Source organism: Anser anser, assembly GCF_964211835.1.
Source record: "Anser anser genome assembly, chromosome: 24".
Classification (NCBI taxonomy): Eukaryota; Metazoa; Chordata; class Aves; order Anseriformes; family Anatidae; genus Anser; species Anser anser.
Genome location: NC_139745.1, coordinates 2,422,456 through 2,494,166, shown reverse-complemented (window position 1 = coordinate 2,494,166; position 71,711 = coordinate 2,422,456). Strand labels below are relative to the sequence as shown.

The 71,711-nt window shown below is 48.7% G+C and overlaps 1 long non-coding RNA gene across 1 annotated transcript; it reads right to left on the bottom strand.

Moving 5' to 3' along the window:
* Nucleotides 1-61,294: 61,294 nt before the first annotated feature.
* LOC310886189 lies at nucleotides 61,295-71,507 on the bottom strand. The gene is made up of 4 exons (XR_014575234.1): nucleotides 71,147-71,507; nucleotides 66,109-69,139; nucleotides 65,551-65,652; nucleotides 61,295-62,965 (listed from the first exon to the last, which is right to left on the bottom strand). It is a non-coding gene; the product is annotated as an uncharacterized lncRNA (long non-coding RNA).
* Between the last annotated feature and the right edge of the window lie 204 nt (nucleotides 71,508-71,711).

The window sequence follows — 71,711 nt, the reverse complement described above, 5'->3', positions numbered from 1 at the left end:
AACTCCCACGAACCCTGCAGAAAGCCGCCTTCACGCGCATACGCGCACAGAACACATCGCTAACATCAGTTTGGTTTTTAGGAGCAATAAATCATGCAAAAGCGAAATATGGCTAAGTGAAGAATTAAGGCTGATGAACTCTCGCAGAGTGACAGCTAGACATCTAATCACTTCCAATAGTGCAAAAACACAGAGCTCAGAGAGACACGGTGCACTGGAAAATGAAGTCGAATCACTAAAGCCTCCCAAAACATAAATCACGGCAGAATTTATTAATCACACAAAATACAAACAGCCATAAATCTGCCACAAACAAGCAGAGCAGGCCATTCGGAAGAGTGGGGAAAAATAAAGTGGAGGGAAATGAAAAAAGATGAAGTAGAAATCAGAAGAATGAGAAGCCAATGACAGGGGAACAATTCCTGAGCTTAACATTTCACAGGAGAGCGATTCGAGCCTTTCCTTCTGCCGCTGCTAACGCTGGATTTGTGCGAGTGCCCTCTCATTCGCAGCAGCTCCTCGTGGCTTGGGCCATCTCTTAGCAGAGTGGGATGGATACAGCTCCCAGGGAGCCTGGCCCAGTGCTGCCAGAAGCTGCTGCGGAGCCGGACACGGGACTGCTCACCCCGGGCTCCACTCTGTGCCCACGAATTGGGATAACACACCCACCCTCACCGGTGCGAGCTCCATGGCTGCAGGGAGGCTGCACGGAACCCAGCATCCCCGCAGACACGGCCTCAGGTGTCTCTGTTGCTTTATTGGAATAACACTGGTTACAGGGGGGATAAGTGAGCCTTAAGCTATGCAAAAGGCTGTAATTTTGACCGAGACTGCTCTTGGCAGGAGGTGATTTTTAAGTAAACTGTTGGTTCGTCGAAAAGCTTCGTTTCTTCTGTTTTAAAATTCCTGAGAACTTGAAAAGAATTCAGGAAATGGTTTTGGAAGGAGAAACGCTAGGGTGGGGAGGTGAAGGGAGTGTTAAAGAGCCAGAGGGTGCAGAGCCCTCCTCCTCCTCCCTCCAGTGCTGGGGGACGTGAGCACCCCTCCCTCCCCATGAGACACCCATGGCCCTCCGACAAGGCGAATGCTCACAGGCTGTCCTGCTGATGTTCACTTTGGATGCATAATTAAACATGCATTAAATCATTAAACATTCCCAGGAGCATGGGTATGACCTCGTCACACCCTGACTTTGGGGAGCAAAGTCTACCAGACTCTGGGTTTGGGGTCTCTGATTCTGGCAGAAAAGCGTCCTTCTGCTCATCCCACACCACCTTTCAGGGGGCTGATGCTCCGTGTGGTATTTCCTCTACCCATGTTCACTTTTTCTCTTAGGAATGCAAGTGGCTTTGAGCTATAAACTAACATTATATTTTGCATGTCATGCCTCATAAAATGCTTTCTGCATTTTTGCGGGTCATGTTCAGTCATCCTTTGTTTTACTGTGACCACAACTCTTCCTTTTAGGACAATTGCATCACGTCTCCTGCCTCCCAGGGTGGGCATCCTTGCCTTTAATCTCCAGGGCATCCTGCTGTAAATCTTCCCCAGGCTCTGGGCTGCAGCGAAACAAAGAGACCAACTCTGCAAATTGGCTGAAAGAGCTCTTTGTTCGCTTTGTCACATGGGGCTGCAGTACAACTTTCCAGACCACAAGCAACTACCTCGAGTTTTACTTTTCTTTATTATTATCATTTAGTAATTTTTAGTAATTTCCAGCTACTTGCGGCAATTATTTGGAGTGTGAAAAGTTTTAAAGCAGACCATGAAAATTTTCACCCAGGAGTCCTAAAACGAATTGGCCACGGCGAGCTCTGGCCCAGTCGTGCTAATTTTTCATAATCTCGGATTACCAGGAGATCTGCAGGAAGCTGAATGAGTGCCAGTGGCCTGTGAGTGTTCGAAAAGTGTCTGTATAACTCATCAGCTTTCTGCTTTGTTAACTTCGGGCGAGTCCCTGCAAACTGAATGAGAGAGCCGTGAAGGACTCAGCAGAGAACAAAAAGATGAGGGTGTGATTAACACCAGTCAATAAGTTTTGCTGTTTTCTTCTTCTCCTTTATTTTGCAAAGAAATAGGTCTCATAAAAAAAGAATTGATTTCTGCTAAGCTTTGGGTGTCCAGTTGCACAACATTTTGGTGTATTTATAAGGAACCTGGTGCCAGATTAGCAGAGTACACGTTAAATGGGCTGAGCCTGGGTTTGCTGACAGCTCTCAAAAAGCAGTTAGCAGCAGGGAGGCATTGGTGAGCGGGGATGTTACTTGTGGGTTCTGCCAAGACCACTTCCAGGCCAAGCCATTCAATGTTTTTAGTAATGATCTGGAAGAAAATTACCTCCGACAATTACAGACGCCGCAACAATTGGCAAAACAATTAATACCAGTGAAGACTGTGCAGTCAGAATAACCTGATTTCATTAATAATTTGGATCCATTCAAGCAATCTGAATACCAACAAACTCCTGGTCACTTGTCGAAGGAAAACCAAACCACAAACTGTCTGTGGAAGCTTGGCTTTCCCCAGGGCATGGGGCTGAGTCCCTCTGATGGGCGGCCTGGCAGGAGCATGTTGAGAAATGGGCTTACGCGATGCTGAGAAATATTATAAGGGGAATTAACGAGTGGGAGTTTGGGGCTGACTTTCCAGACTGCTCAGGGCTGGAAGAAAGCCCTCAGTTTTGGTGTTGACATTTCAAAAAGGTTATTAAAAATAAGGGGGGGGCGGGGATAGGCAGTGAAAGGATTTCCAAATATTGTCAGAAATGTCTCCCAGAGACACAGTGTTTGGTCCTTTTAGCTTATCCAAGGAAGATCAAGAAGTAACTTGATTATACAGTGCAAGAACCATCACAGGGGAAAAATACCGAGTACTAAAGGGCTCTTTAATCTGCAGGGAACGGCAGAGCCCTAACGGCTGCAAGTGAGAGGCAGACACATGTAAATGAGTGAGGCGGCTGGCTTCTGTAATGATGGGGCTGATTAGCCACCGAGACAAATTGTGGTCATTTTCGGAGAACATTGTGTCAGCATTCACAGCACCTCCTGCCTTTGTGAAATATCATTCCTGCTTGCTGCAGCCCTTAGAAATTGGTCTGTTTGCTTTGCAACAGACCGTGAGCTGGCAGGCTTCGTCTGGGGCTGTGGAGCATCCCGCAGCTCTCTTTGCTGGAGGGGACTGTAAGTGGGGATTGGTGGTGATTCCTGCCCCAAAAATGAGGTTTGGTACCAAAATCTCCTGCTGTGCATTGGGCAGGACAGCAGGGCTCCCCCAAGCCCAGGCATGGCTCCGATCGGCCGTTCCAGGCAGACAGGGCATCTTCAGCTCATCCCTTTCACTGTATTTAACTGTGCCCTAAATACCAGCCACGTTTCTCAGTAATTCTGAGGAGAGACCAATCTTCTAAGATTTAAGGTCAGATTTGTAGGAACAAGATTGGAAGCAAAAGGTGAGAAGTAAAACAAATACAAAACACAAGCCGAGCTGAGGTTTAACAAGCATATACCTCCCCTGACATGACTCCGATCTCCGAGCTGGCGATAAGCATTCCCAGCAACAATCCATCTTCGAGGTGTTATCCTCATCTCCAACTACTTTAACCCTCCACCAAGCCCCAGCTACATTTCCTTGGAGGTTTGCTTCATATATGAAGGTAACAGTCCTTGATCACCCTATGTGGAGCCAGGTCTCCTGGGTTCTTGAAGAATGTCTCATCAACAACTCGAATGCTGGTGATGGCCCTTCTCGGATGGAGCAATACGTGTTTTAAAAGCAATTCCTGCTTTGCTTTGAGCTGGCTTGCTGGCGTGACTGCCACCCACCCGGCTGGCTTTACCACGGGCTGCTGAGTTGCTCACACTAAATATTATATGAGACATCAGGTACACAGACGTCTCAAAAGTGCCTTTTGGCTCATTACCAGCTTCTTATACAGACCACACACCACACGCAGAAATACAGATGGCAGCGTGGTAGCGAGTGGTTTCCCCACCTCTTGCCCACGTCGGGAGCACAATAGCACAGTGTCCTGGCACGGAACGAAAGTCTCCGCTGGGAAATGCTGCCAGGACCTCCCATGGAGGGACCAGACCTGTCTTTCTCCCCCAGAACAGTCTCTTTGCAGGCACCTGTGGGGCACTGGGTTTCTCCCAGTTTGCCTTTTCATCCAGCCACACAGCCAAGCTAGGACATGGGAGCAGTGGGGTAGGTCTCAGCTCTTCCAAACCCCGCAAGATATCAGGGAAGGGAAAAGCTTTCCAAGAAGGAGATGGGAGAGGAGAAGAGGCTTGGGCTGGGGTGATGTGTTGAGGGAACAGCATTCAGGTTTTCCTCGTTCCCCCTCCACACCCATCGTAGCAGTTCTTACTCTGAGTAATGCCACGTGTGTCTCCACCGGCTTTAGTTCCTTTTGCTGACCAAAATATTCTCAAAAAGCAGAGAGCAGAGGAAGATGAGGTAGCATGTTAGGGATGGAAATAACCTGCGGATGCTGCAGGAAGGCAGCGCTGTAGGGAGACGATTCACCTTGCTGCCCTTGAACTTCTGGTCTCGTGCACCTGGAGCCCCCTGCACACAGACGATCATTTCTCGCCTACCAGTTTTCACAAAATGGGAGCTGGAAGGAGTGGAGGGAGGTCTGAACTGCAGAAAGCACATTTTCTGTGCGCTCTGCCTGTGTGCATTTTATTTGATTTAATAAATTAAGCATTACAGCAGAGACCACCATCATACTCTGCAAAACACCTGTTTTTTTTTTCCACTTTTGCAATTACTCCATCTGCCAACGTAAACAATAAATTCTGTCAGACCTCTTTTTAGTGCATTGTATACATCTCTGACTGGTGCTTAAGGCAGGATGCTCTTCCTTCGTTTTAGCAGAGACTTTGATTAAGAAACGTTCAAGGGGGAAAGAAACAACACTTATTTTAATAGGGCAAGGGTGGGGGAGGGTGATCAAGTACAATGAAAGAGGAAACCTTGTCACTGTGTCATGTTTAATTTGGTTCCTTGCCAGGTTGCTAAATTCAATTCAGATGCATGATCACACCTTAATAAATTCAATGGGGAAATTAAAATTTAACTATCTGCTCATGAAATGTTCATGCTGTTGGTAGTGTTTAATGACTAAAGACAGGATATGTTGAGTCAAAAAAAAAAGGGAGATACCAGTCTGTTTTGCTATCAGGACACTCTATAAAATTTATTTAATCCTCTGGGTTTCATATTGAAAAAGTAAATATGGGTTTAGGCAGAAAATGGATTCCTAGGAGCTTTCGGGACAGGGGTTTTCTGCAGGTATGCGAGAGGGGAGGGACACGAGCTCAGGACCTCCAGGAACTCCAGAAGAGTCCAGAGGATGGAGCAGAAATCTGCGGTATGGGAGGCTGGGCTTCTGCACCCGTCCCATCCCCAGGGCACGGGCACGAGGGCAGGGAGGCCACAGGCTCACGTTGACTCTGGATGGGACATAGGTCCTTGAGTAAATCCTTGCCGTTTCCCTACAGCTGTAAATACACAGCACTATATATAACAACCTGCACCAGGGAGAGCAGCATCTGTGTATTGCGGGGAGGAATGCACCTGAAGGAAGGAGGACCAGGAGAGTGTCGCAGCCAGAGGGGGGTTGCAGAGCTTGCTGCTTTACACCGGCAAAGCATCCAGTCTTGATTTGCTCTGTGGGATCTGAGCTGGACAAGAACTTCGAGGAACCCGGAGGTATCCCTACAGGGCCCTCCCCAGCCCCTCAGATCTAAGCTCAGGTCTGCACACAGAGCCTCTGCTGCCAGCAGGGAGCTTAAATTGGCTGCAGAGCTTGCGGGGCAGTAACAGCAAGCTCCAAACTACTGTCCCACTCAAGAAGTCAGGGTAGAAGGGGATGGTTTAGCAGTGCAGCTAAATTAAAAACACCAGCGCTGGGGTTGCTTTTGCTCCATATTGTTTGCAAAGTTATACAAAAACTGCTCTCCTGATCACTGCACACTCCATAAAACCCAGAGTGGGAGGCCTGGTGTGCTGCTAAACCCAGGAAAAGAGCAATCTCACTGCAGATGTCTGATAAAAGAGGCATAAAAGGCAAGAAGGAAAAGGTCAAATAAAAATGGCTGTGGAGGCGGCTGTAATAGCAACCCATCCCGGCCCCCCCCCAGTGATCCCAGGGGAACGTGCAGGAGATTCAGAAACCTGTTTGACCTCATCAATAAGAGCTGGAAATACCAGAAATATCTCGAAATTTTATTCATTTCTTCAGAGATGAGAAATAAGCACTTTATTTTTTGGAAGGGAAACTGCAAGGAACCTTTGCATTGGTCTGCCTGACACTCGCTATTATAAATGTTTCCTGCAGCCTTGGGAGAAACTTTAACCTCTCCATCCTTGCAGGATGCTTTCAAGTGCTGCAGAGGACCTCCTGCCTTGACAGGCACATCCCCCGTGTCTTTTCAACTTGTAGTAGGAGTTACTTGAGGTGAAAACCTGGAGCATCTCTTAATTTTATTCATTTGGAAAAGTTTTAGAGGCAGAATGAAGGTTGGAGGGATAACTATTAAACCTGGCAGTGCTTTGACTTTGTAGTCTAAATTGCTTTCTTTTAATCAAGTAGCATTTTTTTTTTAATGGAATATTCATTGCTATTAGAGAACCCAGCCAAGCCTGAAACCCCTTGTGCTAAGTATAGCACACACGTCAGTGACTGTCCCTGCCTCCAAAAACCTCCAGTCGGGGTAAACAAGGCCAGGGATGGGCAAGAAATGGCAAAGAAGGTCAGCCAAGGTTGCAGAGCAGTTTGGTAACCCGGCGCCCTGCTGAGGATGAGCACCATGCGAGGGCAAGGCTATGCACAAGCAGATGCGTTGGGTTTAGGATCAAAAGGCGTCCCCATATTCACCAGGCTGGCCTTCCTGGCCAGCATACCGGTCTCCCAAAGAGTTGTCCCCCACAGCACCAAAGCTCCAGGATGAGATGAGCAAGGTGAAGGTCTCAGTGGGTTTTCTGGTGCTTTAATGCCCCGGTGAGTGCCTCATTTGCAGTTTTTCTAATTTAACCTTCCTGGTCCTGGAGCTCGTTACAGAGCCAGGCTTGTTGGGATCCCATACAAGAGCACAACCACAGCGAGGATCAGATTTTGTTTTTTTTTTTGACGTAATGCCCAGCATGCCACACCATGACTATCAGGGCTGTGCAAGGCTGTGGCGCTTTCAGCTGGGGATGGGGTGGCTGGGCCGCAGTCAGTGAGGGGGACGCTGCAGGGCCCCTTTCTGTGCAAAAAAAAAAGAAATGCAAACCCGAGGCAGCAGAGCAGCATCTCTCCTGCTCCATCCCCCGATATCTGTGGTGATTCACTGGTCAGGTTGTGATCAATAACTGCTGTCTAATGTAGGATAAAAGGAGACCGTGGTTTAGGGTACAAGAGCTCAGCTCTCTCCAGGGAAGCTTCCTGCAGACATGAGAAGTGTGTGCTGGATGCTCAGCCCCACCAAACCCCCTGTGTGCAGCCCACCTCCTGATCAGCACGAGAGGACAATCCGTCAGCCTAAATAAAACCAAAAGGACTCGGGAGAGCTCCTCACCTGAAAGGCAGAGGCAGGAAAGGCGGGGGTGAGCGGGGGCTGGCGGCAGGGAGCAGCTGTGAGCGGGGAAGCAGGGCACAGCCCCATCCCCGCGGCCGTCCCGTGGGACCATCGGCTCCCCAGCACCCAGCCCACGCAGCCCTGCCATCCCTTCCCTTCCTTCTCTTCCCAGCTTACTGCCTGCCGAAATGCAAAATAATTCAAATGAGGCTATAAAGATGTTAATTGCGCTGGAGGAATTAACTGCTCATTAACCTAAACTTCCTGCTCGATTATTTTCATTACTGTCCCTCCTTTTAGGAGGAAAGGACACGTACCTGCCCCGGTACTCCCCATCCGTCCTCTTCCCACGGCCTGCCCGTCGAGGCTGCTCAGCCCTCCTCGCCTCCTGCACATCTGGAGGCAGCGATGCACATCTGGGCACGCCACGGCCAGGGCCACACCAGGCAGGGTATGGGGCAGCTCGCTGCCTGGCTCTGCTCCCTTCCCTCTCCCTCGATGACTGGGATTGAATTGGATGGTGTCCCCCCGTGCCTCAGTTTCCCCTCCTGCATTATAATGAAGAGCTCGGAAAATCCGCTTGTGGAAAAAGCAGAAATGGAAGCCCGGGAGGATGTTAATGTTGAAAGAAGATTTGGCAGCATGTTAGGAAATGTATTGTGAGGAGTCGTTTTATGACAGCCAGGGAAACAGCCGAGCGATTTAACGCCGATAGTCATTGCCATCCCTCGTTTTTGTCCACAGATATGCCTGGACTGATATTCCAAGTCATTCCTCACGTTGGCAACTTTCATCTCTTTCCACTCAAGCAAGCCCTATAAACTGCCTGTATTAAAACAATTAAATTACGTGCGTGGAGTTTACACAAATACTGGCACCTTCATTAATGGCAGCACTTAGGGATGCGAGCGGTGTCTGCGTCTGCTCTGCAATCCGTCAGGGAGAAGAATCAAATTTGCCAGCCAGTTTGGTTAAAATATTTAAATGAGAGGTTCCTACACTTCAAGACAGAGGAAATATTGCCAAGGAATGTATCTGAAAAATCAGAGCTCATCGTGACACCTCTCAGAGGTCCATTTACTCGGCTCTGCGTAGGGGTGGTGCTCACTGCTGCTCAGCCCCAGCAGCCTGGTACTGAGCTCAGTGCCACGGGGAGGGCAGAGCTGCCTCTCCCTGGTCTGTTTTGAGTCTCACTCCTGCTAACAGCCCCCCGAATATCCCCGAATCCTATGCTGGCAGAGACAACACACACCAAATCCCCCTTTCTACCCAAATTCTGTCGCAGGGGTGAGATGATGCTACTTGAGCATCGCCGGGTGGGCTGGTGGAGCAGGCACTGGGGTGAATCCCCCGGCCCTGGGCAGCACATCCCACCTGCTTCTTCATCCTGTGACGTTTTTGCTTTATCCCCATGTTATTTGTACAGGTGAAGCCATGCAGTGCAACGGAGTGCAAAACTGGCCAAAGCCACGCTTTGCCTGCCTGTGTGCTCTCGTTGACTCTGGTTCTCCACGCGGCAGCAAAATGATGGTTGTGGCACAACAGAGGGATGCACGGAAGGCAAACGAGCAGCCAGAAGTGGAGCACATCCTTCCACGTGGATGGGTGGCTGCAGAGATCGGTGCCCAGAAACCTCGGTGTCCCCAGCGGGCACGGTGTGGTGCTGAGGCCACTGTCCCACCGTGGGAGGCAGCACTGGAGGATCCTGCAGGAGGCTGCTCCCCGAGTCTGAGATGAGCTGCCAGGAGAGGCTGGGAGCCGGGAAAAAGCAAACAGCCCTGGGAGGAAGAGACTTAACAGAAAGAGCCTGCGGTTTGTGGAAGGCGAGGTTGAACAGCGGTTCTGTAATTACCAACAGAGGGAAAGGTAGCTGGTACTGGGGGACGCTTTCATCCAGCAGACAAAAGCCTGATGAATCCAATGGCTGGAGGCTGAAGTTAGCAAGATTGAAATGTAGAATGCAAATATCTAAGACTGAAGATAATTAACAAGCTCCCCGATGACTGCTGTGCCAAGCGGACGGCAGGCAGAGCGGGCGAGCTGCCCGCGTTGGGGCTTGTTGCATTTCCCTGCTTAGCACCACGTGGCACAAAGGCAGCAAGGCAGGGCCAGCTCCGTGCACAGGTGGAGCAAACAGGACACGTACCTGGAGTGCCCAAAGCCCCGGGAAGCTGAGCTGGGGTTTGCCTGGCTGCAGGAAGATGAAGGGAAGTCCTCACCAGCCTGTTGTCCACCTCACAGGGGAAGCCACTCGGGCTTAAACCCTTTTCTGCTCTCAGCACCTCCCTGGGTAGCACCCACCCATGGGTCACAAAGACAATTAAAGACATCCAGAGCCCCTCCAGCCATGCCACACACGGGGATTGCAACGAGTAGTCTGTCACCAATACCCACACTCTTTTGTGGGTTGTGCTGGGCCACGGCATGTGTCACACTGATGTGCTACAGGGCTTTAAAAGCCTGCTGCGATGACTTTCCTTCAGCTCCTGTGTTGTAGGGACTGCAGATCTGTATGAGGCATATCGTGCCTGATTAATTTTATGAACTGCAGTGGGTCAAGGTTGATTTCTTTTCCAAATAAAATACCAGTTTAAGAGTAACTCCATGTGCTTGCTAGCTTGGGGACATGGGGTGCCATTTTATTGGCTTGTGTAGATTGCTTGCTGGCTGTTTTTATTCTTTAATAAAACCTTTTGGCAGAGCTGTGGCTTCTTGTTGCCTTACAATTAGGGAGAGAACAACCAGTGCTCAACTCTGACACAGAGGTTTATGAAACCAGCAGAGAGATGCAGGGAGACTTCTAAGAACAATGAAGGCAGAACTGCTGGCTGCTAACGAGAAGGAAATGTGTTATTTTTAGCTATCCAAGAAGGTGGAAGGTGAAAAAAACAACACAAGAACAAAGAAAATCTATAGTCTGATCCAGGAAGCCAAGAAGCAGTGCCAAAAACAACACCGAGCTGACTCCCTGGCGGGGTATTTCTTTTGCTAAAGAGGTGGAGGGGACGGGGGGGCTGCAGAGCCCAGGGGTGCAAGGGTCTGCCCGCCCTTTGCCAAGGCCAGGAGCCCTGCAGGGTCAGGGGAGGCTGGGGTGTCAGGAAGGTGACACTGCAGTGATAAGACCATAGGATGAGCAAGGAGTCCTCCCCTGGGATGTGGGGTAACAGGGACCTGCAGTGGGGTGCTGTGACCAGGAGTGGACAGGACCCACTGTGTGCTCACCACCCGGCTGCTGGATCGGTTCCCATGATCAGAGTTGTAACAGGACGGGGCAGAGATGCCTGTGCTGGATTTAGGATTCCAAACGTTGCATAAGTAAACACCAAAAACAAAATTCCTCTGCCAGGAGAGATGTATCTGCCAATGTCCAGGTGCACAGGCAGTGTGAGAACAGGACAGAGGACACAACCAGGAAAGGGAAGGGGGACATTTATTCAGATAACTGATCCTAGCTCTATTGGGAATGACGGTTATGGGCTGGAGCTGACTCCCTGCCAGTGGAGCATCCTCCCACGGAGGCAGCGTTGCTTTATCGCATGTTTTGGGCAGCCGGCGTCTGCACACACTGCCTGCAAAATCGGGCAAAACCCAGCTCCAGGGACTGCATTTCCAGCTAGAAGCTGTCTCACTGGTGGCACCCTGGAGCTGCCAGGCAGTCAGACACAGTGACTCTAATCAGCTGGCCGTACCGTGCGGGAGCCGAATCAGGGGAAGAGAATGAAATCTCATTGACTTCTCCAGCGGCTTTGTCAAGGCTCCTCGCTGCCATGTCCCATTCCCATGGCACCTCGGTGGGCCCCGAGGGAGCCTTTGCTGGGGACTGGGTGCATTGCAAATCCTCCCGGCCCCTCTCCTCTTCCTACAGGTCTGGTTCTTGCCAGGAGATGCTGGCTCACAAAGCACACCACGGCTTTCTCCTTCCCAAGGCCGGCACCGTGCAGAGCCACAGTTTGCTGAGGCCAGCGGGGGATGCAGAAAGAGCCCTTGGCATGGAGGGGGAAGGAGGACCCCCAGGGCTGCCTTTACAGCATCGTTCTTTGGTTGTTCAAAATCTTAAAAAAAAAAATGCACTCATCATTTTAACCCTTTTGCCTCTCTCAGATCCTTGCATCTCTCTTCACTTGGTGCTGTCTCTGTGTGCCTGCCACCCCACTGTCTGCGGCCCAGCCTGATGATGGGCAGCAGTGCCTGCACCACCCTGCTCAGAAGGGGATTTTGGGGAGGGCATCCTAACAGCTAGCTCCAGCCCCATGGGGTAAGCACTGTCTCCTGCTACAGATTCACAGCAACCTGAAATACTTTAACAGGTCCAGTGTCATGGCCATGCCCATCCATGTTTAACCCCCATTTAGCTCTTTTGCTGAGAAGGAACCTGTTGCTTTCTGTGGGTTTAAGGCAGAGCAGCTCCCTGGCTCCCCAGGAGCCCGCACTGATCCTGCACACTCGTGCAAGGGGAGGGAGATGTAGGGGGAAAGGAGCAGGCTGTGCCGGGGGGACAGATTCCCTCCTGCATTTCTCTCTGCTGATTACATCTGAAGGAGTTTGAGCAGCCAGTAGCATGGAGGTGCAGATGTTTGCTTTGGCATCCACCCATCTTGCCTCCCATAGCCTCAGAAAAAAAAATAAAATAAAAAAAAAAAATAAAAAGAAAAAACTACACACCAGGAGCTGCAACAAGTTGCAGTGTGTGCTCTCTGTGCTGCTGCCTGAAGCTCAAAATAATCTTGTGTTTTGTGCCTTGCAATGGCAATGCGGTATGACAGGTGTGTAACCCAGCCCAGGCAGAGCATGGCAAAGGGGTGCTACAAATCTGCCACTCTCAGGACCCTGGGGCTGCGACATTAACCCCAGTGCAGCATTACAGGAGCAGAGGGAGTGCTAAGAGCTGTGCTCTCTATTTCCCATTTGCTTAATCTCCAAGGGGTCTTTAGCATCATGAATATCCTGGTGTGAAAACCCTGAGATTCGTTTGTTTTTATATGCATGGATTTGATGCTTTCTCAGCTCCGTCAGCTGCAGGCAGGCCGTTGCATGCATCCCTTTGCAGGACTTTGCTGCTCTGCCCCAAAGTGAGCACAGCACAGCAACATTTAGCATTGCAACACACCGGGCACCCCTGGGCTTGGGAAGCAGGTAGTGCTTCACAGCTGCTCAGGAGGTAGCGTGATGACAGTGATAAACCAGCATTTAGCTCTTTTATAACCGCAAGCCTGAAAGCACCTTCTGCAGGAAGCTCTTCCCAAGCCTGAGATGGGACGTGGTTTACCTCTGGCACTGAGAGCCCAGCTCTGTGTCCTGAGCACACGCCTCCCTGCGAGCACACTGCCCCGGCTCACAGCCATTTGCTTTTCCTCTCCCTGCACAACGGTTTCAAAGTCTGAATGGGAAACAAAAAACGAAAATTATTGTCAGTTAAAGTCGTCGCCGTCCCCACCCCTCCACCTCCGATGTAGCTGCTCGGACGCTGGCGTTCGCACAAGCGATGAGCATCCCTCGGGGGGGACCACGCTGTCCCCCCGCTGCGCTGCAGCAGGCTGCCGGCGGATAAAACCCACGAAGAAAGACAAGGCAAGCTGCAACTGCTCCGCAGAGCTCCCCCTTTTCAGTCCTGATGGACACATGCTTTTCCTCCGGTATAAAAAAGGTAATAGGAAATTTTTTATATATATATGAAAAAGTGAAACAGAGGTGTCCCGGAGCTATGGACTGTTTGTGAGTGTCTACATCCAGGAAATTCTTGTTATCATTCAACATTTAAAGCTTCTAGTGGGATCTGTAAGAGGAGAATCCCTATGGGCCAGAACATTTGTCTCAGGGAAGATGCTTTGATTTTTGGAGGAGGTAGGAACTTACTCCTCTGCTTTCCAGGCATGACATTTATTGGAGGAAGGAGTCTTTTAAATCCTGGCCAGCCATGGCTTAGAGCACTGCTGAAAAATGCTCCCACAGAGCAGACATTGTGTTTCCAAAAATCCAAATTATTTCAAAGATCAGGAGTTTGCTTTCACTTCTCTGTGTGGGTGAATGACACCAGGGCACTGTAACTAAAGTCGTGCAGCCCCCCATGGGAATGGCACTTGCCAGAGACAGCTTTCAGGGCCAGGATGCCACAGGCAAAGCCTTCAAGGCAGGTTGCAAAGCAGCCGAGGATGATGCTGGACTGGGATGGACGAGCCATCAGGATGACTTGTCAGAAGTCTGACCCTGCATCGTTTCAAGCACCCCAGAAAACTGCAGCCGGAGGAGCTCGTTAGGGGTTTTTTGGCCAAGTGCTGCTGTCATTTCCTGTATGAGGCAACAGCTTCCTCGGCTGATGGATAGAAAACAATTAGTCACTTCTCCTCCTTTCTTCGAGGAAAACACAGGCATGAGCAAACTCCCTGGCAGTGCATGTTGATTTCTGATAAAATAATTCATCCAAATGCCTATGCAAATCAGCTCTGGCCCATAATCACTAAAAATTTTAATGCTGTAAATATAATGAAAACATAATTAGCAATTAAAGACAAGGGTGACAGCCTGGTGCTATGGATGGAAATAATGGGAGTGTTGTTCTGAATCTGAATGCCGGTGGAAAGTAACAGCCTTTGCGGGCTGTTGCTTCGAGTTCTGCAAGACTCTAATTGAAACCCTCTCTCAAGGGTGAAGACCTCAGCCTCTCCGGCAGCTCGGGGATTACTGAAACTCAGGGGAAGAGGATAACCCTGTCCTCACTTGGAGGGTGTCAGCACACTTGCTTGCCCCCCAGGCTCTCTGCAATGCTTGGTACAGAGGCAATGGTGCTTGGTACTGAACCCCCAAATGGGTTCCTTCACCCTACACCTTTCCTTCCTCTGTTATTGACCTCCTTGTGAAACTCTGAGCTTTCCAAGCAATGCATTCAACTTAGGAGGACATAATTGCAGATCCTGAAGCCATTGAGCCTGATCTCTGTGGGAAGCAGGGCACAACGCTCTCACCCTGGGATGGAGGAGCCTGTAAAGATTTATTCTCCTCTCCACCTTTAATGAAACAGAATTAGGAATTTAAATGCAGAACATTCAGCTTCAGGTTTCCACACTTTGGCCTCCTCCCTGTGCTCAAAACCCTCCTTCAGTCGAGAGTGGCAATTATCTCCTGCCTCCTTCACAAGGACAGTGAGAAGTGCAATTAAGCAGGACATGATTTTTTGTCAGTTGTATGCCCGCACCTCACATTAAAGCCGGTGGTAGCTGAAGGGATAATTGAGCCACGGGTGTTTGTGAAGCACATTTTGGGTGAGATGCGGATGTTTATTGCAGTGATGCAGCACCAGAGGCTTGCACAGAGGCTGACATCCCAACCTGGGTGCTGGACGCTCTTTCCAGCCTCACATCCTACCAGGGCTTTTGTGCCCAGGCTCATTACAGTTATTTTGGTCAACACACAGCACAAAGGCATTGCTGTGGCAGAGGGTCATTTTTAGGGACTAATTGCATGTAAACTAAAAAAATCACTGGTTCCCTAATTTAGAAGCTCAGGAGACTGAAGTTGTACATGATAAGGGAAGGAAGGGAGCTGGGTTTTGACCCACCATGCACTGGTCCAGCCCTGGGACCAGTTCGAGTTTGGGTCTCCACAAAAGCAGATGGCAACATCGGCTGAGGTTTGGACCAGCCCATTTATCAGTGCTGGCTGAAAACCCAACGTTCTGCTCCATCGGAAAGTCTGACATTTTGAGTTCCTTTTTCAGTCCAAATCCAAACCCATCAGCCCAGGCTTAAAAATTCCCCCAAGGCAGAGAAAGTTCTACAAATGTAGCTGCCACATCGTGGAAATATTATCTAGCACCTGGCCAAGTCTACCCCAGGATCCAACCTAAAATCTGAAGTCTCAGTTTTTAATAAGAATGGCTTTAGCTTTGGAGTGCGAACGTTTGGGTGATGTTAAAAAATGTCTGTACGTTATGGGAGGAAAATGAAGAAGCTGAAACTGTTCATTTTTGTGCTTTCCATGGGTGAAGATCTCTTTGCGATCAATATTATTCAATGAGATTTTGGACTGATATTAGTGACCCTGTACTAGTGACAATGTGGAACTATGGCTGGGGGGGACAGCTTTAATACAGAGGGGTTACTTCGTTTTCTTTAGCATGGCATTATAGCAAAAGGGGAAATCCTTTATGAGAGTGATTAGGAGTGATTTTCATCTTTGGTGATGAGTAGCTGGGAGGGTTTCTGGAGCCCCCTGTTGCTCAGCAGTGAGGGTGGTCTCTTTCTGTCCTACAGACCAGATGCTCAGAGGTGCAGCAGACTTGTCCTCCGCTCAGCATCCCCACCTATCAGGGTCTCATCCTTCCCCTCTTCTCCTCCAAACGCCCAACCCACCCTGTGGTCACCCCCTCTTCACCATTCAGCTCGGTTCAGGAGAACCAGGTTGCCCAGCCTCTATGTCTAATGGGACTCTCCTTGGCTGGGCTTGTATCTGTTGCCCAAAAGAATGCCACTAAACCCAGATGATTGGAAACAATTAAACGAGACACATCCTGCTGTTTGCCACATTGATTAAAAACATCATCCAGACACCATGAAAATTGACTAAATTTGTCCCTGAAAACTCTGGGCTGGGAGGATCATTTGTCGCTTACACATCTCTGAGCGTGGTGTTAAAATGGAGACTTTCTCTATGTGTGGCCACAAGGGATTTATATCTAAAGTAATAACTTAACGCCATGGCAAATGCTTTAATTTCTTTGTAGTATAAATTAGCATACTAATCTGATAATAATACATTACAGCCTGAAAAAAAAAAAAAAAAAAAGATATCATGCATGGCTAATCATTATAGGAACTGAAACCATGACAAGGGATCGCACTGTAATTTGGCTGAGATTTCACGGTCATGCAGCGGGGAAGGTGAGGGATGTTAGACCATAGGAACACTTTTAGTAGGGGCCATCATATCAAAGGCTATCATGAGCATAAAAAATTCATGATAAAAAAATTTCAGCCAAAAATTTCACTGCGTATTTGCTGGTCTTTTATCTCTTGTACGAGAAGCGTTCATCAGGGTCTATGGAAGTGGAAGGTTTAACACAGGAGTGATGCCTAAACCCACCTGGGTCTGTTTTACTCAACCTGTGGTTCAGGAATGACAGCAAGTGTGTACGATATCAGAGGGCAGTGTGATGGCAAAATGTTATTTTCAAAAGCCAATATGCATGCACTGAGGCCTTTCCAAAGAGCAATTAGCTAAAGAGGGGGAGAACAGCCTCCACGGGCTGTACTGAGAGGTCTCTGCTGCCCCCAGCAAGAGCTGGGGCACACAAACACATCCAGACCCCCAGACATGGCTCTCCTGAATTGGAGCTGAATCCCCTGCTTTGTCGTAAGGCAACCCACACACCCATGGCAGTGCTGCTGATGGACCGCAGACCAGTCCTTCCAGCAGAGCAAGGCCTTAACCGAGAAGGTAATTAAGCATCTGGAGTAATTACCAGGAGACATGCGGGGATCTTCATCCCTTGAAATCCTTAGATCCAGACAGGGCAGCTTTCACAAAGCTGTGTTGTAGCAGAACCTGTAATTACAGGCTGGATGCCCATCAGGAGATAAGGCGCTGCGGTCTGTATTTATGCAGGATGATCTCGGGATGATTTCTGTGCTGCTGGGAGACTCCAGGCAGCGCAAGGAACGTGTTCAGTTTTCAAGGTGAGCATACGAGGAGGTAGGCAATCTGGGCTTTCTGTTCCTTCTTTTTTTTTTTTTTAAGGATATATTTTGTTTTATTTTTGAAGAGCCTCACTAACGGACTGACCATACACACATCACACTCCTGAAATGAAGTGTTTTGGCAGAAACAGCAGAGAATTTAACTGGAAATAGTTCTGAACATTTTCATAGCTGACAAATTAAATTGCTTTATGTGGCAATGAATTTCATGAACCCCATAATGCCAATATCCTGGTTAAATTCCCTTAAATTTCTAGGGATGGACTGAGGATTATTCAGCTCTGGATTTGACATTCCTTTTCCTCTATTACATCTGTCAACAGGATTTAAGGGCCTTCTGTTCATCTCAAAATGGAAAAAAAAAAAATCTGCAGCTTGCAAAGAAGAACTTGCTAGTTAAAATATTTTCTGCACAAATTAATACCAGGTAAAGATGTGGCACACAGTGCAGCATCAGCAGCATAAGTAACACTCACCAGATGAAGAATTCCTACTTTGGTGAGCAACTAAAACCACTGGAAATGAATAATTTTCAAATCAGCTTGAAATGCTTTATATTGTCCTTAATGAGAGGACTTTCCTTCCTTCCTTCCTTCCTTCCTTCCTTCCTTCCTTCCTTCCTTCCTTCCTTCCTTCCTTCCTTCCTTCCTTCCTTCCTTCCTTCCTTCCTTCCTTCCTTCCTTCCTTCCTTCCTTCCTTCCTTCCTTCTTTTTCTTTCTTTTTCCTTCTGCTTTGGTGCATCCTTCCTGTCCCAGCAATAAAGCGAGCCCAAAGATGGCAAAGTCCCCCCGTAAATCAAAAGGTCTTTTTGGACTGCTGCAGAAGGAAGCTGAGACCCGCCAAATTAGAGATATCAGGCAGGGGCTGATAAATCGAGAGTATGTGCTCGTTTTTGAAGATCACAGAAGTGTACAGTTTTGTGAAACTACAGGAATTCCACCTCCAAATCCCACCTGTTTCTAGACAAAAGTTTTTTTTTAAAGGATGCTAGACAACAAAAGGCAACTCCATTGAAGTACAAAGCTCAAGTTAAACCTGAGTTGGAGCACAGCAAGGTTTGGTTCACACAAAAAATGCCCCCAGAAGTCAGACAACTTCAGAATAAAACAGCGTGTGGGTAAATTCTGAATTGTCATATGGTAATTTCCAGACTGTTTGATTTACCCTAGTTGAAGATCCAGCCTTAAATACCTACATGGGTATTGGGGCGAGGGGTGATGTCTAGCGGAAAAAATATCCGAAGTAGAAAAGGCAAGAAGGGAAATGGGACTCATGGAAAAGGCAAAGACACCACGAGGCCACTTGCCAAGCCAAGGCCAAGCAGGAGGTCAGAGCCAGCAGCGATGCTCAGGGCACTCCTTGCCTCCATCCACCGCATCTTCACGGCCTCACCTCTCTGTTTTCTTTGAAGAAGAGGTGAGGAAAATCACAGGAATGGATGCAGGAGATTCTTGCACTTGCTGTAGGGGTGTTGCTCGGGGGAAATCGCTTCCACTTTTGTTTGGATATTTTTAATCCCTGCTCCTGCAGACCCAAACCAACCTGGCACCTGTTTTGCTCCAAGTTGCCATGGCAATTAGCGAGGTGTTGCGTGGCCCCGCTGCAAACTGCAGCAGCCCTGAGCAGGCAGATCTCGCAGGAAGCCAAAGATCTGAGCTGGCCTCAGGACTAACCCCAAACCAAACACGTACAGCTGCGCCTGGAATACATCACGTCTAATGCTCTCCCTGCTAAGGAGGAGGAGTTTAGTTAGGCACAAGCGAGGCAGATGGGTAAAATGCACCAAACTGAGACCATTTCTTTAAAATTTGGCCACAGCAGGCAGCTGCTTCATGGCAAGAATCTGCAAACTGCTTTTTGAAAAATTAAGAAGCAAAGAGGCAAAATGTCATCGGAGAATCAACTCTGCTGTTTCTGAGGGGAGAAATTAATCTTGTGAAAAATGCAGAGCGTGGTCCAGATTTCCAGAGCAAAGCTGAGCTCCGCAAGGGCACCAGGAGTGGCTCTAAAGACCTGAGCTCACCCCCTCGAGCCACGCTCCCGGCCAGCTTCAAAACCCTCAGCCTGAATTCCCAACCAGCGCTGGGTCTCTGAGCTGCTCTCCATCACCTCAGTGCACTGAGCTTTCCATGAACATTTGTGCAACTTCCCAACCTTCCCCGCCTGCCTGATTTTCTGCAGGAGATGAGACCCAGAAGGATGGTGCGTACCATGCCTGTGCTCTCCCTGCAGTTTCCTGATAAGCTGCCTGCGATGCCAACTCAATTTCTAGCTTGAGAAACCAAGCTGCTTCTTACTTCGAAATATTCCCAAGCCCTGCACCAAAATCTTGATATATATTTCCCGAGCACTGCAGGTCCCTTGGTAGATCCCCCCCGCTCAGCCTCGTCCCACCAGTTCGAATGGAAGCGTACTGATACCGGTCCCAGCTGGTCGCTGAGTCGTCTCTAGGCTTGCCGACTTAACTGGGTTTAACATTAATTATCCCCATCAGCAATTTTAGCCCTGGGATTTTCCCTGAGCCCTGCAGGCTACATTAGACAAGAGTTCAATTTATACAAGACCCTGGAATACCCCTGGTGCCTGTAACATCTGACACAGCTCGGGGTTTCCACGCTGCTGGGGTCTCAGCCCGCTCACAGACCCCGGAGGATATAAGGTTCCTGGGTCAGGACCTGTCAGTTCCCCAGGGCTTTCTATGGCATTCGTCAGCAGGGAAAGGGAACTGAACCCGAAGCCCAGTGATGGGGGCTATGCACATGCAGGCACAGTCATCTGGCTGGAGGAAGAAGTTAGACAGAGGGGCAGTTTTGTTCACCTGGCGCCTCTTGGCCATTTGGGGCTGGAAGGAAAGCCAGAAGGCTGCTCTCTGATTTCCACAGCCCCAGATGGTGGCCAAAATGGTGACCGACATTCCGCTGTCTGGCCATGGAGATGTGGAAACTGAGGCACGAAACACAGTGACTTGCTAGCTGACCTCCAGCAGAAAAGTGACATGGGGGGGACAGAAATAGAGCAGCCTGAGGCTCTCCTTGCTATTTCTGGGCCATAGAGCATGCACCAAACATGGTGCAAGGGCAGATTTTAAATAACACAGGGGGCTTCCATGCCCTGCTGAGCACTGCTGGTTCTTATGGGGATATCCACATGTCTCATGGAGATATCCACACGTCTCATGGGGATACCTACAGATTTCATGGGAATGCCTACGTCTCATGGGGATACCCACATGTCTCATGGGGATACCTACATATCTCATAGGGATACCTGTATATCTCATGGGAATACCTACATATCTCATGGGGATACCTACACGCCCCATGGGAATACCTACATATATCATGGGGATACCTACATATCTCACGAAGACGTCCACATGTCTCATGGGGATATGTACATATCTCATGGGGATACCTACATATATTATGGGGATACCTGTATATCTCATGGGGATACCTGCATATCTCATGGGGATATCTACATGTCCCATGGGAATACTGACATATATCATGAGGATACCTACTTATCTCACAGGGATACTCACATGTCTCATAGGGATACCTACATACCTCATGGGGATATCTACATATCCCATGGGAATACCTTCATATATCACAGGGATACCTACATGTCCCATGGGGATACCTACATATCTCATGGAGATACCTGTGTATCTCATGGGGATATCTACATGTCTCAGGAAGGTATCTATGTGTGTTCTACTCTTGGAAATCAAGATACTCCCTCACCTTGCAAGGCCCCTGTGCCCTGCACCAGGCCCTGGCTGTGTGCCGACCGGCCACCCATGGCAGCTTAGAGCCAAGGACTTCATCCCGTTGCACCCTGCCAGAACAAACAGCATCAGGGCCGTCTGGGGAGGGCGATGAGCCCAGGCCTGTCTGCAGCAGCACAAACCTACTGGAGGGGAATAAACATGCACAGGGCCAGCGAGGCTCTCATGATGAGCTTTTATGTGCTTGGGGAAGGTTATTCAGCTAGCAGCACAACTTCTGCATGGCGTAAATGCTTCTCAGGAGGACAGGCCTTGAGCCAGACCTTTTCTGCCCCCCCGAGCATCCCTCCCTCGCTGCTGGCCCACGGCCGTCAGCGCCTTGATGAGCAGCTGTGATTAATTGTGCGAGCTTGTGGGCTCTCGTTGGGGGCTAACTGACAAGAGGTGAAGCGCGACAGTGAGTAATGGCAAGACCTTTGGAAGTCCAGGAGAAATTAAATCAACACAACAGTATTTGTTCGCTTTCGAGTCCCCTGTCCCCGCTTCTCCCCCCATGGTAATGGCATTTCAGGCTGCTTGGCTGCGTTCCCCACCTCATAAACCAGGGCTCAGCATCGCTGAGAGCAATGACTTTCAAAGTGCCGGTGATGCTGATGGCCTGGTGGCTGTGGTGGCAACGTGCCGGGTTTAACCCTTTCCCCCTCCAGCAGCGGGGTTTTGCAAGCTCCGTGCCGAGGCAGAACGAGTCCTGCTGTTACGGCGCTCGTGCAGTCGCTGAGATGAACCGGTTTTTATTTTTAACTGACTGTGAAAATTGCTTGTGCCCAAGAGCCTCAGAGACTGAAATATCAATTGCCCAGGGCAACACAGCTAGCAAACACATTCATTTTTCATTCTTGGCCGCTGGAGTGAGAAAGGCGTGTTGAGTGCGCAGATCTCTGTCTTCCCAGCTTGTTCAGTCCTTAATGTCTCTGCTCTTGGCAAGGGCACGGACAGGACCAGGCTGTCTTGGAGATGCCCATCCCCATCACAAGACAAGCAGGGACCTCACAAACTCAGCCCAGGCTCTGAAAGCATCATTGACACGAAAATCCTGCACTGGATCTGGATTCACAGCTCTATAACCTGCTTGCAGACCTCCCAGAGCAACATCTCTGACTTTGGGGCTGGCAGAACAAAAGTTTCTTTCCATCCTTGGTGGATTTTTTTTTCCCCTGGGCTGGGTTCCTGCAGTCAGAGGACACAAAGCCATGCTCTGTGGGGAGGTAGCAGGGTTAGGAAGGCAGGATGCTCTCAGAGCACAAACCTGAGCCCTGCAGTCCATGTGGATGCAGGAGACCTGACCTCAGCCCCTTCTGGTGGCTTCTGGCGGTGCCGCAGGGGCACTGAAGCGATAATTCAGGCAACGGCAGTGTTTTCCCACACTGTGGTGGCATTTCAGGCTGTCTGGCTCCATTCCCCTGGGGCTTCCCAGCAGCAGGCTGAAGCCAGCCCCTTTGACATAAGATACCCCAAGGTGTCAGTCGTGGCCTGAGAGCATCCCAGGAGCAGGAGGAACGCATGCAGACCACAGCCTTCCTCCCCAGGGAGAATCAAATGTGAGTGACCTAAGTGCTCCCCAACTACAGACAGTGAATAAGGAGGGAACCAGACTTCACGGCCCCCCAGCTTTGTTACACACTCTATAAACAATTTATTTTTAATTATGAAAAGAGCTACAGGCAACCCAAAAGCATGCAGCCTGCATGTTTTGCTGCTTACAACCAATTTTTAATGTATTCTTCATTTATTTCCCATGATTTTCTCTTTCCTATGTGGAAAGGAAATGTTTGCAATCTGAGATGATGATTTAAGGGTTAAGGGAAAGGCTTGGAAAAAGCAGAGTAAAATCTCCAGCACAGGTTGGCTGGTTCAGCTGCTGCAGCTCCGGGGACACCTAATCTGCTGGGATCTGTGTGCAGGGGTCCAGCCTGGAGATGCCAAGAAGTCAAAGCCAGCGCTCTCTCCAGGTGTCTCCTGTCACAAGCAAAGAGAGGCTTTCTTTTCCTCTCTGTAAAAAGCAGCTGACATATTAAAAAAAAAAAAAAAAAAGAGCAGCATTGCAACAGAGAGTGCTTTTTGTTGTTGTGGTTATTTTTATTTTATTTATTTATTTATCTATTGCTGGAAAAGTGATGCTTGGAGCAGGTTGTGTTCTGCAGCCCGCTCTGCCCGTGCTGTGCTGGTGGCTGGGAGCAGACCTCGGCTCGCAGGGCAGCAGCAAACCTCACCCCACCAGGGCGCAGGGAGAGGGGCTGCTGGGTGGAACCAGCTCCCGGGGACAAAGGAATGCTTGAAAGCGTACAGAGAGACTCCCAGAGCTGATCCAGCACTGCGATTTATACACCGCTCTGCATGCAAATCAGGACGCTTGTGCTTCACACTCTGTTTTTTCCAGCTTTGTTTGAAAGAGAGGTTTCTAAAGCCCTGACCCTTCAGGGACAAGCGTTCCTCCTGGCCACAGCAACCTGCGTGGCTGCCTGCAATTACACAGCACATTAGCAGCATTATTGAGATTATGTTCTGCCAGCTACACAAATGAGCTTCTCTCCTTCCAGCAGTGGCAGGCGCAAAGGACCCTTTGCTATTTGGGTGCAATGAAGCCCACCAGCGAGAGCTCCCAGGCCCTAATGAGAGTCGAATGGCAGCGAGCAGCACCAAGGGGCAGCAATGCTGCTTTGGCCTTTTGTGCTGAGGCATGAGCAACTCGAAGGATTGCTCTGCTTTGGGAGGAAAAGTACATTCCTGATGGCACCTGGGTCACATCCTCAGCTGGAGAAACCTGGCAGAGTCCTGCAGAAATCAGCGGGTTTTATGGGGTGTAAATCAACCCTGGCCTAGCACGGGGCACTTCACACGTCTCTTGGAGCACCACCGCTCTGCTGAAGCTGCCGGCAGCCTTTCTGCTGACTTCCTCCGATGCTGGATTGCTTCCTAGAACAGCCTGGAGCCAAGGGCAGCAATGAGCTCTTATATATGGCTTGAACATCTGCCTGTCTCGGGAAGCTTGAAAAAGGAGGGAGGCACCACTCTGCCCTTCTGCAGAGGAGATGCAGGATGCCCTGGTTCCCACCAGCATGTTGTCCCGACATTTGGACGCAGGTCTGACCATCAGCAGTTCACATGCAAGCAGGACCAGGCTCCTGCTATCCTGTTCAAGCCACAATGCTGGTACCTGTTCTCCATCCTGCTTGTGACCTAATTTCAAAGTGCTTATTCCTCCAGGGAAAGACGAGAGATCGGGTTCTTCTCCATGACCAAGGAGGTTCCTGGGCCCTGCGTGACCCATCCTGAGCCCCAGACAACAGCTATGCCAAAGGCATTTTGACATTCAATTGCTTGCTTGCTTTGTGGAACTAGAGATTTAGTAAAAGCCACTGCAGATCTGCGTCTGGGTTTCCAGTGAGCTCCCAGGGTTGAAGAATTTTCCACAGCCCGGCTGAGTCTCGCAGACTCAGTGCATATGCAAGTGCAAGGTAACAGAGCTTTCTTCCCTCTTCATCACAGAAGGACAAAGAACTACTGCTTGTCCCCCATCCAGGAGATAACTGACACGTCCCCATCCCTCAGCAGACACCCAATGACTTGCTAGACCATGCTGATGCAGAAATGAGTCCCCATCACTCTTCAGCACATCTGGATCAGTGCTCTCCTCACCAAGAGGACACCACCAGCCCCCCACCCAGCTGCTGATCCAGCTCCTTCCCTCTGCCTCTGTGGCTTAGCCCCTTCATCCCGAGAAGATGGGTGGCAGAAAGATGACATCTGCCTTTGCTGTGGAGCGTCCCATGGCACAATATCCTCCTCGTGGCATGGGCCAGCCCTGTCCCCAGCCCTGTCCCCAGCTCTGTCCCCAGTCTTGTCCCCAGCCCTGTCTCCAGCCATGTCTAGGGAAGAGCCCAAGCCTTGTCATTACCCTGCAGCAAAGTTTTACTTTGTATTTGGGCAGCTGGCTATTTGACTAGGAAATCCAGGCTGTGCTTGGAGGAAGAGCAATGGGCTGTGTCTTCAGCAAGGGCTAATGTAGCAGAAGGCAATTGCAAGGGAAATTACATCTTGTGGAAGCAGGTAGCCATGCAATGATGTGAAAAGTGTTTTCCCTCCAGTGAGTATATGCATGCTGCTGATGCTTTGGTTTCCTTTATTTCTATTTTTTTTTAAAAAAGACGGATCAGGACTTGATGGTTGCAGTTTACTCCAGGGCAGATGATTTCATGGGTCTGCACACCGTGCAGCCACACCCGGGCAGGGCTGCTCGGGCTTGGTTCTCCTTCCAGCCCCAACCTGCTGCCCTCTGCAGTCCTTACTTGGAGAGGGGAACGATGGAGGCCAGTGGGGCGAATATCAGGGCAGTGCTGAAAATATCTCCACATCCTTCAGGCCAGGGAGAGAAGATGATCTGGATGGGGGGAGACATTCTTGACACACCCAAATCTCTATTGCAAAACAGAAATCCTGCTTGCTCCTGTGCTTGGGGCACATCCCTGCCCAGGATTTTGCCAGGCAAATATTTTGCCTCAATACAACATCCAGTTTATCCTTGTGTTCCCCTTCTGCAAACATTTAGCATCACTAATGCATCTCCTCTGCCAAATGCTGAACCCTCTTCCCAGGTTTCTTTATCTCTTCTTTTTTTGGGGGATCAAATGATCTGCATTCTTATGGGAGAAGAAGAAAGGGGCTGACAGACTCAAAATCACAGGCATCCAATTACAGCCCCTGCTGGGGCTGCTGTAATAATATAAATAAAAATACCCTTTCCCAGCCAAAAACAAAACATCTTTTGTTGAGCAGCTCATGTCTAACTGCACTCATGTGGGATCTCTGGGCCTGGATCTATGCATCCAGGTGTGAAAATATCAGCGCTGGATTATAAACCACTCTGCCGATCCTGTGGGACAGGCGATGCCCCAGAAATATTGGCTGCAATTCTATTGCTTTCTCAGCGGGTCAAGTCCAGCCTGGGTCTGAGCAGCCTTTGCACACTGATTTGGGCATCAAGAGGCCACTAAATGAGTTTTGTGTGGTACACAGCTCATCAAGGATTCAAATGTAATAACAGTGTTTATAATGGATTTAAGTAAAAAAAAAAAAAGAAAAATCCCTTCATGCATAATTTATTTACACCACGTATGTATATAGTTGAAAATGTGCTGTGTTAGCTGTGAAAATTGCACAGCTAGCAAAAGGAGAGAAAATTCCCACCCATCCTCTCCATCTGACGGGTCAAAGAGACGTTTCAAATTGTCAGATGCTACTGGCCCCTGATGAAAATTTTGGTCATAAAAGCTCTTTGTAAGGAATAGATCCAGGTGCTCCCTGTGCCCTGTGTCACACTGATACTTGCAGTGTCACGACACTGAAGAGCCAGCGCCGTGCAGGGCAGCGTCCATCCTAGCCAGTGCGTTGCCCACCTCCAGGCAATTGCAGGGTGTGGATCTGGATCTTCTCTTATTTCTGCTATGTTGATGTATCATGCATTTGAGCAAGATGTGCTGAGAGCCACCAAAAGACGTACTTTTCTGTCCGAGAGGTCAGGATGCTGCTGTGCAGGTGGTTACCCCCAGGGGCTGTGCAGGGTTGCCCCTGCTGTACATTTAATGGTGAGGCTTGGGGAAAAACAAGGGCTGCTGAGAATTACAGCGTCTAGGTCCTGTAGAAGACAATGCATTTCTTCTTTGAAAACCAAACGATCTGAGCACAAAGCCAGTGTCAAACCCCTAGCCCTAAAGGGCTTATATCAGCACAGAGGAATGCTCCTTTGAGAAATAGCAGCAGACCTTGCCCAACTGTTGACCGCAGCAGTACTGGCATCAGGATGGAGCTGCAGAGGTGCCCATTTGCCAGCCAGAGAGATGGTACTTTGCTGAATGGGTAGACAAGAGAGAGTTTTTGTCCCAAAGAGCTTATAATGAGGCCAAAAACATCCATGAAAACAAACAAACAAACAAACAAAAAAAACCACTTGGCAAATGCAGGTGGAAAGCACTGTGGGGGTGAGCTGGGACTGAAGGGCTCATTGCTGGCTCTTGATGCACAAATTAATTTTCTCCTCCTTTCCTTCCCTGTCTGGCTCGACATTTAGTTCAGTTCTTGTGGGGCTTAGTGACCTCCCCCTGACCCGGTAGCTGGGTCTCGACATGCCCTAGGGAAAGGGGAACCATAAATTTACCTTCACTCACTAAAATAAATTACCAGAAATTAATGTCCCATAATGAGACAATTTGTCATCACTGATAGGCCTGGCTTTAACGGAGGGTTTTAAAACAGCACCATTAATTTATATGGCTTTGCTATTTAATATTTAAAGAGGATGAATCTTGCCGAAAAGGCAGTTTGCTTGGAAAGCAGGGTGAGTGGGGGAGGAGAGGAACAGGGGTGCACGTGGACGTAGGGAGCACAGAACTGCCTCCTGCCTTCCATTCAAGGAAAGGGGGTTTTACCTCTATAAATTCAGCTGATGGCTGCACATCCTCTTGGGATACAGCCTGAGAATCCCTAAAAGTCAAGGGTGACAATGGATTCCCTAAAAACTGGAGTGTCATGTTTCCAGGGTCCCTCCATGCCCAGCGAGTGCTGGCTCCTGGTTGCTGCTAATTACTGTCAAATTTTCCCATCCTCAGCACTACAGGTTTTGGGCTAACAGCAAGCAAGACATCTCTTTCAGAGAAATCAGGGCTGCCTGCAATGCTGATTTGCCTCCCTATGCCCTCGTGCAAGGCTTCTGCCCAGAGGTTTGCAGGTCTGCTGTGGGTGTCGCAGATGCAGCTGAATACAGCTTCATGGAGCAGAGGGTCTCAGCTCCTGTGGCCAACGACCAGAACTTTTCCATCCCTCTGGCTTCTGCAGGTGGATTTTTAGAGACGCACACTGCAGGGTCAGAATCCTTATACTGACAGCAGGAAACAAGCAGCTGGATTTCTGTAATGTTAAGATTTTTTCCCATGATTTCACAACTTGCTCCTCTCCTTCTGCTGTTGCTCTGCCACACTCTGCACCTAAAAATGCTGAAATGCCAAGGCTGGGGGATTTAAGAACAAAATAGCATCCAGACCTTTTGCATGGAGCTCCTCCATCCCCTCTTTTCCTGGAGGTAGTGTTCATGGCAGGTAACATTCCCACCATCTCCTGCTCTCGCAGGGGCCTCTCGCCAAGCCCCGGAGCAGCCTCCTGAGGTTGCTGGATGAGCAATCCCGTGCTTCTCATCACTGACTCCCATTGGGATCTTGCACCGCCGCAGAAACTGGGTGAATAACAGCTCATAAAGCAGCACAGTGCCTGCCTGCTCCATCTCTTGTAGTAACACAGCCAGCCCCTCTGACTGCTGCATCCATACCTGTCCAGCTCTGGGGCCCTTGGGGAGCTGTATTTAATTAAACTACCATTTATTGAGCTCAGCTGACTCCCTTCTCCCAGAGAGATCTTATTATTATTATTTTCTGAGCCCATTGTTATTCCAGATGAGATCTCTGCAGTCATTCCTCTTATAAACGGCCAAGGTGCCCACCTGTGGGGTTCAGAAGAGGACAGGTTTGACAGCGGGGGGGGCCCTGCAGGGGCTGAGCAGAGCAGCTCTGCACCAAGCCAAAGGCAAACACCCAAACCACAGGCAGTCTTCATTCTAATCAGATTTACTTCTTACACTTCATCCTAATTAGAAAATATTTTGGTGGCGTGTCCCACATTATACTCATAAATTAAATATTTCAAAACTCAAAAACGTTTAGCTCAATATCTTCTTAGAATTACACTGCATATGAAACAAAGGCAAAGCTACTCCATTAAAACTATTGTTCCCCTAGAAATGTCATTAGGCTTCACTTAGTGCAGCGAGTTATCGTGTAGCAGGACAATATGAAAATGCCCTGGAGAGTCTGACCTGAAATACATATAAAGTCGTTGTACTTTCAGTGTGGACTTTCTGTTACCTTTATCAGAGCAACTCCCCCCAAAGCCTTGTGCTGCTGCACATCCTGTGGCAAAGGATGCTCCGAGGTTTTCATCCAAGGACCACAGGGAGTCCCCAGATGGGAAGAGGCCTTTAGCAGACTATCTTTTCCTTTCTCTCCTGATCTCTGTGTTTGAAAGAAGGACATTTAGCCGCTCCTACAGTGCTTCAGGCATTGTGAGAGGACCTGGGCTGGCTCACCGATATGTCCTAGCAAGTTGGCTGGACCCCTCATGAATCACTGAATTCATTTTCCAGTTAAAGTTCACTGAAAGCAAAGTGTTGGGCCTACTTCTGCAGTTTGTGAACCTGATTTCAGAAAGCAATACTTCTTCGATAAAAGTCAATATGTCAGAGCTTCTGGCCTGGAATTTGAAAGGCCAAGATTTCATTTCAGGGTCCTGTGCTTCTCCAGAGAGGACCAGAGACTGGACTTCGGAAACCTGCTTAGAGACATGTTGGAAATCCACAACCCATGTTTCATCTGGAACAAAACATTTTGTTTCAAGGAAAGAGGAACTGAGTCAAAATATTCTGTCTTGGCTTCTCTTCTGGGGCAGACATGGAGCTCTTTTGTTATTTCTGCATGTCTCAAGGGATCTAATCTCAGATGTATCTCCCTTCATTGATGATCATGACAGAGATGCACAGTCTGAGCCCCTTGTTTTACACATCAGAAGGGCTTTGCCCACAGGCTCTACTTTTCATGGGACATTACAAGTTTAATCTCACATATTTTGCTCTTAGGCTGCTGGAACAGGCACGTATTTGGGGGGACATCAGGTTGTTTTCTCTGACTCAGAACTTATTTCAGGTAACTTCAGGATGCATGGTGGGTAAACTGCCAGCATAAAGCCTGAATTCCACATTTGTGTTCACGTGAATAGGGAAATTAAACTGGATGAAGATGGGATTGAATTTTAATGCAAAACACATTTGAAATTAAGATCCTTATTCTGTATTTGCTTAATCTGTTTAAATTCCCTGTGGGAAGTTTCAGAGAATCATAGAATATCATGAGTTGGAAGGGAACCACAAAGGTCATTGAGTCCAAAATCCGATTTGGACGATCTTACTTCAGAATAAGGAATTACATGCTCGGAATTAATCAGACACAGTTTCCTATTCGGACACCTCCTTTCAAGTGGTGTTGAGAGCTTTTTCTGTTGCTCTGGATGTATCTTTAGCAAATAAAATACTTCAGGAAACTTACCAGTCCTTCAGGACCTCAGTTTTCCTTTTAAGGTTAGCTGGGTTAATTCATACCTGATACTGCCATATCAGAAACAAAGGCAACAAGTCCTAATCTGTTCCATGTTTGTATGAATTTTATGACATGCATCTAAGGAGAAAACTTTGCTCTTTCATCTTCAGATGATGCATCAACTCTATTAATCTTTGGGGCCAAAGAATCAATGAGCTTAATGGAGCAAACATCCCATTTATTTTTATGGGATCTAACACAGTGAAAATCACTGTATCATGTAGTAAAATTCCACATTTGACCAAAACATTTTCTGTTGGGTTCCAGCATCCTAAAGTGCAGATAAGGCCTGAAGCTTCAGAGAAAGGGCAGAAGCGCTTATAATGTGCTTAGCCAGTTGTTCAGCAGGCAAAAGCAAATTCATTCCTCTTCCCTTGGTAGCATTCTTATGTCCTGAAGCATGAGGTTTCATTACCCTTATCATAGTCTTAGTTTGCACAATGTCAAAGGTTATTAATGGTCATAAAATTACCTATTGCCATTTCATCTGTAACCAGGGTATTTCTCTTTATGGCAAGCCTGTTCCACACTGTGATTACCCAAAGCACTTGCAGAACAATGCCTTCATCCTGCAAGTTGGACCAGCAGTCATTTTATTCACATTATCTATGTGCACAATATAATATAAGCAATAATCTTTGCCTATTATTCTGACAACACAAAATCCCATTAAGGTCAATGGTTCAAGAACTCATTTGACTTCAGTGGAACACAGGCTCATTAAAATAAGGCACTAATGCCACTTGAGGGGCACCCAGAAGATCTCTGGAGAAAGGAGCAAAAGGGCTGTATTCTTCTCCCCCTTCTGTCCCCGCCAAGGGGAAAGAAGTGTTTATGTTAAATAGAAAGAAGTGTTTAGAAGCAGGATTTCCGTCCCAGGAGAAATCCCAGTGTTTGGGGGCTTTTCTTCAATCAGATCAGAAGGAAAGTTTTGAGATGTTGCACGCACCCAGGCCATCAGCTGCAGGGATGCCAGGCAGTGAGCAAAGAGTGAGCAGCAGCAGAGGAGAAATCATTCCCTGCCCAGCGATGTGACATTTACGATGGGAAGATCAAGGCACACGATGATAAACAGGCCATAGGGAACATAAAAGAGGAACAAGAAATGTGTCTGCAAGTGCGTTAATTGGTAAAAGGGAAAACAAAGAAGTGGCTGGTGCACCCTTCAGCAGAGAGTCTAGGATGCATAGGATGGTTAAGATGCACATCGCCAAACTGATATCTGTCTGCTGAAGGGTCACCAGGGTTTGGCTGGACTTGGGTGGTAACAGTGGCATACCTGCTCAGGTTACAGCAAGGGAAAAAAGCAGGTCAGGGAGACTGCAATAAATGAAATATTTTCAGATGGACCTGGCTAGGTAACGTCTGGAGCACTTGTTGACCTAAAGGATGCAGGTGTGACTCTTGTCAAGGATGCATGGACAGTGGGTCTGTCACAGCTGGAAATGTCCCCAGGCTGGAAAAGGACAAACATCACATCTGTGTGTAGGGTGAAGACAGATCCCACAACTACACATCGGTTACCTGGCCAGCCCTAATACACGCAGGTAATCAAACCTGTCCTTCGTAAGCCTCTGGAGGACAATGGAGAGATGAATCACAGCCAGCAAAGATTTGTCAGGAACAAACTAATCTCCTGTTTTGACAGAGCCATAGGCTTTGTGGATAAGGGAGAAGGATGGGCCCTCATGGAGCTCCGGGTGTAGTCCCTTGTTATATCCTCAAAAACAGGGTGTGGTGACATGACTGGCTAATTATTGAACCTAAAACACTTTTAAAATCTCCTTTTCAGAGAGTAATAAACAATTATCTGGGATGTTTGAGGTAGAGCAGGGACCCTCCTTGGTGCTGTTTGATGAGTGCTTTGCTGGCTTTGGTGATGAACTGGGGTGTTCAGGTTAGGTCGGGAGGAAGCTGCGAGTGCTGGCATACGTGATTAGTTAAGGACAGTGCAGGAATAATTGACATGCTATAAAACCTATATACTCTAATAATTGAAATACTAGCTCAATCTCTGCTATGTGGAAGAGAACCAAGGATTGCCAGTGGATTGCAAGGAGTCAGCACCAGCAGAAGAAGATGTCCTGGGATATACATGGACAGGGGGGATGTAAGGAGGTGTGGGAAGAACCTTGTCTTTCTGCTTAGCCCAGAAAGGTCCCAGCTGAAGCTGAGAGGTCAGCGACAGATCCAGGGAACAGGCAGACCTGTTAGAAAGAGCTGGGACTGCCTAATCTAGGGACAAACTGACCAACAGGAGTATGATAACTGTGCACAAATACATGAAAGGAAAGTGCTAAAAGGAAAGGAATGAGCCATTCCCTGTGAACTTGGCAGACAAAACAAGAAATAATGGGTTCACCTGCATCAAGGCTGGCATTATGGGAGCCTTTCTCACAGTAATAACAGCACAGCATTGAAATAGATTGCGCAGCTGATTGCAAAATCTCGGTTTCTAGAGGTTTTTCAGGAATAGGTTATACAAATATCTCCTAAGAAAGGTTTCTGCAGAGCAGATCTATGTTGTGGCTGTGACTAGATTAAATATCTTCAGTCCTGTCACTGTGAGCCTGTGCTCATATAGAAAATGCCATTTTTAATATTTAAAATCCATCTAAGAAGGTTGGTGTTACATATCTGTATATACGGTTCTGTAAATATACACCTGAATATTAACCTTTATATTCAACAATCATATAGAAGCCTATATTTAATGAATTTTAAAAAGCACTTTGATGTAACTTATTGGAAATGAGAAAATCAGAGTTTTCAATTTCTCCTTTATTTGTAGGCAGAAATATCACTGAAATCAGTGACAAAAGGTTTTATTTAAAAAAGCATAAAAGCAACCCTTCATTTTCCAATAGAAAATGGATCAGTTTGAAGTGCAGAGTCACCCTAATTCCCAGCAATTAACTCTGAATGGCCTCCAGAGAGTTTTCTGCTGTAAAGAAGAGAGTTAAAACATTAACTCAGTACTCTCTCCGAGTCTTTATACGTGACTTATTACTGTCATTAATAGATCCTTATCTTTGCAAGGATATCGATAGAATAGGAAAGTGCTAGCTCCACAGAACAGAAGCTTCCCCACATCGCTGGGGGGCTGCAGATCCAACCCCACCTCCACAGATCTCAGCCCTTCGTTTTATAAGCAAAGAAACCAAAGTGCACAGAAGGGCAAAGGCTTGCTTAAATCTTACAGGGCAAAACACAGCGGCCAGGGTGTAAAGAGCCCCAAATGCTTCTTTTACAAGCCGGAGGATGTGGGAAGCTGTGTAGGGGCATGGGTTCTGCAGCAGGGCTGCAGGGCAGGATAGGGCAGGCTTTTTTTTCCCCCACGCCAGCACAGAAACCAGCGGCTCTGGCACACTGGAGGCTCCTTGCAAGCATCATTTCATCCCTGAGGCTTTCCCAGGGCCTGAAATCCATCACCGGGCCTGTCAAGAGCCGAGGGCAGGGAGGTGAAACGTCCCTGGGGAGGTCAGAAGTGAGTCGCTGTCAAGCCCAGGGATGAAGCTCACAGGGGGCCCTGCACCCGCGTGTTGCTGCTCTGGGCTGGTACTTGTGGGGTTTATTAACAAAAGGCCAAGACAGAAGTTCATAAGTGGAGAAATAAAAGGAGGAGAGCAGGAACGATTAACATTTAGCATTTTCCTGCTCCTGGGCTGGTGTTTCTCCTGCTCAGCCCCACTATACTACTTCTCTCCCTTGCCTGCAGGCAGAAGTATCTCCTTTTTCCCCCAAGGATCTGCCCAATATTTTAATTTCATCAGCCAAAAGTGCAATATTTCATAGGTTTTCATGGGTATGGAAAAGGGTAGATGGGATAAACATCAAACTCCATAGGCCACATTCAGACATGGTTTTGCAGGCATTTTGGAGCCGTACTCATGTGCCCTGTGGGTGAACTTGCCTCTCCAGCACTCCTGCAATAGCAGTGACCCAGACAGTGGAGCCCTGAAAAAAGAAAAACAAAAGAAAAAAAAAAGATACAGAACTTAAGTGCAATTTGTGCTTTCTAGGTCCCTCCTTCCACGCATTTCCATCCCATCCTACCTCTACCACTCCAGTTGCCTCTGTTTTCTTTTCTTCTTCACTCCTTCACTGCTCAGCTGTGGCTGCCTCTGCCGATTTATGTGCTCACTGGTTTTGTCATTCTGGGGATGCACAGAAAGAGCTGCGGGACCCTTTGTTAGGTGCAATCGGTGCTGAATGGCCACAAAGATGTGGCTGCTGACCCCAGCACCTTCCTTCACCCCTAGCAAGCAGCACACACACCACAGGGCAAAACTATATTAAGAAAGATTTGGGAAGTTTTTACCAGGGTTATTTTCCATTTGATTTTCATTCCTTGCCCTGGGTGCCTTAGTGCCGGGAGTGTGGCTGGGGGGGAGAGAAAAGCAGGCACCATGCGTGCTTAGTGCATGCAGGGAAGGCTGTCAGGGGGCTGAATTTGGCTTTTTTGGTATCACAGCATGAGCCTGGATTTAACTATGTGCCTGCACGAGGCTCCTTGTACATCTGCTCACTGCTGGGGACATTTCTCTTCCATGTTTCACTGGCCAAATATCATACCTAGAAGGTGGGAAACTGAGGCACAGAGAGATGCCTGACGCTGTGAAAATCCCAAGCATCCAGACTGCCATTGCCAGCCTGGCAGGAAATCGCTGTCTTTCAAACCAGCTGGAGTTTGTGCTTCAGGAGCTAACGTGAGAATTATGCACCAGCAAGGAAAGCAGTGGAAAGCCACAGGAATTGAAGTTGCAATTTTTCTTCTTCCTTCCACTGGAAGCTGCTTCTTATTCCTGCCCGTGTCAGGCTTCCCAACCCATTTTCTAACGATGCTGTGATCAAAAAGCTCACAGAAGACTAGAGAGCAGCTTGGTGACTGCAGGGCTGGTCAGCACTGCTTCACCAACCCTGCCCCATCCATCTCAACCCACCTGGAGCCCCTCACAAATCCTGTAAGCTCTTCTGTCCAGCTGGGTTTGTGCAACACTGGGGGAATTACCTTGCACTAATGAATATGAGATAATTACTATCATTTTCCAGAGGCGTTTCGGTTGCTTAAAGCATCTCATCCTTTATACACAGGGGTTTCCTTGCAGGAAAGCTGGAGCCCTTTTATGTGTCCTGCACGAAGCAGCCAGGATAAGAGGCAGGCAGCAGCCACGCCACAACCCACACTTACAACCTCATTCACAGCAGCCCAGGCTGACTGCGGTGCTTGGTGGCTGCACCCACTGATGTATCTCAACCTGGATAAGGATCTTCACTCTGCCTTTACCGTGGCTTTGACAAATAATGCGAGGATCAGCCCTTGCTTGTTCCAGCGATTAAAGGACATGAACAACACAGCTCAAGTGCTCCAAAACTTCACAGAGCCCTCCCTGCCTTGCTATTTCTCAGCTCCGTTTCTAAGGTTGCAGACTACATGAGAAAGGTGAGTTGCCCTGGCAACATCTCAGCATTCTGCCTGGACAGAAATTACCTGTCAGTCTCTGAGAAAATGATGAAATGGCTGAGTCTGGGGGTTTCTCCTTCTGAAATAGGGTTTTTCTTCCCCTTAACCCAGCTAACTTCACCAGCAGTGCTTAAGCCCTCCAGTAAATAAGAGAAAAACAAAAAGGAGATGGAATTCCCATTTCTGAGAATTTGGTGAACATCTGCTGTCTGCAATCAGGGGAAGGTCCCATTGCTGGCCAGCCCTGCTGCTCCCAAGGTACTTGAGGGCAAAAGAAGGTTGAGAGCCTGGTCTTGGACCAGGGAAGGCAGAAGAAGCTGGGGCAGGTGGCCTCTGCTCCAAGAGGTGCCACAAGAGGTACCACAGGAGGTGCCACAAGTCCCTGTGCTCACCAGCTCCTACCGCTGAAGTCACGGTTCCTCTCCAAGCCCTGCAGGGATGATCAGGGCAGGGGAACTTGGGGCTTTCTGAGCCATAAGCCTTGGCTTCAATCCTGCCACCGTTGCCCCATGTGCCCCACAGCCTCTCCTGAACCTCTGCCAGCAGTAGCAGAAGTGAAGGGAGATGTGGTTTCTCCCAGCCCGGCACAGCACAAACCCCTTGAGCTCAGAAGGAGGTGAGGATGTGCGATGCTGCTGGGGGATGCCCAGATCCTCTGAAAATACATTAAAAATGTATAAATCACCTATAGCTTCTTAACAGCCTCACCCAGTGTTTTTTCCTTGCAGGAGACCCTGAGGCCATGGGACCCCTTGCATGGAGCAGGGCGATGCTAACAGGACCAGCACCGGCACCCAGCCCGACCCAGCTGCCCCCTGGGTGCGGTGCCACCGCCTGCCCACCCACCAGGCCCTGTCGGCACGTCTGGCTCGGGCTGGGATCGAAAGGTCCCCAGAGAATGACAAGTCCAAGAGCCATTGGCATGCAGAGGGAGTGAAAAACCACAGCCTAAATCTGCATTGAATGCTCCCGCTGCTGCTGCTGGGGTTGGGATGTCAGGAGCATTTCCACGGTGTCCAGCAGCACACAGGGAGATTTCAGTCCTCAACACAGCTACTTTCATGGAGTTCAATTCCAAAAGGATCTTGCTTCTCTTTCTTTCTTTCCTTTTTCTTTTTTTCTTTTTTTCTTTCCCTTTCTTTCTTTTTCTTTCTTTCTTTCTCTTTCTTTCTTTCTCTTTTTCTTTCTTTCTTTCTTTCTTTCTTTCTTTCTTTCTTTCTTTCTTTCTTTCTTTCTTTCTTTCTTTCTTTCTTTTTCTTTCCTTTTCTCTCTCTCTTTCTCTCTCTTTTTCTTTTCACTCTCTCTCTTTTCTCTCTTTTTTTCTCTTTCTTTTCTTTTATTTATTTATTTTCTGGGGCCACTTGCATATAAGAAGAAAGAAGGGCACCACTGCAGATCCCAAGCCCAATGCTGCAGAGATGGATGGAGTTGGAGCCATGATCTTACTGTTAATTTCAAAGTAAACTTAATAGGTCACTTTGTGAGAAAGAAGAATGTTAAGAAGAAAAGAAAAGCAATCCAGAAGCAGCATTCTGGATACTGAACCTTGGTCTTCAGGACTTTCTGCAATCCAGCTCCAAGGACGAACATGACAAGAAACAAAGGTGTTTCCTAATTGGAGCTAATTAACTCCTAATGAGCACCGTGCAACAAGTGGTTTTGCATGTGAGTCACTGGGTCAAGGCAGGATTTCCTCGGCCTGCATCTCCACGGGAAAACTATCTCCTCCCTTCGGCAGGAGCTTATCCCACGGTCCGATCGCTAATTCGAGTCACGTCGCGTCTTCCTTCAGGGAGAACAAGCCTGCAGCACGGGGGATGAAGCCTAATGAGGAGGACGGGGCACAAGGGTCCCCATCTGCCTGGCACATCGGATTCAGGACCGAGTTTCCCGTCCCCTTTGGAAGCAGTTGGTGGCAGCCCCAGTGCAGCCCAGCCGCCGGCCCGCGGGGGCGGCCGCTTTGATGCCATCTGCCCGTTTCTACGGGAAAAGAGGCGATTACGAGAAAAAGGAAGCAGAAGTGATGCTGTTACCCAAACGGGAACACAGTGGCCAGGCAGGAGCGGTGGTACGGACCAGAGGGAAGTTTTCAATCAAAATCTTTTTTTTTTTCTTCTTTAATTAAAAACATTTTTTCCCCTCTGCTTTTTGAAGAAAAGCTTCAGGAATGTGTGTTCTTCTAATCACCGTACCTGAGAACGTGTGTGAAAGTGAAGGGAAACATCCCCACACATGCATTCCTGCACTTCCCCCTTTCCTACCTCCCTTCCATCTGCAGGTGGAAAAGGTGACCAGGCAGAGGGGAGGGAGCAAACCTTGAACAAAATGTGGTTGCACTTCAACAAATGACCGTTTTGGTGGGGCAGTTTTATTTTTCCATAGGAAATATGAAAAAAAAAATTAATGCATTTTTTGGTGGAAGGGGTTATTGCAGACTTTCCAGTAAAAGTCAACTTGTATATATCCTACTGAGGACATTTGATTATTTCTCCCTTATTCCATATCCCATAAGTGTAATTAAATCCCTTTAACAGACAAGAAAACTGAGGCAGGGCAGGATATAAGGTCATGCAGTGTATCCTGGACAGGAACTGAGCCAAGCAGGGATCCACCTGCTCGGCAGACAGGTCAATGCTCATTATCCAGCTGTTGTTTTTAATTGAGTCTAATGGGGAGGATGCTCTGGGGCCAGGCAGGGGGTCTCAGGCACAGACATGGGGTGGGCAGCACTCAGCACAGCCCTGCTCGATGGATCCAGCAAAATCCCTCCAACGTCCCTTCAGGGTCCTGTGCTGGGAGGAAAAGTTCATGTGCCGGGACAGCCTTTTTCTGACAGCACAGGGGGTGGCAGGGTGATGGATACGGCCTTCTCTTTCTCCTCCTCCAAGGAGCGTTTTCCGTTTTAGCCGTCATTAGGGCAGCCAGATCACATCAGCTGCAGCCTTTAGACCCCGTCCCGGCATCCTGATCCTGCCATCAGTGCTCCTGTCGGGATAAGCACGGGAATTGCTGACGGATGATGCTGTGGGGATGCAGGGGGGGAAGCCAGGAGCCCACGACCTGCTCTAGCACAAGACATCAACGCAGCCATCAGTCAAGGGGTGGAAGCAGGAGGATGAATGAACAAGCCCAGAAACCCCCAGGGAACCACTGCAGTTATGCGTGGCCCAAACTGTCACCAAGCAATTTGTCACCCCAACCCCAGCCCTTAGCAGGACCAGCCCCAAACACTCCACGGCACCTCCCTGTCCCTAAATATCACCTCTTCCCTCCAGCACAAGGGGCTATCTGAGGGTTTTGGGGGCCAGCACAAGAATAATTACTTCCAGTTAGCAGCCAGACGGGATATTTATAGAAAACCATTAAAACAAATCCAATCTTCTTACGTCCTCCCTTGTACGTTGCTCATTACATTTCATCTGCTCTTGAAAGCCGCCTGAGCCCGAGGACGTTGCGCTGCGGGGACCAGACCGTGTTCGTTTTGTTTTCATCTGCATCTGGTAACTAGGTTAAAATCTAAAGTAGGACTAATCAGGCTAAAAATAGCGCCTCTCCCTCCGCAGGATCAGGTCATCATCACTGCTCACGTCACTACTAATGATAGCGTGCTGCTGACACCTGACAAACAGCATAGCTTTTAAAGGCAATTTAATGAAATTGGTAACTTTGCCTTCTCGATGTGCTCACTTGTATTTACACAGTGTGCTCCAGCATTTCTGTCCCACACAGAACATTGCAATGAGCCTGCGATTATGAAAACTTAGAGAAGGCATTGGGTGAAAAATTCGGTGAATGCAGCTTTGATCTCCCCACCAAAACCTTTCTTCTTCTTACAAACTTTTCCCCCAGGTGACTCAATGCCCTTCACCCGTTTCATTCACTGACTTCCCTAGAGGGGCTGAGAGGTGGACAGCCAGCCCACACAGCCAGAAATGCAGCCATGGAGATGTACCTGCACTGCCCGACCCAGAAATACCGTTTATACCATCAAGTTCCCAAGAATTTTGCACTTTTCAGGCGACACCAACCAGCCCCCCCAGAGGAAGGGACACCAGTACCATCTGTGTGCTGGGTGCTGCAGGAGATGCGAGTCCTGAGGCTGTTTGTGAGTCCCCCCTGTGACTGCCACCCTGCAAACCACCACAGTTCCTAAATCCCCCTTTTTCTCCTTATCTTTGAACATACTCCTGGACACAGCTCTCCTCTGCTAGCGAGAGCAGACTTGCGTACTTAGACTTTCAAGCTGTTACACACTTAGGAGCCTCTTGTGTCCTTGGATATAAACAGCCTTAGGAGCAGAGCCAAATTACACCCTGGGCCGCAATTTATTGTGTTCCTGCTTTTTTTATTTTTATTTATTTATTTTTTTTAAAGGGAACGGGAACGTAATAGATCTCCACACAAACTCTCCATAAAAATCAGCACCACACAAGCCTTATCTCAGCCCCACTTACAACAACTCCGCATAATGGGGGCTATTTATGTCCCTGCCTCCTCTAAAATAAAATACATTCTTTAAGCTATTTGCAAGCGAGATCATCTCTGTTTCTTGAGGAAATGTATAAATAATGATAATGCAGCTAGAAACATGCTTTATAACTAGGTCTCTGGCAGCACGGGGAGCTGCATCAGTCTGTGCAGATGTTCAGCCTCCACGGGCAGGCACATGGTGCCTCTTCACTGCAGTCCAAATGCCGTCTGCAGACAGAGAGGAGGTATTTGTATTCCTGCCCTGTCTCAGCCTCGAAGGACCTCGGTCCTCCAGAAGCACAAAAGGACCTCGTTCATCTCTCCTTATCTCCCACTACCGCTCACCACCTGGCTCTCCACTGCAGCCGGGTGCTCGCAGCCCGATGAAGGCAGCGTGCACCGTCCTCTGCCTCGCCCAGCGCCCCGCAGGGCTGCTCACTTGCTGAGCGCCGCTTCTCGGCGTGGGAACGGGCTCCTGCAAGCAAGGCGTTGGAACTGAGAATTACTAACACCTTCCACACAACCTAGCAAATTCCCCAGTCACAGCAGAACTGTAGTAACCCGTTTGTATTTTCATCTAGAGATCTGACGGTGTTCCTCTGTAGTATTTGTTTCTGTTAATAAGTGGAAATCCTGACTTGCTGGTCTGCCCTGGGGTGCCCAGGATGCTCGCACACCTCTGCCTGCAGCAGAAATGCTCCCATCAGGCAGCAGCAGGGCAGGAAGCAGATTGTGTGATTTGAAAAAAGCAGAAAGTGTGATTCGCCTGCAGCAAGGAGAGAGTTAAGCCCAGCATCCCACGCTGGGCTTGGGGTTTCTTTAATACTATCAAATATTTTCACTCTTTCTTCTGAATATCGCACTTAACATGAAACAGGCTCGATTCCCCGGGAGAACATTTAGGGTTGCATTTGGCGTGTACTAGCTGTCCCCCACTCCACCCACCAGAGAAAGAAGCCCTCTGGGGACCCGCTTCCCAGTCAGTGCAGGGATAAATCAAGCAGGACACAAATTGCCCCTAACTCCCCCATACATGTTGCCCTGCACTGCTGAGGACATAAATGCATATTAGCAATGGAGTTATCAGAAGAGGCGTTAACAAGAGGTCTGGGAAGGGATGGAAAGAGATATCTTTCACTTAAGTAAGGGAGAGCAGGGAAAATGCATAATCGTATGAAGCCTCCTGGGTAAGCAATTTGTAGGAATAATATATATTTTCATAGAGTGGAGAACAGCCAGCTGACATAACATCTTCAGTAATGAATGGCTGAGGAAGCGTCAGCATGTACAGCCATCCATAACCACGATCACAGCAGTGCTTGTGGGTACAGCTTGGGGACAGCACGGGGATCTGCCTGGGATGGCCAGAGGCAGGAACTGGGGTGCAGGCAGGGTCTGGCAGCCAGATGAGCACCCACCAAGTCACAGCACACCTCAGGCTGGATCCAAAAGCAGGGATGGAGGAGCTAAGACCCAGTCTCCTGACACTGATAAATTCATTTCAGCTTTGTATTCCCATTTTGCTGGTTACGGCTCCACTCGTTTCTCGCAGCCCTATTGCAGATTTTGCAGCAATTGCCTACCAGCCGTGGATCATTGGGTTTGGGGGGACAGAGATCAAGCTGTGGCATGGATGCACCCGAAGAACCAGGAGTCCCAGGCAAACCAGTATTAATCCTGACACTTTGGGATAAATGGGACACCACCTTCAGGTGTGTTTTCAGTGGTGGTGGTGGAAGAAGGCTTGAAATAAACCTAGGGATTGACTCAGTTACCCAGACACTGAGAAAACTGAATAAACCCTGCCATTACCTGCCCTGGCTGTGTGGGTAGGAGGTGCATGCTGGCTGGGAGGCCACAGCAGCAGATTCCTTCCCAAGGATGAACAACACTTGGATGCCCATGCCCAAGGACATTCTTTTATCTGAGTGCATCATAGGCTGGCACATTTTTACTTGCTGCTGTTGAGTTTCTGGGAGGCAAAAACCCTTCATCCCTTTTGGGTACACAGTACCAAGGGGCTGAGCTTTGCAGTGACCCCAGCCACTGTGATGTCTGCAGATGGGCAGCCATGAGTCTTACATGCACAGGGCCGTGAGTTCCTGCCTTTTCCATTTATTTTCTGTTTGAATAAAAGCCACCCTGTGTCTTGGTTGGGTTTTCTAGTGTTCCCTCCCTGCCCTGTGCTTCAGACTCGCTGGCTGCAGTAGCCTTAAAAAGCCGACAACTGACGTTCCTTCGGTATGGAGATGGGAGCCCCTACTTCTAAATGAACTCAGCAGAAAAACAAGCAGGAACAACCTGATGTGTCATCCTGCCTTTACGAATCCAGCCCGTGGAGCGCAATTAGGAAGGAGATCACTCAGCAGTGGCTTTCCAAACGCTCTTGCGTTGCTTTCTCCTGCCCGGCAGGAGGGAAGGGAAAACATCAGCCTTCCCCGGTGCAGCGCTTGATCGTGAACTAATGCACAGCTCCGAGCCAAGGCAAGGGAACTGAACCAAATCTGATTAATTAGAGTGTCCAGACAGGCAGAATCCTTCCTATACTCCTCGCAACACCTCAAAGGAGATTATATTTTGCCTTCACTTAATAGAGAAGGAAGCTTTCCTCCAGGGACAGCTCTTACGCCTGCACAGCCACCGTGGCTCTGAGTTCAGGAACCGTGGGGCAGGGCACGGGCAGGAGGAGGCTCAGGGGACTGCTGCTGGCTTTCAGACGCTGAGCATGGAATAAAATACAGAACGTGTGGGTCCTGGAGGACTTCCTTGCTTAGCATCTCGTGGACAGCAGTCACATCAGGCAGGGAGAGCTGAGCATGGATGAAGGCCATCACAGGGCCCTTTGGAGAGGCAGAGGTGCAGTGTTCTTTAGAAATTTTGCAGCGTAGGTAATTGTAAATAGCCTGTGAGTACATTTACACTGGTAAATTGGACAATGCTCAGTCACGGGTCTGTGCCCTTGAACGTCGCTCTCTGCGCTGCTAAATTGCTAAAATGTCCCCAGGAGCAAGCATTTTGGTTGAGACCTCCCTGGTAGGTAAGGCTCCTGGCTTGAGCTGTTCTCAAACTATGCCCAAGAACCACCTAGGACACTGCCTGGTGACACTCACCAGTGTCATGCAAGGGACCTCTCTGACAGCTGTGACGTGTCTGCTCGTTGACAACTCATGCCCAAGAAATGCCCTGGCCCTGCCTGGTTTGCCAGAGTACATGAATTTTGGAAAAGCAGATTGAAGAAAGACAACCGGCCCCTGCCATCACCCCTCTCTGGAGTGATTTACAGACTATTTGCAGCCACTGTGGGTGCACCCACACCTTCCAGCAAATTTAATGCAGCAGCCTGTCTTCAAGCACTGGGAACATGCCAGCACAGTGGGCAGGAACAAAGCAGGTAAAGAACAATAGGAATTCATTAAGCAGCACAGCGTGCTCCTGCGCCTGAGTGCCTGGCTGTGATTTCGCTCCATTCCTAAGGTTTGCGGAGCTATTAGGAGATAATTTGGTCATGCAGTAGCAGAAATGACTTGCTCGGCTTTGAGGCTGTTGATTTGTTTTGGAGGTTTTTTTCTTTTATTTCTCCCAGCCTTTTCTGATTTCTCTTTTAAGCTCTTTCAACAAATCTGTGTTAATTTGTTAACTCAGATCTGTTGACTTGGTTTATCCTCTGCCTTGGCATGACGCCGTAAAGCCACTAACAGCACGGGTAGGGTGGGATGGCTCCCAGGAGTCTCCCAGGAGAAAAGAAAGAACTTCAGATGATTGCAGACCAACATGAAAGGGGTTCAAACCCTGGAAAATGCTGGGTACCCCAAACCTGAGTTGCCTAGAGTTTTTCATTTCTTTTTCTTTTTATTTATTTATTTTTAATGTTAAGAATGAGCTGCTTGTGGCCGACTAGCTATGTCATGAGAATGTCCATTTTTAAAGTGCTCTCTTGGGGCTTCTAGTCTGAGAAGTTTAGTTAACAAACTTGCTTTAGACTTTTGCTCATGCTTTTGAATGAACAGCTCAGTCAGGATACAAATCATAGCACAGAAGGAGTGCATAAATTACTCTTAAAAGCTTCAGGGTTGGCAGATCCCTAACTGCTCTCAAGCAGCTTGAGTCTCATCCTTTAAAGCAAAACCCACCCCTCTTCAAAGTTGGAAATCACCGCAAAAATGTTCTCCGTTTCAAACAGTATGACACTGCAACAACTTTAAAATTGTTCAGCGGTCATTGTATGCAAGCAATGAACTTCCTAACGATGCCTGTAGCTGAAACAGCTTCTGTGTTGTTGATGGTGAAGGTCTGTTGGACAACTGGACAACAAAAGCACCGTGTAGTTGCCAAAAGCAGCAAAACAGTGGCAATCGGTACCTGGGCCTGAAATTCCTGGCACCAGCAGAACAAGTGTGCATGGAGCTGGTGAGTGGCTGTCGCTGCTGCTGCTCTGGGATTCATCTTTTTTAGCTTTGCTCTTTAAAAGAGACACTTTAATTTTATGAGGAGATGTGTAACTACCTGCTCCTGGAACATCAAACCTGCTGACATGCAGCGTCTGCCCATTGCTCGCTGACCTGCTTACTCTTCCAAACCACTGACACCTAGAAAACCTCTCCAGAAGGCCAAAGCTGGATGAGCATTTCCCCACAAATCCCCAGGCTTCCAAGCACTAAAGCCCAGCCTTTGGCTTGCTTTCAGCAGCTGATTCTCCCTCGGAGCCCAAAGCATCCCACATTCCTCCCAGCCGCCCCATCCCCGCTCGCTGTCGGCAGCGCCACTGCCAGCCGTGCTGCGATGGTGCAGCCTCTTGATTTCCTCTCGTGGTGGAGTTTCTCCTTGTCATCCTGACCCCGTTCAGTCCTTCTACTTAATGAATTCCTGGCACTTTATTAACAAGAGATACCCAAGTGTGATAAAGGCTATTTTACAGTGCTGGATGAGTTGTGAAGAAAAGCAGAATTGAAGCATCAAAGAGATGCTTAGCTACAGATTACAAGAAATCTTTACGTTGCAGCAAAGGCACAGAAGGGGTGTGGCAGGCTGGGGCTCGAGTCCTTGTTTTGTCACGGATGACCTGTATGACTTTGCTGAGCAGGCAAAGGGTCTAATCTAGGGAAGTGCTGGACCCTTTTCTATTGATCTGGAAAAATTCATTAGCACTTGATGACCGCAGCATGGCAAGGGGATGGGGGATGGAGGGCAGAGTGCTGACTGCCTTGGAGGAGGCAGCTCTTCTGTCTCTCCACTGCCCATCTGCAGGAGAGGGCTCTGCAGGACAGTCCTGTGCAGATTAGAGAGGGTTTCTGCCGACAGCTGCCAGACCATCTCACTGAGCCACTCAGGACACCCCGAGTTGGGAAGCATTACTAGATATCTCACCCGAAGAAACCAAGGAACAGGACAGGCTTGCCCGGAGCCAAGGAAGAGCTGATTTACCTGGGAACTAATCTCTGTTCCCTAGTTCTGCATCCCATCAGCCCAAACTCCCTGATACATGCCGGTAGGAACTCAGACTCCATCACCACCTGGCTCGTAGTGTCACCGACAGCTGTGAACCTGGGCCCTGTCGGGAAGCCACCGGGACGTGTCACCCATCCTTGTGCTGAGCAAACCGTGGGAGCTCAGGTGGGCTGAGTTCTCCCAGGCACTTTTTCTTTCATTTGTACGACACGTATTCAGTGATTTTCTTTCCAGAACAGAGCTGCTATATTCTGGTTTCGCTGCATTAATGAATTGTAACAGGCAGTGCCCACTTCAGCGTTATCCTTGCCACATCCACCTGTATTATCGACTCTGTGATGGGTGTTTCTGCTCCAGCTCTTGTCTGTGCTGTCTTTTTCACTCCAGCCTTTTCCTGCTGAGTTGTCTTTTCCACACAGCATTTGCCAAGGGGGGATTTTCCTCCTTTGCATTTCTAAGGGCTCTTTCATCCAGGGATCCCAACACACCCAGCCTCCACAATGCTCCTGTGAGGCAGAGACAGTAACAGAATAATTCACACAAGCACAACTGGAGCACCGGGGAGCTCAAGGGTTACAGCCGAGTTCAGGACGTGCAGCAGCAGCAAGGATGTGCAAGGATGCAGTGATGCTGCCACCAAACTGGCCCCGGGCTGTGCTGCACCCACAGATACATCAGGCTGGGCTGGATGGGGCTTTGCACAGCCCCCGCCAGTGCAGAGAGAAGATGTGCCCTGAGCCTTATTCCCCAGCTGGGAGGATGAACTCAGATTTAAATCCTGAGAGCAGCATTGGTGATGTAGGGCCTGCAGTCCCATACATTTTCCCAAAACGTAAGCTCCTAAGGGACGAAGTAGAGTCATGGCTGTTGGTATTGAAAGGAGGAGGTGGAGGAGCCTGCTGGAGCAAAGCCTTACGTTGTGCTGCTGCTGTCCCTCCTGCCACCCAGCCAGCTGACATCCCACCCACCAAAAAAATCTTCAATGCAGAAATGACTTTCCCCCCCTCTTGTTTGTCCAGCACCTTGCACTTGTGAGTTGGAGAAATGAGCAAAAGATTAAGTTCTGGGTGATGTTCAGGCCTTCTTAGAAGGAGAAGACAGAAAAATACAAAGGTTAATTGCTAAAGAAGGAGAGCAAATAGCAAGGGATGGAGAGGAGGTTGAAATATCTATTTTTTACTTCATTCCTATGAGGAAGAGAAAACAACATCTTCATAATTAATACAAACAGGGGAGAGAAACCCAGAGCAGCAGGAGGAGAGCAGGGTATTGGATGCCCTCGTCGGCAGTGTCTGTGGGCTCAGCCCTGCTGCCGTGGGGCCTCGCGGTCTCTGGACCAGCAGCGATGCCAGAGAACCAGCAGAGGAAAAAATAATGCCTGTGTTTGAAAGACCTAGAGCCTGGAAGCACGGCTGGCCCCATTTCCATACCCCAAAAGACCCTCAGACAAATCATTACGCAGTTTCTAAGCACCTGGAGGATAATAAAGTGATAAAAAACAGCCAATGCAAATTTGTCAAGAGCAAATCCTGTCAAGCCGATCTAATTGCATTTTCTGACACAGAAACTGGCCCTGTGAATGGGAGGGGGGTGTGGATGTGATGCATCTTGACTTCAGCAAAGCTTTTGACATGGTCTCTCCTGACATCCTAAAGAAACACAGTTTAGAGGAATCCCCCCAGAGGCAGATGCAAAATTGGTGGGAAATCTGTACTCAGAGAGTATTTATTTGCAGTTAATTGTTAAAATAGGGAAGATTTCTCATCCAGGGTCCCATAGGAATCTGTTCTGAGACCAAACACTTCCTTTGAAAGCAACAATGATGACAAAGATTGTACATTTAAAATTACTATGTGAGACCTGTAGAGGAGCGCTAAGCTTGAGTTGTGCAGGATTGCAATTTAGAATGGAAAAGGTGTTAGAAGTTAGGATGTTAGTCTTATTCCTGACTGTTGGAATATTTACTTATTCCATCAGTCTGGTATAAATAAAGATGAAAATTAAAACTATTTGTATAAAACCATGTATTGCATTAAGCGTGAAAGAAACCTACAGAGTCAACATTGCATAACCACCAGGTAGCAGCACGGAGAAGGAACCAGGGACATGCATGGGCTCCCTCTCCCTTTTTCTAAGTGTTTGTTGGCCAGGGACAATCTATGGCCCTCTGGCCACCCCTAGAGGTTGAGCAGGTGCCGTTTACTCCAACCATCCCATGGGAGCAGGGAAATATGCAACGGAGCATCCCCAGCAACAGCCAGCGAGGGGATGTTTATGGAGCTGACCCTAAGGATGACCATAAGGATGGTCAGCTCCGAACCAGGTTAACCTGGAGGACAGGGAAGTCTGCAGAAGGAACTTCGGCAGGTACCAGGGGCAGCCAGATGGATGCCCTCCCACAGCACGGCAGCTCTAGCTGACACCTGGGGTCCACTTCCTACCACCTCTCCGATTCCCCCTCATCCAGACCCAGCATTTTGCAAGCCCACAGGGACTGCCAAGCATGCCCTGCCTCCCCAGCCTTTTAGCCGTGCTCCCACTTCAGCCCCGCTGTGCAAACCCCTTGCACTGACGCCTGGCGGGAGGACACGACCGGAGCTGGCTCAGCCGACAGCGGGTAGTTTTTCAAGCTGACCCCTGCTGCCCTCGTTGCTGTAAGCAGACAGGCTTACATGATTACGCTGTCAAGGCACGGTGGCCTCCTTTCTGCAGAACAAGAGGGGTCATTTTGACAGTCAAACCTTGCTGACACCCAGGGGCGCACGCAAGGTCCAGCAACTGGCTCCTAGGGGCTGTGGCCAGGGAGAACCCACTGATATCTCCATTTCTAGGAGCATCCAAAGCATCCAGACCTCGGTCCGCGGTCTGACAGCCAAACAGGGGACACACAGCCCACGCTAAGGGCAGCCTGTGTCTCATATCACAGCATCACATCATCCCCCCCTCTAGCACAGTGCCTGCAGGGGACAGATGAGCCCAATCTGCACCACATTTAGGGGGCAGTTTCCCAGCTCAGAGCTCATTTTGTCACTGCTCAAGTTTGGAGTTGGTCTGTGTGTTGAAACCATGCTGATGCATTTGGATGTTACAAACATGTTAAAAATGCAAATCGTGGATCCTAGAGACGCTGAATGTCACCCCGCTATGTCTTAATTTAAAATCAAATCCAGCTTCATTTTAATGTTCTCCTTGTGCTGGGGCTTAGCAATAATTTTCACTTGTATAAATACACTCGCAGTGCATGTATACACATTTATGCTATTCCAAGAGGAAATAAAAAGCCATCAATAAAGCATATTATTTCTACAACTACAGAAATAACACGAGCAGTGACAGCAGGCACAGAAAAGACCATCTCTCTGGGGTTTTGGCAGAGAGTGGGTGCTCCCTTCAGCAGTGTTAGTATTAGCTGGGGGAGAGAGAGCATCCTGCCTGAAATATCGGCCTGCAGAACAGGATCTGTAGCATCCTTGTAAATGACGGCATCCCTGTGCCATCGCTTTCACAGCGTGCCAGGGATGGAGCACGGCACAGATTCAGAGCACAGCTGGTGCCTGGGTCTGAGCTGAGCCTGGCACCTGAACTGTGGAGGGGGGGGGGGGGGGGTGCAGGAGGGTACAGCCCCTGCTCTCACCAGCGGAGCTGGATGACAGCATTTCACCAGCAGAGGAGTGACCAGCTCCGGATTTGGGCAGCGGAGAATTGCGAGCACCACGCAGCTGATGCTCAGGCTGTTTCCTGTCCAGGAAGGGGCAGCGGGGTCCTTCCCACACGGACATGGCGCAGCGCTGCTCTCCGGTCTGCTCCCTGGCAGGTGGCAAAGGGCACTGGCTGCTGGCTCTCCACTACAAAAATAGCTGGCGTGCACATGCCTTCTGCGCATTCAAATCCAAATTTCCAGGGAGCAGAGGAACAGGCTGGGTCATGATGTCAGAGCAAAGATCAGCTTTTACATCCATCAGGATCTTCTCTGCTCTCCTCCTCCTCCTTTATACAGTTTTTTTTCCCCCATAATTCACCTATCAGTGTTGGCATATGGAGTTGGGAACCAAATAGGACTCCTTGCCCTTTAGATAGGTCTGGAGACCGCTCCCCAGCACAGCAGCTGAGAATAACCTGGGCCCCTTTGCCCAGAGTGGTTGCAGCCAGTGCGAAGCATTTTGGATGCATCATTGCCCCAGTATCCCTGTGCCACGAGGGTGATGCTACAGCTTTTCCTTTGTTCTTCCCTCTCATCAATTATTTGATTTAATGGGCTGCTGCTTTGCAGAGAAATGCCTTTTCTGCTACATGCCTCTGCTCTTTGCACCTAGAAAGGAGGGACAGAGCCCTGCCCAGCCTGAGATCTTGGGAGCAGAGACGATTTTCTCCTGCTGATCCCTGCAGCCCCGGCAGGCCCTGATCTCCATTAGGAATCCCAGCTTGTGCCGTAATCGAGTTACAGCCTAATGTACTGAAGGCAGGATGCTGGACTCCACTTCAAGTGGAATATATCGTAACGCATTAAGCATTTCTCTTCAGATAGATAACTGGAGAAGATGTGTTTCCATTATTTGTGCATGCCATCATACAGAAATGGCAGAGGGCCTAGGAGAGGATTACATTCTTTTTTTAATTCAATAAACAAATGTATAATTGTAACTTCTGGGAACCATCCTGCAGAAAAAAAAAGTAGAACCTTGTCTCCCTGCTCCTAAATTCCAATGCTGGTTAAAAGCTCCCAGAGAGAGGCTCTTTCTGACCAGCAGAGAGCTTTATCATCCCTCCTGAACAGCAGCTCTGGGTTAAGCCCAGCAGTCCCACCAAAGGAGGATCCTCAGATTTGGTCCAAATACCTTCTCTCTAAGGACAGAGCAGAAGGTCCCCACTTGAATTTAGTCCCCAGCAGCTCTGGGCAGGCCGTGGTCTCCCGGATTTACAGCAGAGCAGTCTGTGGTTAGGATCCTGAAGAGGCAATAGGGGCCAATTCCTGCACCAGGAGAATTTAATTAAGCCTGCTGCTTAAATATGCAACTCTAAACACTCTAAATATAGGTTGTGCTTTATGGAGGGAGAAGAGGCAGAGAGATCGTTTATTGAGATACAAAGCAATGATTTCAGCTGCAAAGCCTCTGAAACAGCAATACATCCAGCTGCCAAAGGCATCTTTCAAACCAGCCACTTCTTGGTGCGAGAGAATAATACAGCCATCGCTATTGTCTTCCTTGCTTCCAGTTATATTCATGAGCATCGGTCCCTTGCATCTGCAGGAAAAGTCCTGCCTGGCCTCAGGGAGGAGGGGAAAACCCTGTTTGTGATGTTCACATGGGAGACTGTGTGATACTTCAATTTAAATCTCATATCACGAGTACCTCCTGGAGAAAAGCTACCTGGGACGCTCTTGGTCTGCCCTTCCCTTTTCGTAGAGGAGCTGCAGGTAAAACGGCCTCGAGGGGATGCTGAGAACCTGCCCCCACCTGTAAGGACTGCTCATGACCCCCGTGGTGTTGCCTGCAAAGCTCTTAGGGGTGAATGGCAGAGGTAAGGGAGCAGCAGTCCTGGGCTAGGGGTTCCCACATCCTTCGGATGCTGCCAGCGATGGATCACCAGCGCTGCCACCGCTGCGACATCCCCACCCACTGGTCCCAGCGCACCAGGGACAGGGGGGTGGCAGCACTGCAGAGGAGAAGGACAAAGCCAGACTCAGCGGATGAACTCCCCTGTAGCAAATCCCTCCTTTTCTTTGTTTCAAAGTTTTCACTGTAATAAAGTAACCCAATTTAATAGAAAACTAATTCAGAGAAATTCATCAGCATGAGTAAAAATGCTTACCTGGGCACAAGACGTTGGGACGATAACTCACCATCAAGCCTATCTTGTATTAAAATAGTGTCCGTACATGTGATACACTCAGCAACAAATACAAAGTATTTACAGAAGTGGCCCAGGAATGTACAGGTCAAATTTACAGGTGCAGTCAGGTGTCCAGGACCCAGCCAAAGGCAGTGGGGGGGGGGTCTAAGATGTTTAGCTGATTCACAGCCCCATCACGCTTGGCTGCTCACCAAGCTCCGAACCAGGCAGTGACAGAAGGATTAGTCAAGGTCTTCAGGAGAGCCCGTGGCACAGCAGGAGCCTCTCACCATGCTGACCTACTCCAAAGGTTTGTGCCTTCACGCAAGCAGCCTGAGCGCAGCTGCAGCCTTCCCTGATAGCTCATTTAGGAGCAGTAATTTTCCCAGTGAACAACAGACAGATGTATTTTCCTTGCTGTTATGATCACACTTGTAGGTGACGGCAATAAAACTGCCGTGGTTGTATTTCAGCTGGCTGAGCATCAGGAGAAAGCACCTGAGCTGATGCGTTTCTGCCTTCTGCACAAGCCTTCCAGGGAGGATGCCCAAGGTGAGCCAAAAGCTGCCTCCCCTCCTGCCAGAGCCCTCCCAGCACGTCCCATGAACAAGGACACCTCGCTGTGCTGGTGGACTGGGGACGACGGCAGGGTGAAGGCTTCCAGTAATTCATTTCACAGAAAACCCGAGCATTCCTCTGGCAGGGGTGATGGCAGCAAGGCCGAGAGCTGATGCTGTGTTACCTGGGTTATATTAAGATGAGCAAATTGTGGAATAGCGGCAAGCCATGATAACAGGAAAGGAAATTCCTCAGCTCGTTGATGGGATGCTGAGAGGTGGCAAAGCTGAACTCCAGGCTGCTTGCAGCACATTGCAGCAGGCTCAGGGTCCCGCTCCTTACCTCCCGGGCAAGCGTGCCCAGAAGAGCAGCTAACATCTGGGACGATGGATGTGGCTGCCAAATGAGCATCTTGACACCACCAGCAAAGGCAGAGCTTTTCTGGGAGGGCAACGAGCTTCCTTGGGGCAGACAGGCAGAAAAGCAAGCACTCTGCTGATGTGGGGCCAGTGCAGTGTGTCCCAGAGCCCGGCAGAAGGGGAAGAGGCATTCCTTCAGCACACCTCATATACCCCAAAGGTAATGCAACCGCAACAAGCACAAACAAACAACACAAAAGCAACTCATAAAAAATGAAATAAAACTTAAAAATGCCTGGAGAATAGCTCTGGAGAGACTTCGAATGCTTCTGAAAAAGATGAGGAAACATCTAATGGCACTGAAATTTTCTCTTTCTTTTCCCTCTCACAAATAATAAACTTTGCAAAGCAGTGAAATTCAGAAAGAAGCAGCTTCCCTGAAGTTTGGAGTGGATCACTTAACAATTTTATCATTTCCAAAATTGGATGTGGTAAGTGGAGAGGTAGAACAAAATTCCTACAGCCTTCCTTCTGTATTTTCAGAAAGAAACTTGTTTGGTTTCAATTTTACAACTCCATGGTTTTTTTTGTTTGTTTGTTTGTTTGTTTGTTTTGTTTTTAAGACCTAAACTGATAAGGGACTAAAGGTATTTAAGGGGTTCAATACTTCAAGATAAAAGGGTTAATGGACTCAGAACGGTGTGCTGTGGTTTTCTGGGGCTGAATAGTTGAGGCTGACACAAAATACCATTTTTCACCGCCATGAAGCTGCAGCCACACCCTGGCAGGGCAGGAAGGATCAGACTTTAGGGACCTTACCACCCTCTGCAGGGACAGCCCACCCTTCCCGCTGTGCACCCTCCTGACCAGAGCAGGTATAAAGCAGCTGAAACTGTGACAGCTTTCCAAATGGGGGAAGGAAAGGCTCCCCATAATGAAATGGAGAAAATGAAGGAAAGGCTCCCCATAATCCCCCAGCTCAGCTGTTGCATCTAAGCATTTTAGCAAAGGCCCCCTCTGTGCCATCTGCTAGACTGCAGCCGAGTCTGAGCCTCCAACACGCTCCTTTGCTGAGTCCTCAGGGAGGATCCAGGAACTAGGAGAAAGGGGAAACACAAACCTGCAGCCTTGCATCTTTCCCCAAATTATGCTCAACAACATTTTTAAATAGATTAATTTGTGAAGCCGGGCACGTTTGGAGCAACACCTCAGACAGAGCAGACTCTATCTCTCTCTCTTTCTTGAGCCTTTCTCTCTGCTGACTCATGCTGCAGAAAGACCCAAGTGAGCTCTGGTTGCTCCTTTTCTCGGTTTCTTGTCCCATCCATAGGATAGATTCAATTCATCCCAGGAGACATTAGAATATAATAGAATAGAAATGGAATAGAATAGCAATATAGAATAGAATAGCAATATAGAATAGAATAGAATAGAAATATAGAATAGAAATATAGAATAGAAATATAGAATAGAAATAAAGAATAGAAATAAAGAATAGAATAGAATAGAACAGAACAGAACAGAACAGAACAGAACAGAACAGAACAGAACAGAACAGAATAGAATAGAATAGAATAGAATAGAATAGAATAGAATAGAATAGAATTGAATAGAATAGAATAGAATTGAATAGAATAGAATAGAATAGAATAGGAGTAGAATAAATTCCAGCTGGAAGGGCCCTACAAAGTTCATCGAATCCAACCATCATCAAGGTCATCGAGACCAGCTTGCCTGGAGTTCTTCCTAAAGCAGCATCACTGTGCTGCAACAGAGGATTTGCTCTGAATTAAACTATAGAAAAATCTGAAAAGAAGAGCAGGGATTCTGCAGTCTTCGGCACTCAGAGAGATCGTTAATCCTCAAAGCAGGGCCTGCTCAGAGTGGGGAATCAACAGGAGGTTCAGAAAGCTCATGGCTCGTGGCTTTTGTCTGCTTGTCTGTTGTCTCTGAGGTTTGCTTCATCTGACTCACATGGGATACCACATCAGTGACAGCACAGATCCAGTCCTATGAAGTACTCCCTGGCTTTATCTTGGTCCGGATCATTATTAAAAATATATTATGTTTAAATTAATTGGAAGGAGCATGGAGAACTAGCACCTGAGCATGGGGCAGTGCCCCAGTGCACACCAGTATGAGGACGGAGTGCACCAGTTCCACCTAAGGGCTACAATGGGAAAAGCCCAGCAGCACACGGAACTGGAGGCAGAGCACACAAGAAACATCTATACTTTATTTCCATAAGATTTTCTTTCTAATTCTGCTATTTTCCTTGTTTTCCAGGCAGCTGTGTGGCACGAATGACATCACATGAGCAGAAGAGCATCTCCACCCTAACAGGAGTAACGGGAGTCTTTCAAGGGTCCTTTCTGCAACTCATCATAAGCTAAAGATTTTGGGTTGAAAACTGAAAATTCTGGTTCTCTGCATTTGACTTTATGTCTACCTTTCATGCTTTATGCATCCTTAATATCATCTATCAGCACAGGGTTATCGAGCTCCAGCAGCACTGCCAGTGCTGTGCAATTTTCCTGTTGTTTCAAGTTCTCCCTGTGAATCCCAGCAAAGGCACGGGCAGTGCACGCAGGCTGAAGGACCGGGTTTGCTGGCCAAAGCTTAACCTCAGTACGGGACACGTAAGAAACATCAATACACATCAATAAAATCAATAACAAGCACTCTTTCCCCCTCTTTCTGAGATCATGTAATCCAAATCGACACGATAATGCTGGCCAGGAAGTTGAGACAGGAAGAGTGAGAAAGAAGATTAAAAGGGAGAAAATCTGGAAGCATTTCTGCTGAATTTGCTGTCAAAGATGCCTCAAAGTAAATTACAATGAGCCCACATCTTCGCCACCTTTCAAATTCCACAAGGTCGCAGCCACCCAGCCAGCCAGAAGCCAAAGAGACATGAAAGATTTCACCACAAAGCACAAAGCTGCTCCTTGGAAAGTCTTGTTATGTCCTGCAGTGAGCCTGGTTTTTGCAATTCATTTTATCACGCTGAACTCCCTCTGCCTGTGTCACACCAGGTGCTGATGAGTTCCCCAGCCTGAGTCCTTGCCGTGGGGTAGATGGTGCCTTGGAGGAGCTCTGGAATTGCTGCTTGATAACTCCAGAGCTAAAGGTGCTAGCCCAGGTACCCCAATCAGAGGAACAGAACTTCCCGTCTTGAATAATTCACCGCTTTTTGTATTCTTTCACAATTTGCTTGTTCAGTTGCTTAATCTTTTAGAGAAGCAGTTTTCCTGAATAACTCCTCTCCTGTCCCTGCAGTCTTTGGGTTTTCTTGGCCACAATGACCAGAGCTGGAATCCCGCTGGGCCAGCTGTTGTCACTCAGAGCGAGGTGTCTCCGGTGTTTCTTTCCCTCACCCTCAGAGCAGAACATGCTCACAGACACTGACAGAGGGGGCCCTAAATCCCTCCCTAGGCACCCACTGCAGGAGATTTGTCTCTGTCTGACATCGTTTCGATCATCTTCAGTTACACTGGGCCAAGAAGAACATGAGGCAGAAGGGGAAGGACACTGAGATGTTGGCTGTGTCCTAGGGAAGGCAAAGAGCCCTGGATCCCACTGCTCCATCCCTGGCACAGCCATTTGCTCTCCATGGAAATAAAATAAAAAATGCTGTTGTTGCACCAGTGCAAGAGGCAGATGCAACCTCAAGGGAGGCTCAGGCATCCCCGTGTGATGAGCAGTGGGGTTCTCTGCAGGATGGGCACACCCCAAGCCTGCTGTGAACACCTTCCATCGGGAGCTGGCCTCCTTGCAGGGAGCCCCTACCCTGGCTCAAATTCTTCTGGGAGTCCTCAGCAGGTTTCCTTTAGCAGGGGGCCAGACCCCGTTGCTGAAGGCAATGGTTGTAGTTTCTGGCACTTGTTGCACGAGTGGCTGCAGGACTGCCAACCCAGGACACTTCCCAAGGAGGGCACGGCTGCAGACCAGACAAGACAAGGGCATTTGGGAGCTGCTGCCAAATTCTGGCATTAGCAGCAGAGAACAGATCTCAACAGGAGCATCCGAGCAGCGCTTGAAAGGCAGGGCTGCAGAAGGCTTCCAAAAGCGCAGCTGATGCCAGGCGCCAGGCAGACGGCAGGTCCTGCCCACGCCATCTGCCCGCTCCCAGCCTCCCTGGGCTTGGTGACTTAGGCAGAAGTTGCAGAAGCCACCCATCGCCTGCCGGCTGGCGCCTCAGGGTGCCAAACCCATGGCAAAAGGCAACCGTGTGCCGAGGTGCCAGGGAGAATCCAGCCCTCAGCTGCCACCAATTTGTCCGAAGCGGTGACAGACTTCATCTGTTTCCACTGTGGGGGAAAGGAGGTCCAAGAGGCGCTGAATTGATCTGTGCAGGGAAACATTGCTGTGATTACATCTGCAGAGGGAGCTGGAAGGCTGCTGACGGTCAGCCCTGGCTCCAGCAGCTCTCCTGCACCTCAGGAGCAACTTTCCTAGGGGCTGCAAAGTCAAGGGCATGCCTAAACCCAGCGACATTTTGTACGTCAAGCAGCATGGGTAAGAAGGATCCAGAGGTCAAAACACAATCAAGGGGCAACAGAAATTAGTTCTGACATCCTCCTGCCTTTTTCTGGGGAGTTCAACCCACCGGACCTCTACAGGGCCCTATGCAGGGGATGGGTAACCCTAGCTAGCACTAGCCCTGTATTGAGTTTATTCCTGATGGGCTCCTGGAGCCACTGGTCAAGTTTCGAAGCTGAAACCAGCACAATGGGATATTTCCTCCATTCCACTTGGCCCCAGCCCCACCTTTATCACCAGCAGAACTAAAACCCCTCGTGCCATGCCCAGGGCAGGAGCTGAGTGTTGCCAGTCAGTCTCATGGAAGCGTAAGGCAGCGAGCACCGAGTTTCTTTAATTTTGTCCCCTGCTCCAGCCTGTACAGATTCGTGTAACACCAAAATCCAATTAAGTCCGCCAGCCTCACTAAAGCCTCCAAGCCGAACTAATGGATGTCACCGTCTCACCGAGCAACACAGCAGCTTTTGCCATGGAGATCTCCGTGGGGTGGGACAGGGCTGCTGTCCTCTGCTTCTCTGCTCAGGGGAAGCACAGCCCAGGACAGACAGACCCCTTCGAGGAGACATCATCACCAGGACTGACCCTGAGACCCCTCAAAGACCAGCCTCCTCATAAAATACTTGGATATCTGCAGTGGAAAAGAGCTATTATTTTTATTATTCCCATACGATCGCCTTGTGAGGTGCAGCTGGAGGAGTCCTCGATATGTTTCCCCGAAATATAGGCAATAAAACAATAACTATAAAAGTTAACAATAAATCCGATTCAGTGGTGCTGCTGGGACCTTCCCTCTGAGAGGAGATAACTCAATCATTTCCCCTCTCTTACTCCCAAATTAAAATGAATTGATTCCTCCAACAGAGGCTTGTTTATCATGTCTGCAGGCTGTCAATGCGCAGCAAGTTCCTCAGGTCCTATGGGTTCCTCCTACTTCAAAAACCTCGATCTGTCTTTGAGACAGCCCCATTATGACAGCTAATGCAATCCCTCTCCCCCAACGCGCAATTTCAAGCCCATCTTCCCAAGGGCAGCCCAAAGCCCTGTGCTCCCGCAGCCTTTCTGACCCTGTTTCCACACACATCCCAGCAAGGGACTGGGGAATCCCCCAGGGAACACAGCAAGCCCCCAGAGCATCCTTTTATTGAGGTAAGGCCTTATGGACAGTCAGGAATGGGGGGAGAGAGGGGGAGGCGCGTGAGATGGAGCAAAATGGGCTCTGCACCAAAGCACAATACTGTTTGTGGATGCTCTTATTAATTTTATTTTGTTTCTTTGGCTTTTCCGTTTGAGAACAAGGACTCAGTGATGCTAAAGCTTTTCCTGGGAGCACACCAGCGTAGAGAGCATCCTTCCACCAGCCAGACAGCAAACTGGGACACCAGGACAGTTCCTCCAGCTGTCAGAGAGCCCCTTTCAAACCTCCGTGCTGCTGGAGCTGCAGTGGGGATCCAAACGGCTGCTTTCACACCCCGCTGGGTGAACTGTTTGGAATATCAGGTTCATCACTAACAAAACACTTCAAGAGGCTTTGGGGTTCACCCAGAGGCAGAACAGACCCAGGACAGTAGCATGGTGAATTAAAGTAGAAATGGTAGACCTGAGCCCTGGGCAGATTTGGAGGGGCACATGGCAGCAGGACTCCTGCTGGACTCCGCAGGAGTTGCCACCTCTCCTTCTGTATTTAACCTCTGGCTTGGGAAAGAAGAAAATGTCTGGCATAATGCTCTGAGTGGGCTGCCTGTCCCTCTCCTCTAGTCTGCTTCTCAGTACTGCGGGGTTGTCTGAAACCTAGTCTGTTCCTGGAAAATGGGGAAAGAACAAACCCAGCAATTGTCCTGAATGACTTCTAAAATAAGTTTTAGAATGAAAAAAAAAGAGAAAAAAAAAAATAGACAGACCTCAGTTTAAAAGCTTGATCCTTTTGAAAGCTGCAATCTGCCTCCTCTGCCTGATAAAACCACTTCAGTCTCCTTCTGCCATTCTGAATCTTCATGAAAACAGAAAAAAAAAATCCTTTCTGTTAAGCTAATAGATTCTAGGTAAAAATTTCTCCCTCTTGCCATGATCATAATTCCTCAAAGGATAAATAAATCAGGTTCCTTGTGCCATCAGTCTCGTCCTCAAAAGCAGGTCTGTTCCCTGCCCGCTGCCACTGGAGCTACTCTCCTCCGCGAGGACTCCAGATAGAAGTGCTCCTCTAAGTCTGCATTTTCCTTTTATTCCTCCACTAATTGGTAAGATTAACAAGGACAGCCCAGGGGTGGGTGCAGCACCCCCGGAAAGGCATCCCCAGCAGAGCCCCCCGGGATGCTCACTGCCTGGGATTTATTAACCCTGTGCTGTGCCCCTGTGTAAGAGACACCAGTAGAAAACCCTTGCTTCACGAATAATCGCTGCCTCAGGGTATCCAAAAAGTACTTCAGACACCTGCCCTTGTTCAGACCGGCTGTCAGGAAGGTCTTTATTTACAGGTCCTATTCTCATATTCCACTGAGAAGCTGCCCATGAGCACGTAAGGGCTTCATCTTTGACTCACATTCTCTCTGTCTAAAGAATAAAAAATCTCATTTTAACTTCTCCCCCATGATACCTGCCCCATGTTTGTGAGATAGAACAGCCCCAGCCTTCTGATGGCACCAGCTATACACACACCTTGCCCATGGAGGAGACTCAGCAGCCTGGTTAAGGCAGCTCTGTTAAATGCAAGGAGGTGGCCTGGTGGGAGAAGGGGGCTGCAAGCAGCATCTGGAAACATCTGGCAGAGGGAGATAGCTGCTGGTGGGAGCAGCCCAGGTGTCTGGATGTCAGCACCAGGGATTTGGTCCATCTGGCCTGATCCTGGCTCTGAGTTGCTCAGAAGACCTCTATCAGGGCACCTCTGGGCCCACCTGGTCCAACCCTTCCCCTCAGGCAGGGCCACCTAGAGCAGGTTACCCAGGACCTGACGGCAATGCTCCTCTCCCAGAATAATTTCAACCCCCAGCACGTGCAAGAGACTTTTTAAAGCAGAAGCAGTGTTCCTCTGTTTAAGTGGGTATTTTCCTCCAGCACCTTTTATGTGACTGGTTTTGAACTCCAAAGAACTTGGAGCTTCTGTGACCTCCTGCAGCAAGGAGTGGCACTGGTAAGTGATTCTCACGTGGAGAAAAGTGTCCCCTTGTCCCTCTGAGCTCCCTTCTGGTGGTTGCGTTCAGAGACTTGTACTGGGAGCAGACTGGGAACAACAGCCCCTTGTCCAGCTTCCCCATAGCCCGTCCCCTTCCCCAGCTGATCTCAGTGCACTCTTGGGGCGGCGATGCCAGAAAACAGAGTCACAAAGGGTGTCAGCAGCCCTCTCTCAGAGCAAAATCCCACCCAGGACAATGCATTATTGATCAGGACAAGGGCAAGGAGGCACCATTCCAACCACACGGCCCTTCTGCACCTACACCCCCCTGCTGCTGCGAAGGTTTCTGTTTCCCTGGGGCTCCTGCTCCATCTCCAGCCGAGCACTTTCCCCGCGGCAGGTACGGTGGGATAGGAAAACAGGAAAAGGTCAAGCGCTGAGCTGCTTGCTTGAGCTCTGAGTTATTCATTCAGCCAGCCAAAAGGTTATTAAGGCTTTAGTGAAGCTCAGAAATTAATCTGCCAAACTCTTGATCCAAAACTTCCACACTTAACATTATAAAAGGGTTAACCAAGCATTGGTGGCCGTGCACCCGCAGTTTTGTGATGGCTGGAGAGCCCACTGCTGCAACAGGAACTGTCTAAACACAGATCGACACCTGTTAACAAATAAATAGCTAAATATTCTCTTCCTCTTGTCCTGTCCAAAAAAGCTTCCAGGGAGCAGAGAACTGGAGGGGTAGGGCACCGCTGCACCGAGTGCCTGTGAGCAGTTGTGCAAGGCTCTGCACAACCACATTGAGTTTTTGCTCCAGCAAAACCAAAGTGATGCTGTGGATGCAAAGGCAAGTTTGTTTCCAGACTTATTTTCTAGATGCAAGACAAGCTTGGAGGAGATGGTGCCCCAGCCATACCCTCAGGGTCACTTCAAGCTGTTCAGAGCATGCTGAAGAAGCATGAAGGAGACAGTTTGGGGTTCAGGAGCCTGCTGACCCTTTCTCCAGGCACCTGTGGTCCCTGAACTCCTTGCTTCCTTCCCAGCTTTGTCTCTGAGCCCTGGGTACAGGAGCAACGTGATGTGCATCTCCTCTGCACCCACAGGTTATGGAGCCCAAGGAGACTTTTTGCCCTGTGGGACACCATGCTGCTTGGATTTGAACTCTTTTGGCAGGAAAAAAAAAGTAAAATCCCCCAAAACTCCCACCGGTATTTTTGTAACTTTTCATGGCAGGTAATTCCAGGTAGTTCTGAAACATCTGAGTGATTTATTGAAGCTTTACAGCAGAAGTACCACTGAAGTTACGTGAGTCATAGCAGCGTGTATTTGCATATGTCCATAATAAAAAGGGTTTTAAAAGAAGCAAGACAAAGTGATGGATGGTTGAAACAAACATTACTGTGTTATCAAAGGGAGATGTCTCAGGCGAGCCTGACCCTTTCCTCTCAAAGTTTTCTGGGAAGTTGTTGTGCTTCCTCTTCAAACTTCAGAGAAAACCTGAAAAACAAAGCTTTTTTTTTTGATCAGCTCACTTGACACATTGCAAGGGAAAGTCCTCAGACTAACAGGGAGCTTCTCATCAGTGCACAGAGAGCTCTGGGCACATGGGGCACTGCTCCTACCTGTGAGACCCCCAGATCCACCTGAGCAGTCCCACCTGCACCCCACCCTGCAGCACCCGTGGGTCCCTGACACCCAGCACCCACGATCTGCAAGGCAAGGAGGTGGCAGGGGATGTTGGCCATGCCAGGTTGAAGGTTTTCCTGCACAGCAGAATGAATTTGCATAAGGCCATAACAAAAGGGATATTAAAAGAAGCAAAACAAAGCATTTGGTGGCTGAAACAAACATTGCCACGTTATCAAAAGATGTCTCCAGCAGGTGAGGCTTGGAAAATAAAAAACACGTCCGGATGGATCTCCAGAGAAACTTCCTCCCCAGTACTTTGTTATACAACTGATAAATAAAAGTAATTGTCACACAATTAGGTTTCCCATCTCCTCCAACTTCTTAATCACATCAAGATTAATTATCGGCACTCTTATTGTTTTGCTTTATGGGTTTCAGTTGTTTGTCTGTTCTTCTGGAGCTGCACTGAGATGAGAAAAGGCTTTGAAGCAGCTTAAATGGGAAATTCGAGGCAGTGGTTTTGTTAAAGTTGCTTCCTCTTAACAGCCAGCTTCATTTTCTCATCGGGCTGGATGTTCTGAAGTCATTTAATTGCAATTTAATCTTCCTACTCTCTCCTCTAATATATTTCGGTGCAGTTCACCGGGTTATATTGGCCAATTCATTAACAGCCTCTCTGATATTTGACATTTCGCTTTAGGGAAATGCAGGTATGTGATCTTTAATATTTTGAGCATTTCTTAATGAGATTTAGGGGCTGTGGGCTGGGAATTCTGATTTTATTTTATTTTTTAATTTAAATGTTTACTTTAGGGCAACTTTGGCCATTTTTCTTGAATTTTCTGACCAGGGAGTGAAGGGAAATCAATGGGAAAGAGCAGCAACATTTGCAAGTAGAGAAACATGTAACTGCCTCTTGCCTCCCGAGCATACCAGGATTAGCAGCACGAAAGTTTTCTAGTTCTGAATCCCAAGCTTTTTTTTCCAGGACTTTTCTTTTTTTTTTTTCTTTCTTTCTTTCTCCAGAAAGGATCCTGGGTTTCTTTGCCAGCTGGTTTTGCTGCTATCACACCCAGCACGCATGGCATGTTGCACCCCTTTGTTGGCATGAATCTCCCCCAAAGCCACGGCTGAGGCCAGCCTGGGATGTGGCTCCTTTCCTCCAAAACCAGGCGAACATTTGCTGTGGATGGAGCTGGGGGATGGATACGTGCACAGCACTGATGGCTCAGCCCTCTCAGCGTAACGATGTTGAAATGAACTCCAGTCTTCTTTCACTTTACCGTTTAGCCTTGAGCTCACTACTTCACCCCTTTTCACCTTGCCTATAAAGGAAATCATAAAGATCCAAAACTGCACACATATGCAAGTAAGCACAAAACCAGACTTTTAAAGACATTTGACAAAAAAAATTTAAAAGCGCCTGAGACTTTCTTTTCAATTACCAGACCTCTGAGCTCTCAAGGATCAGCAGTTGGTGCAGAAAGCCTACAACCTGCGAAGACAAAGCCCATCAGATCCCAAAGGGAAAGAGCCTTAAAATGGAGTTTGCTGCTGTGGTGCTTGGCAGAGGTTTTAGCTCCATTTTGTGCCTCATTCTCTCTTTGGATGATGCTGAGTGCATTGCAGAGAGCTATCGGGGCATTAATTATGGCATGCATGCAGCAATTCATATTATGGGATCATTGTTAGAAATCTAGAGTCAAATATGCAAAAAGTTTGGAAATACCAGAAATTAAGATTGCCTCTAGCACCCTAATTAGGCCCCTGGTGAGCAAGCATCACCTCCCAGCATTAATCACCGACCTACAACACTCCAGCCTCCATTGCTATTGCAGCATTTTTTAAAACTACAAAATATTTATCTTCTTGTTAACCTTTTGCAAAGCACACATCCCCTTCCCACACAGCAATACCTGCTGCTGCCTCTCAGTACAGAAGAAGGTCTGTGAGATACCAATGTGCTTTTTTTTTTTTTTGGGAAGGAGCCAACTGATGAATCAAAACAGCTACTAAATGCCATCAGCACGACTGGCACCTGGAAGAGTATTTTGTCTGGCAGGAGGGCTGTTGCATTTATTTGTTCCAAAGCTGTCTCCAGATAAAGGATGTTTAATTTTGCTGTCTCTTCTTGCAAGCTGCTCCCCGTACCTCTCAGCTGTGACCCCGGACCGTGCACTGCACCCACAGCACTGAGCACCCCGAGCCACTCTTAGAGCAATCTGTGGCCCTGCCAGTGTTTTGTGGACTGCAGGAACACTTGCAGATCCCAGGCATCCCAGTAAGGACCCATTAAATAGAAGCAGACTTCCCAGTGTCTTGTTTTGGCTTGCTGGCTCTGGCTTGCCCTGCTTAAGCCAAAGGGAAGAAAAAAGCTGGCAAGAAGCAACTATCGTGACTTTGTTTCTTGAGGGGCTGTCAGCAGTGGGAATTTGCCTTCGGTCAGGATTGCAGTGAGAATTATTTGTTTATTAGCTCGAGGGATGAAAGGGAGAGCTGTTCTTGCAGGGACAGTGAAACTCTTCCATGCAAATTCAGCCACACTGCAAAAACAGGTTATGCTAAATCGTGTGCACTGATTTTGGCTGTATAAGCCTGGCAGGGAGCATCGTTTCGTGGTTAGACTGAGAGATCTGGGTCCTTTCATCAGCTCTATTCATAACACTTAGTTGTAGGAGACCTATAAAACCAGGCATCTTCTTTCTGCCTCAGTTTAAAGCAGTATTTTTTTTTTCTCCCTATGCATTGAGAGATGGAATTAACTGATGGCTGCATAGCGCTCTAAGAGCCACAGGGAAATGGAGCTCCAAGTAATGCAATAATTAAACTGGGTGGTTAACGAGGTTTATAACTGGGTCAAAAGGTGTCTGTGAGGTGACTTGCCACACAGAGAACCAGGTTCTGCAGCAGCTGATGGCAACCAGAAACTGCCTGGGATGAGGATGAGGTGGAGGAGGGATGGGGGGACAGATGAGGGAACAGTGTCACCAGCAGGGCACCTGGGTACCACCAGCGGTGACAACCTGTGCTCGGTGACCTTGTGTCCATGCACCGGGCCAAAAAACCAAGAGTATTTCAGCATAAATGAAATGCCACATCAAGGCTCATGAATCATTTCTAACTATAAATACAGGCTCTGCGATGGCTTTGGTTCCCCACATACTCCCCTCCTTAATAACAGTATATAGTGCTAGCCATATGCATTGGGTTATTGCCTCTGAAATGAAGCTGAACCTAATAATACTGTCAAAAGTGGAAACACTGTTTAGTCATTAATGGAATTCTAATAGCAAAGTCATTAATTGAAACCCAATAACGTTTTTCCATCCCAGTGACTTACTGCCATTGTTCGTGCCAAAAGGCCCAGACTTGCATCTGCATCTCGTTTCCACGTTCAGCAGTGACCGGACCCGTACCTTTTGTCATTTCATATGCCTTCAGATCAGGGGATTTTCTACTTGTTATTCACTCTTAGGAAATTTAACAAGTCTACACAGGCTCTTTAAAGCTAATGTTGCATGAAATGCAGGGATAAACCAAAGCAGACAGCTTCATAAGTACAAACATACTATCAAACTGTTCCCATCACCCAGTCTTCTCCTAATGTGTTCATTATGTAAAATGGTTCGGAGGCTGGAGAAAACCCAGCACTGCCACAGCAGCAGTGCCAGGCAGGTATTTCCTTCCTTATTTAGACAGGAAATAGAAATGAAATCACACTGTAGCCAAAAAAACTCCTAACAAGACTTGTTATCAGCTAGTTCCCAGGTCAGGGAAGTGACAAAAATTGCCATTTTGGGCTGCAAAGAGCATGAATTTACTCCAGGGTCTTCTTGCCAGAAGGAATTAGTGCCCAAAGACCTAGAACTAGAGCCTGTGGGCTAACCCAAGGGAATAGCCCTCTCTATACCTGTAGCACCCCTGGAGAGAGGCTATGACAGTTGTTGAAAAGCAAGGAGATGCTGCACCATTCGTCCAGTTCCAGAGACAGCATGTGTGCTTCGCACTCTCCCTGTTTAAAAAAAGTGTCAAAGCAGAGCAATAAATTTCAATACCGTGAAAGTCTCACCCAAACAAGATTAGCATCTTCCAAACAGCTTCTCCTTGAGCGTCATCAACTTGAATTTAAAGTTGGTGAAGTGTCTGGAGTGTGATTATACAAACCCACTTGTTCTTTACATCTTTTTAAGATCCTTTAATGCAAACATGCATTAAAATGCATGTTCATAATCCCAGCTGTTTGCTGCAGAAACCCTTCCCTTCATTTCCTATCTGCTGTTATCACGTGCTGGGGTCACAGAGAGGTGGCGCAAAGCACGGGGGTGGTACAAAGCACGGGGTTTATTTAGCCCTGTGTAGGGTGGCAGGAATCTCAATATGAACCGCATCACGTGTGGGTCCTATTTTTTTTTCTACTTTCAGTGTGGAAACAAAAAGTACCCACACTCACCAGAGGCTGGAAACCTACCTCTGGACCTTCTTGGCTCCTCTTCTGAGCAATCCTGCTTCGCTGGGTGGTGGTTGCTGGCCCAAGTCTTGCCGTTTTCTTGTAAAATGGAGCAGAAAAACATGCATCCATTCCCTCAGAGGAAGGGAATGGCCCTGATTAATTTTAGAGAAGCATTACAAGGTCAAAGGTATATTATTCCTAATTCATCTACATATTGAAGAGATGTCCAGCATTTTCCAGAGGACCCAGAGCGTGACACATGCAGCATCATGAAGCCAAGGTGTGTGCTGTCACAGCCCACTTCCTTTAATCTCTGAAGTCGCTGGGTAATTTCAGCTGAATTTGACAAAGAGGTAAAGGTCTCCAAACTATTAACATCTTGCCGCTTTCTTGAGAAAAGGAGTGATCTGGGCACTTAAATAACAGAATCAATTTTACCATCCTAAAAATAAAGTCAACATTTGCAATTCTTTCCATACGGAAAAGTCATCTTGGTCCACAGATTTGTTTCGTGTAGCCTAATACCTTGTATAAATCCACTAACGTACCTCATACATATATAATTTTTATTGCCAAATGCATTGCAGAAGAGGCCTGCTTGGCCAATATTTAAACTTTGTTGTATGACAGAGTATGCCTCAAATCTACTTAAGAGACAGTGAAACTTTGCAAGCACGTACACACAACATTAACATGCCTCAGCACCCTGGGAAGCAGCTCGATAAACTCCCTCGAAGACTAAACTGATGTCCTGAAATATCAGGGGAATTTCCTTGCAGCTTTGGAGACCAGACTTGTTTTGGCTGAGAAAGTGTCGCAGATTGTCATGTCCTTGTCTTTACAGATTAGATGCTTCTGATCGCCTCTGCGCTCACAAACTGTTTCTTCAGCTGCCAGCAAGGAGCACTACCCAGAGCCCCAGGGATTATGATTAAATAAGAAGAGGTGCTTGTTGCCATCTTAGAGCCTTTTGGACTCCCTGGCTTCGGCCAGAGCCCCCCAAACCCCCGCCCAGTACCCTGTAATTCAGGAGCTGACAGAGGAGATGAAGCAAGCCAGCTGCTTCCTGCCCTTCTTCACTTTTTTGACTGAAAATACAGAAGAAATGAAGCCCCCCTATGCAATAAAATTATACAGCAGAAAATTTTTCAACAAGGTGGGGGGGGGGGGGAGCAGCGGTCCTTCCAGACCAGCACAACCCCCAGCAGCAGGAAGGAGGAGGAGGTGTTTATGGAGGACATCACCCTACACCATCACCACCACCACATCTGCATGGGGCAAGCTTGATGGTGCTGGGTGCGTTTCGGTTACATGTAAATGTTTGTGGGGAGATGAAGGAGGGCTGCTCTGCTCTGCTCTGCTCTTTTCCTGGGTCCTTCATCCCCACCGGGCAGTGGTCCTCAGAGCATCGGGTGTCTGCTGATGCCAAACAATGAAGAGTGACCAATTAACTCAAGTGAATGGGGTGGTGAATCAGAGGAAGTGCAGATCCTCCCATACCTCCCATACCTCAGGGAACACGCTGGGCTTCTGAGTGAATTGAGCAGCCTGGAGGGGTGGGAGAGCTCCTGCAGGGACAGGCTGGGGGGTGCTGGGGCAAGAGGAGCACTGGAGGGAAGGGCAGTGTTTGCTGCACCGAGTCCCAAGGGTGCTGGGCTGCTTCCAGGCAGGATAAGCCCCCAAAAACGCAGGGGGCACTTGCTCATTCCAACAAGTCGCTTGCCTATCGCAGCATCTGTCCCAGCAGCAAGGCTCAGCTGCCAGCCCACGACAAACCTGGAGGTTCGTCTGCATGCTCCCCAGCCAGCGCTGGGGGAAGGTCCTCTCTCTGCTTTTGGTTCTCTCTGGATACACAATATTTTGCTAAATCTCACCTTGTTACTGACACACAAAATAACAACCTTCCCTCATCCCCCTTTCTCTGTAGATTTAACATCCAAGTGCTGTTATTAAGGCTCCATTACTTTTACAAAACGCATGACAGATCATCTTGTGGAACTCTGTGAAGTACTATAAATAATTAAACTTCAACCAGACTTGTCAAAATAAATGAGCAGAGTAGACTCCACTCTGTGGTGCCTTTGATTTTGTTTGTACGTGTTGGTGCTTATATTTTATCTGCTAAATTGCAAAAATGAGCAAAGCAAGGAGGCCCTGCCACCGACCTCCTGTTACAACACAGGGTGGTTATAAAACCTCCTGCCTGGCTGGCTGAAGGCTTGCAGACTTCTGCAATGGCTAGTTTTGGGGAGAATTTGGTGGCCAGGCTCCTCTTCCCAGCTCTGTTGCACCAGGGAGGAAAGCAAAGCTCCTTCTGGAAGGTGCACAGCTCCTCCTCAGCCACACTTGAATTATTCATTGGGTATTAATGCATTTGACAAATCCAGTCTTCTCTGCATGAATTATCCACAAAGCAGTGGAGATTATGTGTTTGTTTTTTTTTTTTTTCCCAAATTTATTTTTCATTTACAAATTGACCAGCAGCTACAACCAGTGCAGGCGGGCGGTGCATGGGCTCCATCCCAAGCCTGCAGCAGGAGCAGACACCTCGCGAGGGCTGAGTTCAGAGCTGCACCCCTCAGTCTAGCTGGGCAATGCACACCTGTGGGGCACTGAACAGGGAGGAGAAAGGAGGTGAGATGGGAGCTATGCCCCAAAACCTCATCTGGGTGCAGAAATTCATTGTGTCGCATCAATGTGAGCTTCCCATATGGTTTTAGAGCAAAGGACTGAGTGCATGGGGATGCCCTAAACCTTCACACTCATGTTTTGGGTACCTCCATAGCCCATACATCTCCCATCAGCCAAGACAGGCAAAATACACAACTTTCTCTGATCCGTTCACTACCCCAAACATACCCGTATAGCCCAGCATTAAGCTCAAAGCCACTACAGTTTCCAGACTGCTCCCTTAATATATGGGATTAATTCGGGCAGCTCAATGCCACCTCCATTGATCTCATTCAGCCTCCTGTCTCCTTGCTCTGCAGTTCTTGGTCACGAAATGATCCCAACAACTCATCGGATGTCTCCAAATTGCTGAAAACTCCTGCAAAAGAACAGGGGAGGCAGGGGATGGACTGGAGCATCCAGAAAGGGGGTTTTATCCAAGTAATGGCAGAACCAGACTTTAAAACTCCGGCAAGACAGCAAAGGACTCTGGCTGCTAGCAAGGCCGTTGAAAAGCCTGCTTTGCCAAGACAGGAGCAAGAGGACTGGGCTCTCCCTTCCGACACATTGCCCTGCAGCAAGCCGTTCAATTCATTCAATATCAAGGTACAACTCCGGACACCCAGTTGGTTGTTCTCCGGACACCCAGTGCCCTGAGCTGGTGGAAGGGGATGGGGAGCAGGATGTGGCCTTCGCTATCCATGAGGAAATGGTTGGCGACCTGCTACGGAGCTTGGATGTGCGCAAGTCGATGGGGCCGGATGGGATCCACCCAAGGGTACTGAGAGAACTGGCGGAGGAGCTGGCCGAGCCGCTTTCCATCATTTATCGGCAGTCCTGGCTATCGGGGGAGGTCCCGGTTGACTGGCGGCTAGCCAATGTGACGCCCATCTATAAGAAGGGCCGGAGGGCAGACCCGGGGAACTATAGGCCTGTCAGTTTGACCTCAGTGCCGGGGAAGCTCATGGAGCAGATTATCTTGAGGGTCATCACGCGGCACTTGCAGGGCAAGCAGGCGATCAGGCCCAGTCAGCATGGGTTTATGAAAGGCAGGTCCTGCTTGACGAACCTGATCTCCTTCTATGACCAAGTGACGCGCTTGGTGGATGAGGGAAAGGCTGTGGACGTGGTCTACCTTGACCTCAGTAAGGCTTTTGACACCGTTCCCCACAACATTCTCCTCGAGAAACTGGCTGCTCGGGGCTTGGACTGGCGTACGCTTCGCTGGGTTAGAAACTGGCTGGATGGCCGGGCCCAGAGAGTTGTGGTGAATGGAGTCAAATCTGGTTGGAGGCCGGTCACTAGTGGAGTCCCCCAGGGCTCGGTACTGGGGCCGGTCCTCTTTAATATCTTTATTGATGATCTGGATGAGGGCGTCCAGTGCACCCTCAGTAAGTTTGCAGATGACACCAAGCTAAGTGCGTGTGTCTATCTGCTCGAGGGCAGGAAGGCTCTGCAGGAGGATCTGGATAGGCTGGAGCGATGGGCTGAGGTCAACTGCATGAAGTTCAACAAGGCCAAGTGCCGGGTCCTGCACCTGGGCTGCAACAACCCCAAGCAGAGCTACAGGCTGGGAGATGAGTGGCTGGAAAGCTGCCTGGCCGAGAAGGACCTGGGAGTATTGGTGGATAGTCGGCTGAATATGAGCCAGCAGTGTGCTCAGGTGGCCAAGAAGGCCAACGGCATCCTGGCCTGTATAAGAAGCAGTGTGGCCAGCAGGTCGAGGGAAGTGATTGTGCCCCTGTACTCGGCTCTGGTGAGGCCGCACCTCGAGTACTGTGTTCAGTTCTGGGCCCCTCGCTACAGGAAGGACATGGACGTGCTCGAGCGAGTCCAGAGAAGGGCGACCAAGCTGGTGAGGGGTCTGGAGAACAAGTCTTACGAGGAGCGGCTGAGGGAGCTGGGCTTGTTCAGCCTGGAGAAGAGGAGGCTCAGGGGCGACCTCATCGCTCTCTACAGTTACCTGAAAGGAGGCTGTAGAGAGGTGGGGGTTGGTCTATTCTCCCACGTGCCTAGTGACAGGACGAGGGGGAATGGGCTAAAGTTGTGACAGGGGAGTTTTAGGTTGGATGTTAGGAAGTACTTCTTTACCGAAAGGGTTATTAAGCATTGGAACGGGCTGCCCAGGGAGGTGGTGGAGTCACCATCCCTGGAGGTCTTTAAAAGACGTTTAGATGTAGAGCTTAGGGATATGGTTTAGTGGAGTACTTAGTGTTAGGTCGGAGGTTGGACTCGATGATCTTGAGGTCTCTTCCAACCTAGAGAAATCTGTGAATCTGTGAATCTGTGAAACTCCCCTTATTCCCCCAGGGCTGTGTTTTTCCTCCCCAGGAGACAACGCCAACCCACCCCTTTGTGCTCAGGCACAATTCACACCCCGACTCACCGTTGCCCTCCGCTGTCACCATCTGTACCGGAGAGTGTGAACGGCTGCTCTCATCCCTAGGAGCTTATTTCCATTTCACACTAAGGCACACTGCAGGGTGGTGGGACGCAGGTTTTACGTTCCCAGGGTGGGAGATGCTGGTGCAGAAGCTGCTAACCCACTGAGAAGCAGGCGCGTGCTCCCCATGCTGAAAAAATCAGCCCCTGTCTGACCATGCAGCACGTGAGTGGGAACCCCTGCATGAAAAGCCTCTCCCTCCCAAGATCTGTGTCTGGTCCAGTGGACTCTTTATCCTGATAAAGGACCTCTATCCGCGGGCCTGCAGAGCCTTCCTGCCCTGCAAAGTGGCAGATAGCTCTCGTGTAGGGCTGCCAAGTGTAATACCTGCTGCAGCTACTGCTGACTAATGAGAGCGACACGGAGCTGGCTGCCAGGGATGTCCTTGGGAGAGAAAAGCAGCTCACGGGTCACTGACCGGCAGAGGGCATTAAAAGGAGCATCCAACTGGAACCGGTAACATCACAGCTCCCGTCCGGCCTTGTGCACTGTCCTTGGAGATGGCAAA